This window comes from Lepisosteus oculatus, chromosome 14 (genome assembly GCF_040954835.1).
Source record: "Lepisosteus oculatus isolate fLepOcu1 chromosome 14, fLepOcu1.hap2, whole genome shotgun sequence".
In the NCBI taxonomy this organism is placed as follows: domain Eukaryota; kingdom Metazoa; phylum Chordata; class Actinopteri; order Semionotiformes; family Lepisosteidae; genus Lepisosteus; species Lepisosteus oculatus.
In genome coordinates this window covers 43,091,095-43,161,034 of record NC_090709.1, presented here as the reverse complement: position 1 = coordinate 43,161,034, position 69,940 = coordinate 43,091,095, and the positions used below count along the sequence as shown (strand labels likewise).

Sequence of the window (69,940 nt, the reverse complement as noted above, 5' to 3'; positions counted from 1 at the left end):
GTTGAACTACATTCTAATAGGTGTGGTAACATTCCAGGTCATTTGTTTACGTTTTTGTTTCTGGAGCAACTGTTAGATGAAATGTGCTAATATGTAACCTAACTCCAGTGTGAATAACTAGAAGAGGGGAGCAGCTCCATTCCAGACCAAGGGAGCTTTGAGATTGGCTGGGCCAGATCTCTCATTTGCATATCTGATTTGGAAATATAACACTAAACCCCCTTCTTGCATGGATTTAACTTGCACCCAAGAGTCCCCTACTGTGTATTGCTACTTATTTTATTATGATAAGTGGTGATTACCAGTTGACAGGTTTTATTTGTTGAATTATAAATGGTTTTGTATTATCACCCTGAATGGCCTGTACTCAAGGTTTGGTAGGGTATGTGTTTTCATTTCATTTACCAAATGGAATATTTGCTCTTTTAGTATTTGTCTAGAAGGCTTTCTGAAGTCAGGAAGCCCATTTATTTGGTGAAAAAAGATTCTGTATTAATATTAATATTTCTCATACAACATAAATAGGGTATTTTATGAATAAAAAGATCTTGCACTTGGAAATCTTGATAAAGCTGTGTGCTTCCATAAACTCGAGCAGTTTTCATTCCTAATATTTGACCTTAGGTGTGGGAACGGGTCTTTTTTGCCATTTGATTTCCAATTGATCAGCACAGTGTAGAAAATAGACCCATAAAGCAACCTCAGCAGTGACAAATGTGCGAAAAGTGATCACTTGTTTTCGCCCGCTTTCAAACTGAAACCCTTTGGTGTGTTAAGAGAATGTGATAACCACTACACTGCGCAAGGTGGGAATGGGTGACTTGCAGAGAGTGTTGAACGTCGAGAAAGGACTTCTCTCAGGAATATATTTCCACATTCTGAAGAGGAGATTTTCTCCATTTCTATAGTCTGACTTCCTCTTTTGCTAGAGAGCTATAGAATGTGGAGTCACCTATCCAGCTCTGGGAGCAGTGTGTAGATAACAGGTTTGTAACTGCCTAATGAGCACAGTAAATTAATACAGCAGAATAAACACACTGTGAGTATTTGAAGGGAATTAACAATCTTTCACGTCTCGCCATGTTCAATGCTGCTGTCATTTCTGTAATATTGTGATTATCACGTTCATCACACATGGGCAAGATCCCCTTTTTGAAAGCGGGCAGAAACAGGTGTCTTTTTATCTTCTCACATTTTGCACTTCTGCCAGTGTTTTATGGATCTTGTTTTGTCTTATTGCAATAATTCGAATTTCCTGTGTCATTCATGATCACATCAAACAGGCAGCAGATCATGTCACCTTTCAGATAGTCATTCTTCTGCTTCCTAAATTTCCTAGAGACAGGTCTTTTCAGCAGAACTGACAAATGTGGCAAAGCAACCTGATAAGACCAGGTCCTAGAAGTCATTACTCAGTCAGTTACTACTGCCGAAATGCAAGCCCTTCCTCCAGCCTGAAGAAGTTGATCCTACATTACTCAGGAAGAAGATGTATCTACCAAACTTCAGAGAGCTGAGCTGGATTACGTAACACTCTACCACTCCTCTTCGTGCACTCATGCTGGAACTTTGGGAGGCTACTGCAGACAGCAGAGGTTAGATTGTAAACAGAGGTTGAAATAGCTCAGCTGAGAAAGCCTTAGACTGATGCTCTAAAGGTCCCTGGTTCAATCTGGGGTTTTGGCATTTTGTTTCGTTGCGCCATTTGTTCCTCTATGCAATGCCCTGTGTCCAAAGTCACACTTCCCTTTCTCAGCCTGAATCCCAAACTAGAGTCTTTGTGTCCTTGAGTCCCTCTTTTACCGACACTGATGAAGTACAGAAATAACTTAACATATTTTGCACTCCTTATGGTGTTTTATGGTGGGACCTGTATTTCTCTATGAATTTCCTTAGTGACAGCCCATTTGTTTTCAATATATTTCTGGTGAAGTTATTACATCGGTCTCCCCTGGTGGCTTGTTTTCATATCCCACTTCTGACAATGACTTTTCTTATGTCACTTTGATGCTTTAAAGCTCCTTAGCTCCCTGTCAGGAATCAAACCCCATTCTCCTGTATGACAGGCAGGGATTCTCACCATGGTTAAATTGCAACTGTAATAATATTGACAACATTAATAAATGCATATATAATTGAAATTAAAAACATATCTAACACAGCATCTTTTCTGGTTATATACCACAATGCATTGCTGATATTTGTTGTTTGCCATTTAGGTTAAATACTGTCATGTTTTTCTCAGCAATCTTCTTTTGATGCGTAAGTATAAATAATGATAATACTATTTGAATGCATACAGGTCTTAATATTATTTTGATTAAAAATAGTACGTTAATAAGCAATAAATGGCATATAAAATAATGTGAAGGTGAAGATCACACAAAATCAACTACAAATGTGGGAATTATACATTTTTAGGATTATAAATTGCATGTAGCACATTAGCAACACTACAGTAATGCTAATATAACAATAGTGTAAAAAAAATCCTGACCTAATTCCTTACAAATGCTGATACAAAATGTGAATGATTTCAGAGTTTCGGGGATTGGGTCTCCTGATAGAGATCAGAGATGAACTGAGGCATGTGGGAAAGTGTACAGAACTGGTGAACTCCCAATTCTACTTCAAGAGGCTGAGCACAATGGAAGAGTCCTGTACACACAAGTGAGTCCTTGACAACATGGACAATCAAAACCTACTGGTATGATATTATATTCTCTCTGTGGTGTAGAAAATATTCACTACTAGTATTATAGGTTACAGATAGGTCATTATATGACAGCTTACATCTGATTAATAGGATCCATCTCTGGCACACATTCTTATTTTTAGTTTATAATGTATAATCTTGCTAATTTTTTAATGCCAAAATAAAGTGTTTTATAAAAAGCTTCATGTTCTAAGAAATTACTACCACTTTTGAACTTTGAAATATTGCCACTTTGTATTCTAGGACTTAGCAAATACTGCAGAAAAGTGGAGTTAAAATGTGAAAATGTGTAATGGGTATGTCTGATTAGTTGATTAGTGAAGATCCAGTAGTAAAAATAGCTTCTAATATTATTTCTAATATAATATTATTTCCAGATAAACCAACTTTGGAGAGTAGGCAACAGTGATTTCAAAGAAAGTGTGTTCACAGTGTTGTTAAGGTATTGCTTATAGACTTTTTTAATGTTTTTACATTACATTTTTACTTTGATCAAGTTAAAATATCCACAAAATTTAGCTTAAAGATACCTTGTTAACCACTGAATTTGCAAGGTGTAAAACTGCTAAATTGTCTTTTAAAATATAAGGATTACAGAAGTACATTTGATACTAAATATTTGAGTAAATAAACGTTGAGTGAAAACTCGCTTGAGAAATGTCTAAGCTCAGTCATAATTTGGTTTTCAGACTTAAGACAAATTGATGATGGAATTCAACTTCGCTGGCACAAACCAGAAAGATCAAAGACAAAAGAGGTGCCTGGGAGACACAAATCTTTTTAGAGCAATTAAAGGTACTCTTATTCTATGTTGTACTTTCAAACTTTGGGTACTCTTTAATTAGGACAGACTTTATTGCTCAATTACTATGATGCAAGCTAAACTTAATACACTGATTAAGCTTTGATCTTAGTAAACCTTAATGGTTCTTTTTTGAGATTATATTCAAGAAGAGATTAATCATCATTTGTCGATCATTTGTTCATTTGTTGGAGAACTTGACAATCTTTGACAATTATTATTAAATGAGCATTATACAAATGTGCGTTGATATTTTTAATATGTACCTTAATTGTAATATATATAAACACAATTGGTTTGATATGGATGTTTATTTGAAGGATTTGAGGAAACTATCAAGGATCGCAGAACAACCAAAATATACATTTGGGCATCTGCTATTGGTAAAGATGAAAGAGTACCGTAAGTGTGAAGCTTGCATACACACGAGAGAAAAATCAGTTTTAATGCACTTCATTAAACTGATGGTGTGCTTATCAATCGTGCATGAAAAATACATAACAGAGGATGGTTTCGATCTATCGACCTCTGGGTTATGGGCCCAGCACGCGCCACTCTGCTGACAGCTGTCATAGTGTGATTCAACACAACTGCTCTATCTTTGCTTTCTAAAAGTGCGCCCGAGATTAAAAGTTTCAACGGCAAACGCAGACGTCACTTTGAGCACTTGGTCTTTTATAGTACAAATATCACACGCTGCACTACATGGGCGTGTCTTCAAGATCGTTGAGAACCAAACCTTCTGCTTTCCGAGGCAACTGATTCTTTCCTTGTTAATTCACAAATCTTCAATGGGAATCAGTGAAACGAAAACCAAACACATGTACACACTCGCGTCCTAGCCTGACAGAAAAATGATGGAAGCATTTGAGAAATAACAAGAGTAGTCTGAACAGCTCCAGTCTATCAACTGCTCTACAAAGTGATCGCTACTTCCACACCCAGTTTATAACGCTGAAAATGATTCAGGAAGCACAGCAAAGTTCAAAAAGCAGTGGTTGAAAAGCGTCTAGATACATAAAATGACAGTTTCTCAAAAGTAAAATCTTAAGCTTTTAAATATTGTCATCCATATATTTTCGTTTTTCTCTTTTTTACATAACACGCTTTCGAGAAATAGACTGTCTTGTAATGAAGGCTGCATTAGAAAATGTGTGTCTAAATTAAAATCGGGTTTATGACTTCTGCGTTTTTCAGCTTTCTTAGCGCTTGGGTCTCGATTCAGATATTGCAATGAAAGCAACAGAGGAGTAAGTTTTCCTTTTCTAAATCAAAGGTGATCTGCTCACAAGGAAGTATAAAAACTTCAGCGTTTACTTTTTGAAGACCGCAAATTGTCGAAACACTATTGCTTCATAAGCTAATAAGTAAGGTTTCTGAGCACGCATTGTATTACTAATGCTGTTATTAATAAAAAAAAAGCTTAAATTCACATAATGGAATTTGGACGGCTCAAAGTAGTATATTCTTTGTACAACTTTACTTGCCCGCTGAGTAGAGTTTAAAGCAACGGCAGCAGAAGTAGCAGTAATAGCAACAACGTGGTTAGAGTGTCATAATAAACTCTATGAAATTATTGCGGCTTCAGATCGTTTTGTTCTGTTGAAGCTGCCTACAGGCTCTGAATTGCTGACATGTGATCTTTTTTCAGGTTTCATGAAATTCTTCACATATTTGAAATATTTAATTCGGGTTCGCCTAATACACGGTGCAAACCGTACCTGCAGCAGAATGCTGTGGCACATGAAGCCGTTTTGTTTATTGGTTGTAAGGATTTAGGAGCGTACTACAAATCGAGCAAGCGAAAAGAAAGTTAAACAGGAGTCACTTTTTGGATTGCTAATTCATTGTGCTCTGCTCGTCTAGGTTCAAATCCTATCCTTGTCATGGTTAAGGCCTGAGACGTGTGTGTTTTTTCTAAACGGTGTTTGCATTTGTTTCCTCTTTACTCCTGTAAACTCAGGATTTTTTTTCCTTGGTGGCAACAATACGCTTCTGTAAATGGTAGACTCTGCTTTCAAATTAGCTGCACCAGGCATTCGGATACAGAAAAACACAGGGATTTAAAATTCAGGAATATGAATGGCCAATTGCTTACAGCGAGGGTTTTTACGTTTTCTTATTTAGCGATTTGTGTATCAATCTTTTAACAATTCATTAAAATGCTAACAATATGTAAAATCAAAACAACAGCACCGTTAAATGCTGGGGAGACAGGTAGTTTTTTTTTTCCATCAGATGCCAATCTCTAATGCTGTGTGTGAGAGCTTACGTACCTTTCCTTTTCTCACATTTTCTGACAACTATTCCAAAGGGGCACCCTGTCAGCTCCTAATACTTTTTAAAAGTCTGCCTGCATGTTTGATTATTGTCGTTTTATGTAGAAAAAGTTCAATATTGATCATAACTAAAGAAAATTAGGATCACGAATAAAAAAAGGGCTGAAGATGCGAGTCGCTCTTGAATCAGAGCTGGGCGACACGGGCTTCTGTTCTGATATGATTGTACGAGAAGCAGGAGGAATCTCTTCTCTCCTATGGAGCATGAGCTGAATCAGGAGTGAGACATTTCGTATGCTCGTGCATATGTTAACACATGACCTACATCGTAAAACTAAATTAAAAACTAACATTAAGTTGTCAAAGACATTCATTTATATACAAACAAGAGACAGACATAGTAATGATTCTACATTAACTTGTCCTGCACTGATCAGACTAATTGAAATGTATGAAAGCCCGTTTCCGCCAGGGAGTTACAAAACAACGCGCTATGGTATCGCAGAATTCCGACTAAGTAACTCAGAATTGCGACTTAGTAACTCACAACTCCGACTTTATATCTCACATTTGCAACTTCGAAATAGCCCATATTTCATTGTCTGTCCTTTTGTTATTGTAACGGATTCGGGTTCTAGCTAGCAAGACCTGGGTTTGAGCCAATAGAGTGAGGCACGAAGTAGGGTGGGAGCGGCGAGGGCACAAGCCCTAGAACCCGAATTCGTTACAATAACAAAAGGTCAGACAATGAAATATGGGCTTTTCGAAGTCGCAAATGTGAGAGATAAAGTCAAAATTCTGAGTTTTTAGGTCGCAATTCTATGATTCTAAGTCACAATTCTGAGATACCATAGTGCGTTTTTTTTACTCCCTGGCGGAAACGGGCTTCCATAGGTTCTCAGTGCTGCGAAGCAAAAGCAATCTCTGGAAAATCAGACAAATTATCAGATAATGTCAAAAGCTGATCAGTATTTCTTTAATGCTTGTATTACACATTTTAATATGACATGCAATTACACATGAAAAATAGTAAAATTATTTTCATTGCGGTACGTGTTGATAGAACAGCCCCCTCGATAAAAGAAAGTGTGGACGGACGTGTCGCATGTTCCGTATTCTGTCTGACAGCGAGTTTAACACACTTTCCACGGAAATTAGAAACTAATTGAACAATAAATTAATCTGAGCAAATTTTACACGTGTGGGTGATTTAATTCTGTCGAAATTGCGTGGAACTCCTCCGCTGAGGTCAGATACACACGGGAAAATGTTCAGGCGGCTTCACGGAGTCCCGCCTCAGACTGAAATCAGGTTCTAATTAGACGCTGAGAACAATCCGGATCTCTGTATGTAATTGATTGTGTTGATTGTGTGACCAGGTGTGCGGTAACAGGTCCTGCCAGTATAAAAACCTAGTCACCGCGTTCACACTTTATGCTTTCTTGCTTCAACACAGTTTTGTGGTTTACTTATTTTACTCCTGTAGCAATTGAGCGGGACGTTAATTTGGCGATGCGCTCGTTTCTCTTTATGCTGTGCCTGTGCACAGGGGCCGGGCTCCCCGCACTGGTTTCCGCCGGGCCGGCTGGCTGGGACTCTCGGGAATTGGCGCTCCAGGCCGACCTCCCGGCTCCTGAAGACGCAGCCCAGTTGGAGGACTTGAACCTGGCAGATGCGCCCTCCGAAGACCTGTCTGCAAGCGAGAACGACTCGCAGTCCTTGGCTCCCGACTTTCGCCGCCTTCCCGTGTCCAGAGACGCGTACTCGCCCTACTTCGACAAGGAGAAGATGAAGCCCGAAGCCGGCAGCCGCCCCTTACCCGCCTACATCAAGAGCGTCCTGTTTCCTCCCCAGCGAGGGCGGCAGCCGGCTCGCCCGGCCATCGGGGGCACCCGAGGAGTGGCTGTGTGGTGCGACTCCAGCAGGATGTACGTGAGGGTCAGTCGGCTTCTGTTCGGCTTCAGCTGTCGGCCATCGGAGGTGACCTTGGGCAACTGCAGCGTCAGCCGAACCACACGCAGTTACTTCTACTTCATCTACGGGCTTCACGAGTGCGGCACCGAGCGATCGGTAAGCGGGTCTTCATCTACAGGCAGTGTATCGACGTGAGCTGTAGGGCCAGTGTCGGGGTTGCCTTTCCTGGGAATATCCCTTCCTCTGTGACCCTGCAGGTTGTCCAGGGCCGCCTGGTGTACTCCAACACTCTCCGCTATGCCCCGCCCTCCTCCAGTGCACCTGTGCATCGCTTCATTCCCTTCTCTGTGCCGGTCAAGTGCTCCTACAACAGGTAGGCAGGGCTCTGCTGCTGAGAAGCCGCTAGGAAAGTGTCCAGATGCCCCTCATCCCCTCTGTTCTGCAGGTTCCACTACTCCTACAAGGTTGGCTATGTCCCCACGTGGGCCAGGAGAAGGACCTTCTTCAAGGACCTGAAGAACAAACACAGCTTTGTGCTGCTCACCACCAACTGTAAGCTCCTTGAGTGAGTGGCTCCTCCTGCCTGCAGGGGGTGCTGTGTGGAGGTGTAATGCTGCCTCTCTCTCTCCAGCCCGCTGGGTCCGGCTCTCTCCTAAGGATGAGTACTTCCTGGGTCAGCCCATGTACTTCCAGGCCACTGCCTACTTTGCCACAGCAGAGCAGAGGCTGTACATCCACTCGTGTTACGTAACGGAGAAACCAGACCAGCACTCCCAGCCCCGTTTCCCTGTGATCGACAACTTGGGGTACGGCCCCTTCTGGGAGGGGAGGTGGGCAGGAGCCCTGAGAGCCTGCAGGGGTTCATCCTTGTCCTTGTCCCCAGGTGCATGGTGGACAGCAAGGCAGATGGCTGCCTGTCCAGGTTTGTCCCCTCCAAGCAGAAGGATGTGCTCCGCTTCACAATTGATGCCTTCCTCTTCCAGAAGAAGCTGTCCAGGAAGGTACTGCTCTCAAAGGCTGCTCAGCCTTCTTGCTCTACTGATCCATTGTCTGCTTTTCCATCCATGATCTAGATGTGAACCAGACTGTGGCAGCTGTAGTGCCTAGAGCTGCCAGCTTGCCTTCACTGATGGCAGAAGGTCCTTCTCTGTCCCTCTATTGGCCTTGATCCCTTAATGCTGTGACCTTCCCTCTTGCAGCATGAAGTGACTGAGCTGTACATGCACTGTGTCATGGCTGTGGCTCCTGCTAAAGCAACACCAGGGACCAAGTCCTGCACCTACAACAGGGAGGCTAAGAGGTACTTCTGCAAGGAGCTTGCTGAGGGTGCTCTGGGACATGCCAGGTTTAGGCTTCACCTGTCCTCCTCCTCTCCTCCAGGTGGGAGGAGCTGTATGGTGACCATGAGGTCTGTGCCTGCTGTGAGTCCAGGTGTGCTGGCAGTCGGAATGAAGGTGGGTCTGGTTCTCTATCCCTTGTGGATGCATCTCTGCCCAAGAGACAACCATGCTTGGACAACTGAGGAATGATCCCGTGCTGGACAAAGGGACCGTTTAGATGAGTAGACTGTGGGTCTCTGGGTATAGCGGATCCCTCACTCCTGGGTGCTGCTTGTCCACAGGTACCAGGAGCCTGGTGACCAGTAGTCGGGTGGCTGTGGCACCAGTAGAAGCTCCTCTGGATGTGGGAGCTGACTGGACTGAGGATGAGGAGGGAGACCCTCAGAGCTCCAGTGAAGATGCTGAGAGCACCAGTGAGGATGTGGAGGGAGCAGAGGACTTTGGAGATGTTGGCCAGTGGACAGGTAGGGTCTGGCAGGAGGAGCTCCTGTAGGGGTGGTGTCCTGCAGTGTAGCTGGATTGTTCTCCTTCCTCCCCAGGTGCCTGAATGAAGGCTCCAGCCTGGCCCTTGTGACTCTCCTGCCTCCACTTGCCTTGTAATGGCAACATCTCAATAAAGCTGTGAAAGACCCTTCTGCCTGCCCTTGTTTCTTTATGGTTTATAGGTTTGAATGGGGTGGAGGAATTCAAGGGAAGTATTTGTGGGGGTTCCCCTTTCAAGAATGCTTCCTGTATTGCTGCCAATGAGGACTGAAAATGGCTGGAGTAATAAAGCGTTGTACTGGGGGAAGATAGCTGCACTATTCCTTGGGCAGGTCATTGTGACTTTTTTACTGGGGGAGAGACAGAGGTGTTCAATATACTGGCAGTCCTCCTGTTTCCTAGAGGGGTAGTGCTTATGGAGTGAGTTGCTACTGTAGTGCCCAGTAAGAGTGAGATCTGGTGTCCTATTCTGGGCTGCACAAACTGACTAAAATAAACACAAGGAAGGAATTGTCAACAGGGGCTTGGTGTAAAGTAGGCCTTCCTTCCTTAGCAGAGGAACAATACTGGTGTGTGAACATCAGTGAATAATGGTGCAGTTAGAATCTCGGAGGTCTTGTCTTATGGGTGTTGGTTTCACAGCAGTGGTAGTGGACAGTCATGAGAAGTATTAGGATTGAGACTGGAGATCCCAGCACTTGATCCGGAAGACAGGTGTTCACAACTACCTCTACCAGCAGTACAGACGGTGTAGATTGAGACTGAACGCTTACTACACAAAGACTCTCCACTGTTTCAGTGTCCCATGTCATGAATTTCAAGTGAATCCTAGTCTTCCTTTGTGACTACCTATAATTAACACAAATCCTGCTGGCCCACTAACAGTTAATCTTTAGCCCTACTGCACTGCCCTATTAAAGCTTCAATGATTTAGGATAAACTATTTTATATAATGGTTCCAAAGGTGGCTTCTCAAAGCACTTGTCTTAATTACAATAAGAATACACAGGATAAAACTATTCCAATAGACAGAGGAGACCATGGATGGTGGTACTAAGGAAAGTAGAAGCAGAGGGGTAAAGAATGGAACCAGTTCAGTAAAGGCTCTTCTACAGAACAAGCTGTTGAGTCTGAATTTGAAGGAGTTTAGGGAAGGTGACTCTGGTATCCTTGGGGAGAGAGTTCCAGAGCTTGGGGGCATAACAGGAGAAGGCCCTGTCACCCATACAGTGTAGACGGGCTTGGGGGACAGTTAGGAGACCAGAATTAGAAGAGTGAAGGTTATGATGTGGGGAGTAGGGTGATAATAGATCAAACTGCTACTGAGAAGCAACTGAAATGTGATGGCATGTTCTACAATTTATGCAAGACAGGTAATGTTAGGATTTTATGGAACAGTGGTAATGGCAGCACTTTTGAGGATCGTTGGTACAACGGCAATGCTCAAGGGTTCATTTCTAATATTGAGGACAATGGGTTATATACCCAACGTTCTTACCAAAGGATAAGAGACCTTTTGCTATATAAAAAGACTCCTTTCCACCACTAATTTATACATGTTTGGTTCATTTGGGTTTTATCAGTTAAACATTTAATATTGTATTTGTCAGTTTGTTGATGCCTATATATCACAGTGATCTGCACACAAATCTTTGACTGAATATGGGCTGCCAAACCTCTCCACCAAACTTATGTATCACGGTAGATACACAAGAAGTTTCTTTGTAATAACAGGGTTGGTGCCAGTATTCAGATTGGGTCAACTGCAAGGTAAGAACAGTATCACATTAACTGGAGATGATCCAGAGATTAGCATGCAGCTCTGTACGCCAGATTAATACCGATTTGCAACGCGCTCGTCTGCTGACTTAAGTGCCCTGCTCAGTAATCACAATGTTCCCAATTGCAATGAGCCCAAGGAAACAGCTGCTGCCCTCTAGAGGACACTACAGGACAGGAGACAGGACTAAGTACAATTCCTGCAATAGACTAAGCAGTTTAGTGCCAAACTAATGGAACACTGAATCCTATGGGACAGTTCCGAATGTAGTAACAGCTTAATACTGAAATAATATAAACACCTCGTGATCTTAAGAATCTGTCGCTGTTAAAAAGTATTGTAATAATAAGCTAAAACTGTACTGCAGCCACAACACAGTGGACCTGCAGCTCCTGTCCTGATCATACAGAAAGATGTCATCACTATGTAGTGTGCTCTCTGAAGGCACCAGTTCTGTAGGGTTTGGGCATTTACTGGGACAATTATTAATTGTAGCAGTAAATCACAAAATTGATTCTTTTGATGGCTTTAGAATCCAACCATGCGATATAACTAAAACAACGCACACACACAGGTACTAATACACGAGGATACATTTACTAATACATAGAATATGCATGTAAACCTAACAGATCTTAACGAGAGGGTTATCAGAATACAAAGGGTATATATTCAGTCAGTTACCAAGAGTTACATATATCAAGAGGACATATGTTCAGTATATCATTCATTTAGACCATTTCATAAATAAACTTGGTTATAACTTCTACATTAGATACTAAAAAACAAGAAGTTGAATACTCATCCAATCTCTGGGGATTCAGATCTCCTGCGGGCACAAAGAAACAGTTGCAGGCTGTTGTTGTCCAAACCGCGCTCTCTGGCTCGGTGCCAGGCTCTGCTGTGCAGCTTGCGACGGTGCGCTGCTGATGCTCACTGACCAGCTACTTAGTTTTGGCTTTAACTAGCAAAGTTTATGCACAGGAGAAAAGATGACTGTGGGTCCCAGCAAGTCAGGAAGAGGACCGGTTCGTTCCTGATGATGAGCTAGTTCTGAATGGTGATTAAGCTGTCCACAGTTCTGACCTGTTCACGAGGCTTGCTGCTGATGCTAACCTCGGGTGGATCCTCTGGTTACTCTCTGGCAACCTCCGCTCTAGACTCTTAGAACAAAGGAAAGTTCTGGCACTCGGACACACTGGCCGTTCCCTGGTTGTCCGGGCTGAGTCTCAGGATGGTCAGGAGGCGCGCTGCGAGAATGTCGTGCCCTTGGGAGCCTTCTGCTCCTGGGCCGTACTGCCCTGGAATTCTCCTTTGAATTCCCTTTAGAAAAGTACACAGAATTCCACAGAATTCTCCCAGGCCCTCTGTGTTGCCTGTTTTAACCTGGAGGAACTTCAGCTCGTTCATTGGCTGAAAGTTCCATGGGCATCAGAGTCCCACGTGGGTTACTTGGCCCTACCAGTCCCTGATTGGTTGATCAAGGTGAGATATGAGTCACTTACTCCTGACACTTAGGAATGCGGTCCAGATGTCCATCTGGCACTCCCTAGACAGATAGGCGCCAATGGATGACCACTGACCATGATAACCATGCTTAGCTAAGTGCATCCCCCTTTGGGAGCTGTCCCTTATCAAAAGAAAACATCTTTAAATCAGCGTGTATGAATAGCATGAACAGAGAGATGAGGCATCATTTGGGAAAGCACAGAAACACTTAATTCTGCCTTATTAATAAGCCTCACCGCTACACCACACTGGATTATTATTATTGAGAGACAGGATCACTGTCTGTTCCTCAAGCTAAGAAAGGAGATCACACACTGTATTATTATTATTGAGAGGCAGGCTCAGTGTCTCATCCTCAGGCTGGGACAGAAGGTCACACACTGTATTATTATTATTAATATTGAGAGACAGGCTCACTGTTCCTCAGGCTGGGACAGGAGATGACACACTTTATTATTATTATTGAGAGTTAGGGTCCCTGTTCCTCAGGCTGGGGTAGGATATCAAACACTGTATTATTAGTATTGAGAGACAGCCTCATTGTTCCCCAGGCTGGGACAGGAGACCACACACTGTATTTTAATTATTGAGAGACAGGCTCACTGTTCCTCAGGCTGGGACAGGAGATGACACACTGTATTATTATTATTGAGAGACAAGCTCACTGTTCCTCAGGCTGGGACAGTAGATCACACTGTATTATTATTATTGAGAGTCTGGCTCACTGTTCCCCAGGCTGGGACAGGAGGTCACACACTGTATTATTATTATTGAGAGCCAGGCTCACTGTCTGTTCCTCAGGCTGGGACAGGAGATAACAAAGTGTATTATTATTATAGAGAGACCTGCTCTTTCCTGACTGTTCCTTAGGCTGGGACAGCAGATCATAATCTGCTTTATTATTATTGAGAGACTGGCTCACTCCTGACTGTTCCTCAGGTTGGGAAAGGAGATCACATACTGTATTATTATTATTGAGAGATGGGCTCACTGTCTGTTCCTCTTGCTGGGACAGGACATTCCACACTGGATTATTATTATTGAGAGAAAGGTTCACTGTCTGTTCCTCAGGCTAGGACAGGAGATCACACACTGTATTATTATTATTGAGAGACAGGCCCTCTGTTCCTCAGGCTTGGACAGGAGATCACACTGTATTATTATTCTTGAGAGACAAGCTCACTGTTCCTCAGGCTGGGACAGGAGATGACACACTGTATTATTATTAATGAGAGTCTGGTTCACTGTTCCCCAGGCTGGGACAGGAGGTCACACACTGTATTATTATTATTGAGAGACAGGCTTACTGTCTTTTCCTCAGGCTGGGACAGGAAGTCACACTGTATTATTATTATTGAGAGACCTGCTCTTTCCTGACTGTTCCTTAGGCTGGGACAGGAGATCATAATCTGCTTTATTATTATTGAGAGACTGGCTCACTCCTGTCTGTTCCTCAGGTTGGGACAGGAGGTCACACACTGTATTATTATTATTGAGAGACAGGCTCACTATCTGTTCCTCTGGCTGGGGCAGGAAATGACACACTGTATTATTATTACTGAGATACAAGCTCACTGTCTGTTCCTCTGGCTGGGACTGGAGATCACACACTGTTCTATTATTATTGAGAGACATGCTCACGGTTTGTTCCTCAGACTGGGACAGGACATTCCAAACTAGGTTATTATTATTGAGAGACAGGTTCACTGTCTGTTCCTCAGGCTAAGACAGGAGATCACAAACTGGATTATTATTATTGAGAGACAGGTTTACTGTCTGATCCCCAGGCTGGGACAGGAGATCACACTGTATTATTATTATTGACAGATAAACTCACTGTTCCTCAGGCTGGGACACTACAGAACACTTTATTATTGTTGAGAGTCTGGCTTACTGTTCCCCAAGCTGGGACAGGAGGTCACACACTGTATTATTATTATTGAGAGACAGGCTCGCTGTCTGTTCCTCAGGCTGGGACAGGAGATCACACTGTATTATTATTATTGAGAGTCTGGCTCACTGTTCCCCAGGCTGGGACAGGAAATCACACACTGTATTATTATTATTATTATTATTATTATTATTATTATTATTATTATTATTATTATTATTGAGAGACAGGCTCACTGTTCCTCAGGCTGGGACAGGAGATCACACTGTATTATTATTATTGAGAGACAAGCTCACTGTTCCTCAGGCTGGAACAGGAGATCACACTGTATTATTATTATTGACAGATAAACTCACTGTTCCTCAGGCTGAGACAGTAGATCACACTGTATTATTATTATTGAGAGTCTGGCTCACTGTTCCCCAAGCTGGGACAGGAGGTCACACACTGTATTATTATTATTGAGAAACAGGCTTGCTGTCTGTTCCTCAGGCTAGTACAGGAGATCACGCACTGTATTATTATTATTGAGAGACAGGCTCGCTGTCTGTTCCTCAGGCTGGGACAGGAGATCACACTGTATTATTATTATTGAGAGTCTGGCTCACTGTTCCCCAGGCTGGGACAGGAAATCACACACTGTATTATTATTATTATTATTATTATTATTATTATTATTATTATTATTATTATTGAGAGACAGGCTCACTGTTCCTCAGGCTGGGACAGGAGATCACACTGTATTATTATTATTGAGAGACAAGCTCACTGTTCCTCAGGCTGGAACAGGAGATCACACTGTATTATTATTATTGACAGATAAACTCACTGTTCCTCAGGCTGAGACAGTAGATCACACTGTATTATTATTATTGAGAGTCTGGCTCACTGTTCCCCAAGCTGGGACAGGAGGTCACACACTGTATTATTATTCTTGAGAGACAGGCTTGCTGTCTGTTCCTCAGGCTAGTACAGGACATCACGCACTGTATTATTATTATTGAGAGAAAGGCTCACTGTCTGTTCCTCAGGCTGGGACAGGAGATCACACTGTATTATAATTATTGAAAGTCTGACTCACTGTTTCCCAGGCTGGGACAGGAAATCACACACTGTATTAATAGTATTGAGAGACAGGCTCACTGTCTGTTCCTCTTGCTGGGACTGGAGATCACACACTGTTCTATTATTATTGAGAGACATGCTCACTGTTTGTTCTTCAGACTGGGACAGGACATTCCACACTAGGTTATTATTATTGAGAGAGAGGCTCACTGTTCCTCAGGCTGGGACAGGAGATCACACTGTATTATTATTATTGAGAGACAAGGTCACTGTTCCTCAGGCTGGAACAGGAGATGACACACTGTATTATTATTATTGAGAGACAGGCTCGCTGTTCCTCAGGCTGGGACAGGAAGCACACACTGTATTATTATTATTGAGAGACAGGCTCACTGTCTGTTCCTCAGGCTGGGACAGGAAGTCACACACTGTATTATTATTATTATTATTGAGAGACAGGTTCACTGTCTGTTCCTCAGGCTGGGACAGTAGATCACACTGTTTTATTATTATTGAGAGTCTGGTTCACTGTTCCCCAAGATGGGACAGGAGGTCACACACTGTATTTTTGTTATTGAGAGACAGGCTCACTGTCTGTTCCTCAGGCTAGTACAGGAGATCACACACTGTTGTAGTGTGCTCTCACGAGGCACCAGTATTGTAGGGGTTTGGGCATTTACTGGGACAATTATTATTTGTGGCAGTAAATCACAAAATTGATACTTTTAATGGTCTTAGAATCCAACCATGCGATATAACTCAAACAATGCACACACAGGTACTAATACACGGGGATACATTTATTAATATATAGAATATGCATGTAAACCTAACAGATCTTATCGTAACGGTTATCAGAATACAAAAGATATAAATTCATTCAGTTACAAAGAGTTACACATATCAAGAGGACATAAGTTTGGTATATCATTCATTTAGACCGTTTCGAAATTGAACTTGTTTACATCTTCTACATTAGATACTCAAAACAAGTACATAACCCTTAGGAATTAAATTGATAACAACTGGTTGGGAGCAGTAATGCAATGAAGTTGAATACTCACCGTTTCTATAGTGTAGCAGTTATCATGTTTGCCTCATACGCGAAAGATCTCTGGTTCGAAACCGGGCGGAAACAGACTCTTTTCGCACGCTCCTGTACTTCACAGAGGTCTTGAGCGACCGGTCATTTGTTCCCAAAGTATTTCCGGTGCCTTCATGCACTCTTGTCCCAAACGTACGTTCCTTCTGTACGCGGAGCCGATCATTTGCAATTGGGCTGTGCCGACAGACCAGGACGAGCTCTGTCGGCTCAAAAGCAGCGCAGGACCTGCAAGAACAACAGAAAGATTAGCATCCAGCGGGGGCCTCTTAGTGAGCCCAAGAGCTCATCAAGAATCGGCTCCAGCATCAGGGCTGGGCGCATTGTTCCATTCTCCGCCCACTCTTGGTGTAAACAAGTCCCTCCTGGTCTCTACTTGAAATGCACTTTCCTGCGTTTGCTTTGGTGTAACTGGCTTCCCCTGCATGGGCGAATGTGAAGAAGATCCTTAGTAAGTCATTGAAGAAAACCGAGAAGAGGTCGGAGTGGCCTCTGTCGTTCATCAACGATCCAGTCAGGCAGTACTCCTCTGTAAAGCGCCGTTCGTTCACATCGATTGGCTTTTTTTTTGCCTTCATTCGTGCGAGTAGTAAAAGCAGACGCCCCTATTCTGCCGTGACCCGGATTCGAACCGGGGTTGTTGCGGCCACAACGCAAAGTACTGACCACTATACGATCACAGCGAGTTACCGAGACACGCGCGGCAGGGCGGAAAGGGCTGTGCTCTCTTCGTGTGACATAATTCGGAAAAGTCCTGACGTTGCATTTCAACTGAGCCCCAGTATACATCGACCCTTCGACACTCTGAGTGACAACTCTCTTGCGTGTTTTCTCATATTTATGTAGTTTGCTTGCATGATGCCGGGAAAAGCATGGTTGTTCGCTGCCATATAGTCTAGCGGTTAGGGTTCCTGGTTTTCACCCAGGCGGTTCGACTCGGTTTTGCCTCCTGCTTTCCAAAAGATCAGCACCGTGTACGAAAGAGCCGCATTAAAACTACTCGAACGTGCAAAACGTGCAAGACGAGGGGGCGCTTGTTTCCAACCGAAACTTCTCGCGTGTGAGACGAGCTGATCATCGCTGTGGGAGGGTTACTCTGGTAGACAGGGCTGACCTCCGGCAATAGGATTTATAGTCTCCAAGATGATATTTGCACTTTCTGGAGAGGCGATTTTCTCCACTTCAGTAGCCCGATTTCGTCGATTGCGTGGAGAGGGCTGTAGAATGTGGCGCCGCCTTTCCTGCTCCGTCCATGACAGGCGTGCTGGTCTCTGGAGAGAGAGCACGGTCCATCAGCGCACTCCAATAAAGGCACTGGAAGCAGCTGAATCGCATTGGCGAAGCTCAGCGCTGGGCCGCTGGGCACGTCTTACCACCGTTTCCGTAGTGTAGTGGTTATCACGTTCGCCTCACACGCGAAAAGTCCCCGGTTCGAAACCGGGCGGAAACAGACATCTTTTGTCGCCAGGCACAAAAGGGGATTGGGGATTCGCCTAGCGCTGTGATCGAACAGACCCACTCACCTCTTAGTGTGGCGGGATCTGCACAGTGCATGTCACAGCGCATCCTGCTTTCACTTCAATGCGCGTCCTGATGTACCCCAGTCTCCCGCGTGACAGGTGGGGACAGGTGACAGGTCCTATACTAACTAGGAAGACATCGCTCTCTCCGACCCCCGGCATCGTGTCCCGACCCACCGTGCTGGAAGCCGACGCGTGCTGTGATCCCTTTACGGAGAAGAAATGACAACGGAGGAGCCGAGAGATCATTTCAGCATTTCGCGTCTGAACGGAAAACACAAACGACCAACTCGGAATGACTTGCCTTTGACGCTTCTCAAAGCGTTCTTTGTGCATCGAACAGACCCACTCACCTCTTAGTGTGGCGGGATCTGCACAGTGCATGTCGCAGCGCTTCCTGCTTTCACTTCAATGTGCTTCCTGATGTCGAGTCGACTGCCGTGCGGAGGCTCTGAAAGCGAGAGCAATGAAAAGGTGCACGACGCTGTGAAAGAAAACAGAGAAGTGAAAGGCAGTCATTTCTCTAAGGAGGTGAAAGAAAAGCAACTCCCCATCGGGGAATCGAACCCCGGTCTCCCGCGTGACAGGCGGGGATACTGGCCACTATACTAACGAGGAAGACATCGCTCTCTCCAACCCCCGGCATCGTGTCCCGACCCAGCATGCTGGAAGCCGACGCGTGCTGTGATCCCTTTACGGAGCAGAAATGACAACCGAGGAACCGAGAGATCATGTCAGCATTTCGCGTCTGAACGGAAAACACAAACGACCAACTCGGAATGACTTGCCTTTGACGCTTTTCAAAGTGTTCTTTGTGCACGACGACTGCGCCGCCTAGCAGATACAAAGGGGTTGTACAACTTTGAAGTAGCAAATGGAAGAGGGCTAAGCCCCCTCTCTTTTAGCCCAGGTTCGATTTGTCTCCCAGAATCACCAGGGCGCACACACACACACACCCGTGCCGTTGAAGTGCTCTGCTTCATTTCTAAGTGCAACTCAACATTCACTCCTACCCCGAGTGCAGAAAAGACAGCATCCACAGCAACAACAGCTCAGGTCTCTGCACAGGAGCTAAGCTGCCCTCATCTCCTCTGCTCTGCGGCTCCTGCGGAGTGGAGTCCTGCCTGGAGCCGTGTTTGCAGGCGGCGGCTCCCCGCGCCCTGTCTGGGCGTCGTGTCCAAGAGCTCCTGGGAGGAAGAGCGAGCCCTCCCACTCGGGGGCTTTTCCACGGTCTGTGTGAGGAGGGGCGGGTGTGTCCAGTAGCTTATCGAGCGGAAGCCTGGGGCGGCGGAGAGCTGTGATCGTGCAGACCTTGAGGTGTCACCTCTTTGTCTGCTTTCCCGCCCCCCCTCCGCCCAAGCTCTGCTCCAAAGTAGCCCGGCAACCCCTCACACCTGCACGTGTCACAACCTAAGGTGCGGTCATGAGACACCCATGGGGTGTCGTTCTGTTCTTGCTAATTGTTTCCTGCCCGTCGCAGGCAGGAGTCCATGCGAGGAAGATGCGCTGGACAGAGCTCAGAGGGCGCAGCTGGGTGGCTTTCCTTCTGAGTGACGTTCCTGCAACACTCTCCCGCTACTCTTGGTGCGCTCATGCCACAACACAGGAAGGCTGGAGCAGGTGGCTGTGGGCTTTGCGCACTGCCGAAATAGCTCAGTTGGGAGAGCGTTAGACTGAAGATCTAAAGGTCCCTGGTTCGATCCCGGGTTTCAGCATTTTGTTTCATCGCGCCCTTTGTTCCTCTCTCCAGCGCCACCTGCCTAAAGTGACTCGTCCCTTTCTCAGCCCGAAACGCAAGCGAGACACCAGCAGCAGTCCCTACAGGTTTCCGTAGTGTAGCGGCTATCACGTTCGCCTAACACGCGAAAGGTCCCCGGTTCGAGACCGGGCGGAAACAGCCTCGTTTTGCACGCTCCTGTACTTCACAGAGGTCTTGAGCGACCGGTCATTTGTTCCCAATGTATTTCCGGTGCCTTCGTGCACTCTTGTACCAAACGCACGTTCCTTCTGTACGCGGAGCCGATCATTTGCAATTGGGCTGTGCCGACAGACCAGGTCGAGCTCTGTCGGCTCAAAAGCAGCGCAGGACCTGCAAGAACAACAGAAAGATTAGCATCCAGCGGGGGCCTCTTAGTGAGCCCAAGAGCTCATCAAGAATCGGCTCCAGCAACAGGGCTGGGCGCATTGTTCCATTCTCCGCCCACTCTCGGTGTAAACAAGTCCCTCCTGGTCTCTGCTTGAAATGCACTTTCCTGCGTTTGCTTTGGTGTAACTGGCTTCCCCTGCATGGGCGAATGTGAAGAAGATCCTTAGTAAGTCATTGAAGAAAACCGAGAAGAGGTCGGAGTGGCCTCTGTCGTTCATCAACGATCCAGTCAGGCAGTACTCCTCTGTAAAGCGCCGTTCGTTCACGTCGATTGGCTTTTTTTTGCCTTCATTCGTGCGAGTAGTAAAAGCAGACGCCCCTATTCTGCCGTGACCCGGATTCGAACCGGGGTTGTTGCGGCCACAACGCAAAGTACTGACCACTATACGATCACAGCGAGTTACCGAGACACACGCGGCAGGGCGGAAAGGGCTGTGCTCTCTTCGTGTGACATAATTCGGAAAAGTCCTGACGTTGCATTTCAACTGAGCCCCAGTATACATCGACCCTTCGACACTCTGAGTGACAACTCTCTTGCGTGTTTTCTCATATTTATGTAGTTTGCTTGCATGATGCCGGGAACAGCATGGTTGTTCGCTGCCATATAGTCTAGCGGTTAGGGTTCCTGGTTTTCACCCAGGCGGTTCGACTCGGTTTTGCCTCCTGCTTTCCAAAAGATCAGCACCGTGTACGAAAGAGCCGCATTAAAACTACTCGAACGTGCAAAACGTGCGAGAAGAGGGGGCGCTTGTTTCCAACCGAAACTTCTCGCGTGTGAGACGAGCTGATCATCGCTGTGGGAGGGTTACTCTGGTAGACAGGGCTGACCTTCGGCAATAGGATTTATAGTCTCCAAGATGATATTTGCACTTTCTGGAGAGGCGATTTTCTCCACTTCAGTAGCCCGATTTCGTCGATTGCGTGGAGAGGGCTGTAGAATGTGGCGCCGCCTTTCCTGCTCCGTCCATGACAGGCGTGCTGGTCTCTGGAGAGAGAGCACGGTCCATCAGCGCACTCCAATAAAGGCACTGGAAGCAGCTGAATCGCATTGGCGAAGCTCAGCGCTGGGCCGCTGGGCACGTCTTACCACCGTTTCCGTAGTGTAGTGGTTATCACGTTCGCCTCACACGCGAAAGGTCCCCGGTTCGAAACCGGGCGGAAACAGACATCTTTTGTCGCCAGGCACAAAAGGGGATTGGGGATTCGCCTAGCGCTGTGATCGAACAGACCCACTGGACCCACCTCTTAGTGTGGCGGGATCTGCACAGTGCATGTCACAGCGCATCCTGCTTTCACTTCAAGGCGCGTCCTGATGCACCCCAGTCTCCCGCGTGACAGGTGGGGACAGGTGACAGGTCCTATACTAACGAGGAAGACATCGCTCTCTCCGACCCCCGGCATCGTGTCCCGACCCACCGTGCTGGAAGCCGACGCGTGCTGTGATTCCTTTACGGAGCAGAAATGACAACCGAGGAGCCGAGAGATCATTTCAGCATTTCGCGTCTGAACGGAAAACACAAACGACCAACTCGGAATGACTTGCCTTTGACGCTTCTCAAAGCGTTCTTTGTGCATCGAACAGACCCACTCACCTCTTAGTGTGGCGGGATCTGCACAGTGCATGTCGCAGCGCTTCCTGCTTTCCCTTCAATGTGCTTCCTGATGTCGAGTCGACTGCCGTGCGGAGGCTCTGAAAGCGAGAGCAATGAAAAGGTGCACGACGCTGTGAAAGAAAACAGAGAAGTGAAAGGCAGTCATTTCTCTAAGGAAGTGAAAGAAAAGCTACTCCCCGTCGGGGAATCGAACCCCGGTCTCCCGCGTGACAGGCGGGGATACTGGCCACTATACTGACGAGGAAGACATCGCTCTCTCCAACCCCCGGCATCGTGTCCCGACCCAGCATGCTGGAAGCCGACGCGTGCTGTGATCCCTTTACGGAGCAGAAATGACAACCGAGGAGCCGAGAGATCATGTCAGCATTTCGCGTCTGAACGGAAAACACAAACGACCAACTCGGAATGACTTGCCTTTGACGCTTTTCAAATTGTTCTTTGTGCACGACGACTGCGCCGCCTAGCAGATACAAAGGGGTTGTACAACTTTGAAGTAGCAAATGGAAGAGGGCTAAGCCCCCTCTCTTTTAGCCCAGGTTCGATCTGTCTCCCAGAATCACCAGGGCGCACACACACACACACCCGTGCCGTTGAAGTGCTCTGCTTCATTTCTAAGGGCAACTCAACATTCACTCCTACCCCGAGTGCAGAAAAGACAGCATCCACAGCAACAACAGCTCAGGTCTCTGCACAGGAGCTAAGCTGCCCTCATCTCCTCTGCTCTGCGGCTCCTGCGGAGTGGAGTCCTGCCTGGAGCCGTGTTTGCAGGCGGCGGCTCCCCGCGCCCTGTCTGGGCGTCGTGTCCAAGAGCTCCTGGGAGGAAGAGAGAGCCCTCCCACTCGGGGGCTTTTCCACGGTCTGTGTGAGGAGGGGCGGGTGTGTCCAGTAGCTTATCGAGCGGAAGCCTGGGGCGGCGGAGAGCTGTGATCGTGCAGACCTTGAGGTATCACCTCTTTGTCTGCTTTCCCGCCCCCCCTCCGCCCAAGCTCTGCTCCAAAGTAGCCCGGCAACCCCTCACACCTGCACGTGTCACAACCTAAGGTGCGGTCATGAGACACCCATGGGGTGTCGTTCTGTTCTTGCTAATTGTTTCCTGCCCGTCGCAGGCAGGAGTCCATGCGAGGAAGATGCGCTGGACAGAGCTCAGAGGGCGCAGCTGGGTGGCTTTCCTTCTGAGTGACGTTCCTTCAACACTCTCCCGCTACTCTTGGTGCGCTCATGCCACAACACAGGAAGGCTGGAGCAGGTGGCTGTGGGCTTTAAAAATAGCTCAGTTGGGAGAGCGTTAGACTGAAGATCTGAAGGTCCCTGGTTCGATCCCGGGTTTTGGCATTTTGTTTCATCGCGCCCTTTGTTCCTCTCTCCAGCGCCATCTGCCTAAAGTGACGCGTCCCTTTCTCAGCCCGAAACGCAAGCGAGACACCAGCAGCAGTCCCTACAGGTTTCCGTAGTGTAGCGGCTATCACGTTCGCCTAACACGCGAAAGGTCCCCGGTTCGAGACCGGGTGGAAACAGCCTCGTTTTGCACGCTCCTGTACTTCACAGAGGTCTTGAGCGACCGGTCATTTGTTGCCAATGTATTTCCGGTGCCTTCATGCACTCTTGTACCAAACGCACGTTCCTTCTGTACACGGAGCAGATCATTCGCAATTGGGCTGTGCCGACAGACCAGGACGAGCTCTGTTGGCTCAAATGCAGTGCAGGACCTGCAAGAACAACAGAAAGATTAGCATCCAGCGGGGGCTTCTTAGTGAGCCCAAGATCTCATCAAGAATCGGCTCCAGCAACAGGGCTGGGCGCATTGTTCCATTCTCCGCCCACTCTCGGTGTAAACAAGTCTCTCCTGGTCTCTGCTTGAATTGCACTTTCCTGCGTTTGCTTTGGTGTAACTGGCTTCCCCTGCATGGGCGAATGTGAAGAAGATCCTTAGTAAGTCATTGAAGAAAACCGAGAAGAGGTCGGAGTGGCCTCTGTCGTTCATCAACGATCCAGTCAGGCAGTACTCCTCTGTAAAGCGCCGTTCGTTCACATGGATTGGCTTTTTTTTGCCTTCATTCATGCAAGTAGTAAAAGCAGACGCCCCTTTAGGGAGCCTGTCAGCACCCGGAGTTTTCCCCTTCTGTAAGCTCTCCATAGCCTCTCAGCTCTTCTACTGTCAAATCCCCCTCAAGTACTTCCCTATCTTCTTCACTCAAAACGTTTTCTAGCTTTGAGGTAAAAAAATTAATTTCTTCATCCTTTACCTCTGTAGAGCTGTACAGTCTTGAGTAGAAGTGTCACGCGCTCTGCAGCCAGAGGGCGGTCCTTCTCTGTCCTGTCCCTAGTTCCTGGTCTGCTGTCCTTCCTTTCCCTCTCTTTCCCTTGGGCTATATATTTCCGGGTCTTGCACTCTGTCCTTGCTCAGCACTGACGTTCGGATGTCCTGAGACCCGCCTAGCACCAGGGCGCCCCACGTCCGCTCCCTGAGGGCACAGGTTTCTATACGGCATTCCTGAACTCTTTGCACTAATGAGCCCGGGCCTTTTTCCCGTCTCGCCGCTACGCATATGGGTCTTTTTCCGCACTCCTGCTCCCCACAGTTAGTCCCTTTGGACGTCCGTGACAAGAAGGCCTCGATGCAGGAGAGGATAGCACTCAGCTCTGTCATGGAAAGTGTAGTTGATGAGGAGGGAAGAGAGAGAACAGACTTGGAGCCTACCACTTTCCTGAAAAAGAAGCAGGTACACTTCTCATTTTCTTCCAAGAACTGCACTCTGCTTCTTAACAGCACTCCTCGACTGCTTTCTTCGGCTATGCTCCGGATGTCCTTTTTTAAAAGGGTGATATCCTCAAGCACATCGAAGCCACTGTGCAGCATCGTGTAGAGACGCTGCAGCTGCCTCTGTTTCCTGGCTAGCACTCCTCTCCGTCTGGCAGCAGCCTTCCTTCCCTCAGCCATGAAAAAGGCCTTTGTCCTCACCTTCACCTCCTCCCACCACTCTCTTACTGACCCGTACAGACACTGCAAGGACAGCCACTGTGATAGTTTCTCCTTGTAGCGGGATACTACCCCCTCGTTCTCTAGCAGCTTTGTGTTGAGTTTCCAGAGGCCTGGGCCAAAGACAGTCCCGCCCTGGAGTTCCACTCTACACCCTAAAGCCTGATGATCTGAGAAGAAGACAGGGTGAAGAGTGACCCCAACAACTTTCACTCTCTCTGAGACAAAGCAATAGTCAATTCTGGAGCTGCTATTCCTCCCTGACCATGTATATCCTGCTGTTGTGGGATATATACATCTATATGTGTCTGAGAGTTTAAAGTCTTGAACTAAGTTTTGCAGGGCCAGTGAGCTGGAATCCAATTTTATCGGCCTTTTGGCTAAGATCAAGTTCAAGTGGCATGCCCGCAGTTCTTGTCTTTCCAAAGTTCTAGAAGGCAATCGAAGATCCTGAAGAGTGCTTGAGCTGGTATCGCCCTAGGTTGAGCCTAGGGGGTTAAGGCCAATCAGCAGCTGAGCTGGTTGGGATCCGGCAGCAACGTTCTCTCTCTCTGCTCTCTCCTCTCCCCTCCCCCTTTCTCTTGCTCCACCTCCTTGGCCTCTTGGCTGGGAGTAGGTACTCTTGGCCTGCCCGCGGTGCTTGCTTTCTTCCTCGAGACTCAGAAGCGCTATCCGCTCCCTCTCTCTCTCTCCTCCTGCGCTTGCACCTAGCTGGGCTTTGCCCACAAGGACAAAGTCCAGGGCTCACTCGCTGCTCCTTTAGCAGCTAAACCGTCCTCTCCACAGGACCTTGCTCTCTCTCTTTCTCTCCTTTTTTCTTTTTTCTCCTTTCCAGATGGCAGACAAGAAGACACTGATCCGGTTCCACTGGACCAAGAAAACAGAGACGATGCCAACTGCGAAATCCTTTTTCATTACCTTCCTGAGAGGGATCCTGCAGTTGGTGGCCGGAGATCTCTACTGCCTGCAAGACAACAAGGCAGAGAGATACATGGAGGCCTACATAGCCACGGACGCCTCATATGAAAAGGCAACGAAAATGATCAGAGAAAAAGGTAAGCACCCCCGTTTCTCTGATTTCAGGCCGGAGCCTATGAGGAAGACAAACCAGAGGACCATCACAATCCTCACGTACAACCCCTACGTACCAATGGCACTGGTAACAGCGTACCTAGGGAGGTATGTAACTGTGGTGGGCAAACCGACGGAGATCAGGGACAGTTGCGGCGTCTGGTACGGCAAAGGCCAGTACAGAGTCCTCCTGAAAGAGGACCTAGAGGGCGTCGACGGTTTCCAGCACCCCCTGGCCCGCTTCAACATCGGAGCCGACAGGGGGTACCTTTACTACCCCAGGATGCCGGATTTCTGCAAGAAGTGCAGACAGTCCGGCCACAAGGAGAACACGTGTGACATCGTCAGATGTCACAACTGTAACAAAGAGGGGCACCTGGCAAAAACCTGCCGGGCAGCCAAAAAGTGCGATGGATGCGGCGCCGAGGGACACCTCCTTCACTAATGCAAGGTAAGCAAACCTTCGTTTGCGCAGGTGGTGGAAGCCGACCAGCAGAAACCGGTCTCAAGACAAAGGGAGAGAGGTGAGAACAAAGAACCCGCACCTCCCCCGCAGAGAACCGAAACTGCCGAGGCCACACCCCAGCCGCACCAGTGCCTCAAGATGATCGCCAGGACGACGGACAAAATGGCTGACCGGAGGAAGGGCCCTGGATAACTCCCAGCAAGAAGGGAAAGAGGATCCACCTTCGGAAGGACAAAAGAAAAGAGTGGTGTGGCGGCGAGGCTTAATAATAAGGCAGAATTAAGGCCCCATTTCTCTGTTCATCTCTGTGGTGCAGCCACAGAGAAACTATTCATGCAGGCTGATTTAAGATGTTTTCTTTTGATAAGGACAGCTCCCAAAGGGGGATGCACTTAGCTAAGCCTGGCTATCATGATCAATGGTCACCCATTGGCGCCTATCTGTCTAGGGAGTGCCAGTTGGACATCTGGACTGCATTCCTAAGTGTCGGGAGTAAGTGACTCATATCTCACCTTGATCAACCAATCAGGGACTGGTAGGGCCGAGTAACCCACGTGGGACTCTGGTGCCCATGGAACTTTCAGCCAATCAATGAGCTGAAGTTCCTCCAGGTAAAAACAGGCAACACGAGATTCAGTAAGATTCAGTAAGATTCAGTAAGATTCTGGAGAGGATTCTGTGGACTGTTCTAAAGGGAATTCAAAGGAGAATTCCAGGGCAGGACGGCCCAGGAGCAGAAGGCTCCCAAGGGCAGGACATTCTCGCAGAGCGCCTCCTGACCATCCTGAGACTCAGCCCGGACAACCACGGAACGGCCAGAGTTTCCGAGTGCCAGAACCTTCCTTTGTTCTAAGAGTCTAGAGTGGAGGTTGCCAGAGAGAAACCAGCAGCAGGCCTCGTGAACAGGTCGGAACTGTGGACAGCTGAATCACTATTCAGAACTAGCTCTTCATCAGGAACGAACCAGTCCTCTTCCTGACTTGCTGGGACCCACAGTCATCTTTTCTCCTGTGCACAAACTTTGCTAGTTAAAGCCAACACTAACTAGCCGGTCAGTGAGCATCTGCAGCGCACCATCGCAAGCCGCACAGCACAGCCTGGCACCGAGCCAGAGAGTGCAGATTGGACAGCAACAGCCTGCAACTGTTTCTTTGTGCCCGCAGGAGATCTGAATCCCCAGAGATTGGATGAGTATTCAACTTCACTGCATTACTGCTCGAGAATTCAATTGTAATCCCAACCAGTTGATATCAATTTAATTCCTAAGAGTTATGTTCTTGTTTTGAGTATCTAATGTAGAAGTTGTAACCAAGTTCACTTTACGAAACGGTCTTAATGAATGATATACTGAATGTATGTCCTCTTGATATGTGTAACACTTCGTAACTGACTGAATATATATCTTTTGTATTCTGATAACCCTCTCGATAAGATCTGTTAGGTTTACATGCATATTTTATGTATTAATAAATGTATCCTCGTGTATTAGTACCTGTGTGTGTGCGTTGTTTGAGTTATGTCGTATGGTTGGATTCTAAAGCCATCAAAAGAATCAACTTTGTGATTTACTGCTACAATTAATAATTGTCTCAGTAAATGCCCAAACCCTACAGAACTGGTGCCTTCAGAGAGCCACTATGATTACATATTTGGCGTCCCTGAGCCGGTTTTCTTACATATTTGGCGTCCCTGAGCCGGTTTTCCTACAGTGGTAAGGGAGAACCGTTTCCTCGTCCTAGAGGAAACGGAACTTTCTTCCCCCGAGGCCCAGGAACAACCGGAGGAGGCAGCCCAGGAAATGGAAACCCCCCCCCCCGAGGCCCAAAGATGACAGGAAGTGACAGCCCAGGAAACGGAACCCCCCTCCTCCGAGTCCCACGGACAACAGGAGGAGGCAGCCCAGGAAGAGGTTACCCCCTCCCCCGAGGCCCAGGGACAACAGGAAGAGGCAGCCCAGGAAGTCGGAACCCCCTCCCCTGAGGCCCAGGAACAACAGGAAGAGGCAGCCCAGGAAGTGGAGCCCCCCTCCCCCAAGGCCCAGGAGCAACTGGAGGTCCCCGAAACTCCTGGAGAAAGGGAAGAAAAAAGCCTTCCCGAAGCGGTGGCGGAGAGTATCCTCGAGGAAGACAAGATTACTTTGAAGCCGCCCTGGAGCTGGGACTGATGGTAGGGCTGGACCTGTCCAGCATGTTTACCTTTCAGTCCCCAGCGAGACCTGGAGGGAGCCCAGCATATTCCCCCCAGGACCCGAACGAGAGGAGTTACATCTAGGCTAAACAGTGCCCAGATGTAGACTCCCAAGTTTTCCACTGTAAGCACAAAGAGAGGAGGTTCAACTTTCACTTGTTTAATCATGATTGTGAAACTTACCTTTCTAACAACTAACGTGAGAGGGCTAAGAGACCCGGTGAAAAGATGGGGAGTCTTTCATGATCTGGTCTCAAAGTCTTTCTCAGTTTGTTTCTTACAGGAGGTCCACCTGAAAGATGAAAGGGACAAGCTGACATTCACCAGGGAATGGACGAAGGGAGAATCATGCTGGAGCGTAGGAGGGGTCCACTCTTCCGGAGTGAGAATCCTCCTCAGAAACCCAGAGATGACGCTGGTTTCCAACTTCTCGGTGGTGCAGGGCCGGATCCTGGTCGCAGACATCGACTGGAGGGGGCAGAAGTTGAGAGCAATTAATGTCTATGCTCCGACGGAACCCTCTATCCGGAAGGAAGTGTTTGCTGACCTGGCCAGCTGCTGCACCACCTACAGACAGGTGGTGCTTGGCGGGGACTTCAACATTGACCGGGAGAAGGGGAGCAACGCTAGCTCGGCAGAGCTGGAGTCGCTACTCAAGCAGTTCTCCCTGGTAGACGGTTTCAGACGGTGCCGCCCTAACGATGCCGGAATGACATGGAAAAACTCCCGGGGAGTGTGCAGCCGCATGGACTACATCTTTCTGCACACGACCTGCTCCCTGGAATCGGCGACGGTGTCCCCGGAGTGGTATTCCAGCCACGAGCGCTTGACGGTGGTGGCTAACACCAACCTGCCGGGATTCGGTCGTGGGTACTGGAAGCTGAACCGGGAGATACTGCAGGAAGACGACTTCAAGGCACTGTTCCGTAAAGACTACGCGAGCTGGGTCAATCTGAGAGACGGCTACAGCTCCATGGTGGAATGGTGGGAGTCGGTGAAGGACAGGACCCGAACCCTGGCGCAGACGTACTGCAGACGGAAGGCGGCCAGGGAGAGGAAGGAAGCTGCACGACTCCAGAGACAACTATAGGAGGAGTACAGCTCGGCTAACGGGGGAGGAGCCTTCAATTCAGCCGGGCACGGGACCTGAAGGAGAGGCTCCGCAAACTCAATCAGGTCCGAGGAGCCCAGAAAAAGAGGGTGATCCACGGCCTGAGACGGGGAGATGGAGAGGAAGTGCTGGACGAAAGCGACAAGGTAGAAGCGGCCACCGCTTTCTACACGGAGCTGTTTTCAGAAAAGCAGACGGAGGTGGAGGCAGGCGATGCTTTTCTGGAGGAGCTGAAGGCACGAGTACCGGAGGAGGTGAGGGAGGACTTGGAGGGTCCGATCGCGGCCGAGGAGCTGAAGGCGGCGTACTTGTCCATGGAGAATGGCAAGGTGCCAGGGCCGGACGGACTCCCCAAGGAATTCTACACCTGCTTCTGGGACACCCTGGCGGCAGATCTGGTGGAAGTGGCGCAGAAGATCTTCCGCCGGGGGAAAATCGGAGACACCATGAGGGAGGGCATCATCTCCTCTTCAAGAGCCCTTAGCAGAGACGGTGAGATGGGACCCTGTCATCGACGGCCTGGAGATACCGGGAGGCGCGGGGGAAACCCTGAAAATCTCCCAGTACGCCGACGACACGACGCTGTTCCTGAGGTCGGACAGGGGGTTGAGGAGGGCCCTGCAGATCATGGAGCAATACTCCAGAGTCTCGGGGTCGAAACTCAACCGCAGAAAGAGCAAACTGAAGTTCTTCGGGCCCTGGAAGCACAGGACGACGGCGCCGGAGGGTCTCGAGCTCTGCACGGAGCCCCTCAAAATACTGGGAGTTTCCTTCCAGAGCCAGGACAACAAGACCAACAACTGGACCAAGAGGATCGCCAAGGTGAACGCGAAGCTGGGTCTGTGGAAAACGCGGTCGCTGTCCTACACAGGGAAAGTGATCCTGCCGGCTTTGGTTTACCTGGCGGTGGTGTACCCGCTGCCGGCCAGACTCAGACGAGCGCTGCAAGGGATGATCTTCGGCTTCGTCTGGGGCGGGAAGTACGAGTACATCACGAGAAACCGGATGTGTCAGCCGGTCGAGGAAGGGGGTCGAGATGTCCCACATTTCTCCCTGAAACTCGACTGCATCTTCTACTGCAACCTCTGTCGGGCGCTGCGGGAGCCCATCGGACCTCAGGAGGAGGACGAAGTGCTTAGTCGCCAAATGGGGTTTCCCCACGGCAAGGGAGCGCTGGAAAGGACTTTGGGCCCTATACAGGGATTAAAGGACAATAGCGAGTGGTAGGTTTGGAGGGACTCTCTTATTTGCGCAAATCCGCCCCCACTTGCAAAGATTGATAACGGACAATCAATCTCCGTTACGCCGTTGTTATTTATTACATGGAGTGTTAATATGTGTGAGATGTTTCTTTTGAGATGTTTATTTTGCGGAATAAAGTATATTTTGTAGAACAAAAAAAATCTTATGACAAGGTTTACAAGTTATCTGTTGAACTACATTCTAATAGGTGTGGTCACATTCCAGGTCATTTGTTTACGTTTTTGTTTCTGGAGTACCTGTTAGATGAAATGTGCTAATATGTAACCTAACTCCAGTGTGAATAACTAGAAGACGGGAGCAGCTCCATTCCAGACCAAGGGAGCTTTGAGATTGGCTGGGCCAGATCTCTCATTTGCATATCTGATTTGGAAATACAACACTAAACCCCCTTCTTGCATGGATTTAACTTGCACCCAAGAGACCCCTACTGTGTATTGCTACTTATTTTTTATGATAAGTGGTGATTACCAGTTGACAGGTTTCATTTGTTGAATTATAAATGGTTCTGTATTATCACCCTGAATGGCCTGTACTCAAGGTTTGGTAGGGTATGTGTTTTCATTTCATTTACCAACTGAAATTTTTGCTCTTTTAGTATTTGTCTAGAAGGCTTTCTAAAGTCAGGAAGCCCATTTATTTGGTGAAAAAAGATTCTGTATTAATATTAATATTTCTCATACAACATAAATAGGGTCTTTTATGAATAAAAAGATCTTGCACTTGGAAATCTTGATAAAGCTGTGTGCTTCCATACACTCTAGCAGTTTTGATTCCTAATATTTGACCTTAGGTGTGGGAACGGGTCTTTTTTGCAATTTGATTTCCAATTGATCAGCACAGTATAGAAAATAGACCCATAAAGCAACCTCAGCAGTGACAAATGTCACTGGGTCACCTGGGTTTATACGTCGGGGTCCAGTAGTGAAGCTCCGCTCCTGTTTAGCTTCCGAAGCCGTACAGGGTGCGGACCTGGCGCTTCAGCACGTACACCACGTCCATGGCGGTGACGGTCTTCCTGTTGGCATGCTCGGTGTAGGTGACGGCGTCGCGGATGACGTTCTCCAGGAACACCTTCAGCACCCCGCGGGTCTCCTCGTAGATCAGCCCGGAGATCCGCTTCACTCCCCCACGGCGAGCCAGGCGGCGGATGGCGGGCTTGGTGATTCCCTGGATGTTGTCACGGAGAACCTTATGGTGACGCTTAGCGCCTCCTTTCCCAAGTCCCTTTCCGCCTTTGGCTCTTCCAGACATCTTTGTAACGAACAGTTCTTTCCATACCCTATGCGGACGACACAATCCGACGAAGTGGGGAAACACTGGGGAAACGTCATGCAGGAATACGGGGCTGAAGACAGGAGGGCGTGTCCAAGGTGCGCTGGTGCACAGTGGAGGTGTGGCCGAGGCGAACAATCCAAAAGAGAAGTCCTAAGGGAATATCCAAAACACATGAGAAAGTCCAAAACCAGAAGATCCATCAGAACAAGTTAAAAACCGCGAAGACCGGCGGACAGGGAACAGGAACGGGAACCGAGATTAAAACCTTAACGGGACCAGGCGCTTCCATGTCCCAGACTCGCACGATACGGAAATCAGATGCAGAGCCCGGATGAGCGTCAGCGCCTGGCTTTTAAGGTGGGCTGGGAATGGGAAACATGTGCAGAGAATGAAGTCTTAAGTGAAAGGGCTGGAGCACCCTTAAGGAGGGGGAACTAATATCGTGACAATCTTCTAGTTATCAGCTGTGAACACGACACACACTGCTCATCTTTGATGTACAGATGCAGCCATTCAAAGTGCGTGGTACAGACACGTACCGGAGGTAATTGGCTACGGCGTCGTGCATCCTGACGCGCGATGACGCAAAATACCGCGGTATTTTTGCCGAGACAAGTTGCCTTTCTTATACGCGGAGGGATCTACTCGTGAGATGTCCGCTCGGTCCATTTCTGAGCTCAGTATAAGGTGTAGAAAGCATGACTGTCATCATAACCCGCCTCTCACCCTGGCCCGAGCCTGAAGCATGCCCCCTAGTGCAGGGTTAGAGGTGTGGAATAATGTTGTGACTATTGCTTCATCAATAACATGCTGATTGCATGTTTCTAGATGGGTATAACAGAGATCTCAACTACTGAGGGGCCTTACTAATAATTGCTTACACTTATATACAGATGCAGCCATTCAAAGTGAGCGGTACAGACACGTACCGCAGGTAAGATGACACGGGGTACCGCGGTGCGTGATTGGTTGACCGACAGGGGCACTCGTGGTCCGTTGGTCTGTCATAGAAAGACTTACTGTAAACGTCTTTACTGTGCCCGTTGTAGCTATTGAATTTTACCACTGAAGGGAAATCTTAGTAGCTGAGCATAAAAAGAATAGGAGCATACTGTAACGCGTGTGAAGGCCATAAACGATATTAATTTTGGAACATAAACATACAGTATATAGCTGGTCTTGGTACTTTAAAGAAAAAAATACACACCAGTATTCCATTTCTCCCTAAACATTGTAAGCTTCGAAGTCTTTAACGTGATACCGGAGTCAACAAGCATCCTTTTAGAATTTGATTAAAAGGGAATATAATATGGAATTGTGTATCTCAAGAATTTAATAATGGTATGATTACATCCGTGTGCTGCGACAGGGCTGTGTAGGGCTGTTTCGCCTGCCTGTTCATGCGAGCTGTCTTGTAGCCTACCTGGTCTAGGTGCGTGACTACCAACTGACAGGTTGTGTGTTCGAATCCAGCTGGTGCTGGACTTTTCATTTTTATTTATTTATTTTTTAATCGCGTAACATAAACATATTACTGTATGCAAACTTTACTGTATACAGTATGTATATGTATATTTAATGTCTTAACTGTGCCCATTTAATTGAATTTAAAAAAATTATTTGACACGAACATTAAGCTGTTTACATCTTCCGCCTGAGAACAGTCACCCGTTGCTACCCAACGCAGAAACACAGCCACTAACTAGCAAAGAGAGGACATTAGCTACCCAATATGATAAAGAAATAAATGATTATTTTGTTTATTTCTTTTGCACATTTATTTGAACATTTCTATCGATTGTACAAGCACTTGGAAACTGTCCAATCCCTACTTCATCAGGCATTTTACCGGTCTGGCGCCGGTCTGTGTCTTCCAGGATATAATGCCAGGGAACTCTTGTTTTTATGTCCACTATAACAGACAATCTCCTTTGCTTTTAACCGAGCGTTTAATAATTTCCTAAAATGAAAATGATTTACTTTATTTCCCTCACGGGATCAATAAAATTATCTATCATCTGTCTAAACTATGGGACAGAATTTTCGGGTCTCCCCATACCAGAGATTATGGTAGGGCTTCAGAATGGTGATTAGCTGACACCATCTGACACCCCTCTGATTGGAGAAAAAAGACGTGCTGGTTTGCTATACATACTGTACCAGGAAGAGGATTTCTTTCTATTCAAAACGTGTATTTTAAAAGTTTAAGAAGTAAAAACCTTACAGCGTACACAGATTTCTAAACTGATCAGGATCGTTATCTTTGTCTTATGCATAATAATGTTCACCGCTCTGTCCAGCAAATTAATAATAAACTTTATTTTATATAGCGTTTTAAACGAATAAGTAATTAGATTGCTCATAAACCTAATCACTTGCTTTTTCTTTTTATTTAGGCTCAGATTTCAACTATAGATCGTATTATTAATAACCATAATAACAACCAACCAACAAAAACAACCATATAAACATAATACCAACCAAAAACATAGATAACAACCACAATACAAAATCAAATATATCAAACCATTTTACTCTCGCAAATTCCACCAATTATCATAATCCCGCCCCTTATGCAAAACCAAACCCTCCTCCCATCCCAGTTTATCCTCTTTATCATAAACAAAATCCACCTCAATTTTCAACATAAAGCATTACACAAAATCAATACCTCAACACTCCATACTCAACAACGATAATTCACAAACAGCCAGAACATGTAACTACACATTCCCAAACAGACCTAATTTCAATAGCCCCGCCCCTTATGCAAAACCAACATCCCTCCCCTGTTCTCTCTCTCCCCTGGCGGTTGTAATTGTTTTTATTTTCAAATAAATTTTAGCAAAGTCATGTATTTTAAAAATCTTAAGATTTTTATATTTATGTCTTTATTTAGTGGTTTCATTAGTGACAAAGGCTAAACTTTCTTGGAAAAATGTATTTTATGTAAACCATGTTTGCTATTAATTCATTCAGGGCTAAAATATGTTCATTGTCTTCTAATGAAAGAAGGGTTCCTTTCGCCGTAGTTGGGAGCCTAGCCTTTAACTAGTAAGTACTGTACTTACTGGGTTTTTGAGGGGGGGGAGGTGTCTTTCGCTGGAAATCTCGCCTCCTACTTTGAAAATACCCGTGAAACCGGTTCAATTCGTCACAGCCAGCACTCCTGCAGAGAGGGGGGTTGTACTTGCAGTGTATACAGTACACGCGTTATGCTCTTCGTTAATGTCTAAGCCGGAACATATCATTATATCTCATTTTGTATTTCTTAAAAAAAAATCGTTTTCCCAGCCTAACAGTATTGTTTTTAACCTGTAGTAGTTCAGGTGGGTAGCTGCGTCAGCATGCGTAGGCTGCAAAGGAACAAGTAATAGGTTTATTCCATGCTGAAAAAAAGAAGAAAGAGAACACAACGTTTCGGCCGTGGAGCCTTCTTCAGGTGTGAGAGAGACAGGGCAGTAGGCAAAGGTAAAGTAGCGGGAGAACAAAGGTTGAGAGGGAGGAGGAGTGAGAGGCGGGAGCAGGGGACAGAAAGAGAGGCCAATCAAGAGGTGTGAAGTCAGAATGGGTGCAGAGAGGTGTGAAATGAAACTTCCAATGAATGGAGAAAATTTAAAAGAACAGTAATCTGTCGTTAAGGGAAGGGAGAATGTGTGATCCTAGCTGCAGAATAATTTTAGTTTCGGTGGTCTTTCTGATGTATGAGTTCGGAAAACCGTCTTTGAGAACACAGACGGAGAGATTAGAGTGGTCGTGGCCGTCAGAGGTCAGGGCTGTGAAGATTAAAGATCTCTCCAAGCCCATTGTTTCTCATTTCACCTCTGACGGCCACGACCACTCTAATCTCTCCGTCTGTGTTCTCAAAGACGGTTTTCCGAACTCATACATCAGAAAGACCACCGAAACTAAAATTATTCTGCAGCTAGGATCACACATTCTCCCTTCCCTTAACGACAGATTACTGTTCTTTTATCAGCTTTATTTATGGGTTTTAAATAAAGGTGATTTAAATGCGATTTAAACCAATATAAATGTTTATATTGTAACGCATAGGTGACTATTCATTGTTATTTAAATGACTTAAATTCGATCATGTTGTGATATTTAGAAATATACATTTGTTTGGTGCGAGTGAAGTTTTATTTAATCTCTGAGCCATACTGATTCTTCTGGAAGCCAGTTTCCGCCAGGGAGTAAAAAAAAAAACACACTATGGTATTCTCTCCAATGCAGTGCAGTTAAAAACATACCTCTGATGCTGCTCCTAAATGAATATCGTTTATGACCATCAGAAGCTTTATGCTCCTTTTCTTTTTTCCAGTGGATTGAACAGGGAGAGGCATTTCATGATGTACTTTTCACTGATGAAACAACAGTGGCTCTGGAACAGTTTTCAACCATGTCGTTTTATAAAAAGGGGAGATATGTACACGTTACTGAAGCTAAAAGTTTAGCCTTTGTCACTAATGTAACCACTTAATAAAGACATATAGAAATCCCTACGTTACAGACTGTATATGGCTGGTATTGGTAGTTTAAAGAAAAAATACACACCAGTATTCCACTTTCTCCCTAAAAATTTTAAGCATCAGAGTCTTACATATGGTTATTTCGGAAACGTTTGTACGTGCTCCTTCTGACCATGTTACTGTTTACTGTTACTGACCATTTTAAGTTTAAGTGCCTGTGGGCACTTTTCCTGTCAGTGGGGGGTGGACCGTCTTTCATTAGAAGGTTAGTCTGTTCTACTCTGAGAATGTAGAGGGGGTGGAAAGTGCCCGCGGTCATTTAATTAGTATTAAAATTCACACTGATTCCCTTGCGAAGATACGGACATAGGAATATTCGTGCGTGGTCAAAAAATGGCATAAAAACGACAAAGTGAAGGCTGTGAAAACATTCACAATGTACTTTATACACAAAGCAAATATAACCCCCCCCCACCACCACCTCTCTCAATTCAATTCAAGCAGCTTTATTAGCATGACAGATGGGTACAATCAGTGTTGGGTATTTGCTTTGCTTTGAGATGCCACTTTTAAAGGTGATATATAAAATCAAGGCTTTAACTTGTTTTAACTCCGCAAGTCTGAGTTCTTGTGTCTGTCCTATCCGAACTCGAAAGTATTACAATATGTATCTTTATAGCAGGTGGTGTACAGCTTTTTAGGATAGATTACACTTTTCTAAAATGTATTTAAAAAATAAAAACGATTACAATCTAATCTTTCCACGTTTGATCCCAAAATAAATCTAAACGGGGAGAAAGCTATGCTGAAAGTTTATTAAAATACTTAGAAGACAAAGATATCAATTTATGTTGCATTTGTCTGATTGTGAATCAAAAAAACACATATATTTAAACCCGCATTTGTGATTTAAATCAAAACGTTATTTAAATCAATATAAATGTTTATATTGTAACGCCTAGGTGACTATTCATTGTTATTAAAATGACTTAAATTCGATCATGTTGTGATATTTAGAAATATAAATTTGTTTGGTGCGAGTGAGGTTTTATTTAATCTCTGACTCAGTGATGGCCTGGCATGGTGAGGTGCGCTGGCAGCTATGTGGTGTTACGCAGTGGTGGCCTGGCACCGTGAGGTGCGCTGGCAGCTGTGTGGTGTGATGCAGTGGTGGCCTGGCACGGTGAGGTGCCCTGGCAGCTGTGTGATGCAGTGGTGGCCTGGCACGGTGAAGTGCGCTGGCAGCTGTGTGGTTTGACGCAGCTGGTGGCATGGCACGGTGAGGTGCGCTGGCATCTGTCTGATGCAGTGGTGGCCTGGCACGGTGAGGTGCGCTGGCAGCTGTGTGATGTAGTGGTGGTCGGGTATGTAGAGGTGCACTGGCAGCTGTGTGTTGTGACGCAGTGGTGGCCTGGCACGGTGAGGTGCGCTGGCAGCTGTGTGGTGTGACACTGTGGTGGCCTGGCACGGTGAGGTGCGCTGGCAGCTATGTGATGCAGTGGTGGCCTGGCACGGTGAGATGCCCTGGCAGCTGGGTGATGCAGTGGTGGCCTGACACGGTGAGGTGCGCTGGCAGCTGTGTGGTGTGACGCAGTGGTGGAAATGTTCACCATGTTTCACCATGCTGAAAATGTTTGTACCAAACTTTTTTGAGGCCTGTTTAATTGTGTCTGAAGTCTGATGTTGTAAATTTTTTTTGTTAAAAAGATCCATGAAAATGTCACTACTAAAGTTAGCTGGTACTGTTGGTATTGTAAGTGGCAAGTAGAGCTCATATTTTAGATTTTGTGTAGTTGCTAGCGTTGAACTGCGTGTTGGATGCACATGAATATATTCATTATATGCCAGCGCACCTCACCGTGCCAGGCCACCACTGCATCACATAGCTGCCAGCGCACCTCACTGTGCCAGGCCACCACTGCGTCACACCACACAGATGCCAGCGCACCTCACCGTGTCAGGCCACCACTGCGTAACACCACATAGCTGCCAGCGCACCTCACCGTGCCAGGCCACCACTGCGTCACACCACACAGCTGCCAGCGCACTTCACCGTGCCAGGCCACCACTGCATCACACAGCTGCCAGGGCACCTCACCGTGCCAGGCCACCACTGCATCACACCACACAGCTGCCAGCGCACCTCACGGTGCCAGGCCACCACTGCATCACCCACCTGCCAGCGCACCTCACCGTGCCCGGCCACCATTGCATCACACAGCTGCCAGCGCACTTCACCGTGCCAGGCCACAACTGCGCCACACCACACAGCTGTCAGCGCACCTCACCGTGCCAGGCCACCACTGCATCACACAGCTGCCAGCGCACCTCACCGTGCCAGGCCACCACTGCGTCACAACACACAGCTGCCAGTGCACCTCTACATACCCGACCACCACTGCATCACACAGCTGCCAGCGCACCTCACCGTGCCAGGCCACCACTGCGTCACAACACACAGCTGCCAGTGCACCTCTACATACCCGACCACCACTGCATCACACATATTTCAGCGCTATATATTTCATGGATATTATGGAATATACTGGTACTGTTGGTATTGTAAGTGGCAAGTGGAGCTCATATTTTAGATTTTGTGTAGTTGCTAGCGTTGAACTGTGTGTTGGATGCACATGAATATATTCATTATATGCCAGCGCACCTCACCGTGCCAGGCCACCACTGCGTCACACCACACAGCTGCCTTGGCACTTCACCGTGCCAGCCCACCACTGCGTCACACCACACAGCTGCCAGCGCACCTCACCGTGCCCGGCCACCACTGCATCACACAGCTGCCAGCGCACTTCACCGTGTCAGGCCACCACTGCGTCACACATATTTCAGCGCCGTATATTTCATGGATATTATGGAATATAATGGATGGATATCTTAGTTATCTTTCTAGTTCACAGGTTTGCATGCATAATTTAATTTTGAAAGCCACTGAGACATCAGGTACTACTGTTGTATTTATGAGAAAGAAACAAAACAAAAAACATACTAACAACTGTGCCATCCTACTCCTTAGTTAATAAATTTTATTATTCATAAACAGTTAACATTGTTAGCAAAATATTTTGAATTATATTTAACCCTATTTTTTCTTTAGTTTTGTATTTAACTTATTATATGATAGTCAGACTTAATGTATATTTGAACATTGAAAATATATTTTTACAAGATTTTACATTAAGCACTTAAAATTAATATGGTTAATAATAGTAAACTGTAACATGCTGTAACAAGATCGGTTAAACTGCGAAGAAAATGCTTTCAGAGAAAATGTTTCAGGTGTGAAGAACATAGATCTCCAATGCAATTTCAACCAAACCTGTTCCCACACACCCTGCCCCCACTACCATTAGAATATACACAAACATTTTAGCGTTTCATTCTGAGCAGAAGACCCTCACACCTGAAGAGTGCTGGCTGTGACGAATTAAACCGGTTTTACAGGTTTCAATCACAGACCATGTGACATGGGACTCAGTAAACTAACACACAGCGCCACCAGATTTGATAATACCTAACCAAAATCCGCAATATGGAAACAGAACCTGTTTAATTGTTGATAGATGATGTACTCGTAACATTTTTTCAAGACGAACTACAACATTTAAAAAATGACTTGTATGTACTTGATATCTCTAATCAATCCACGGGTCCCAGCACAAAACGAAACTAAAACGAATACCGTTTCGCCCTTCTTATTAGTTGCTCAAAAGTAATTTGACCGTATGAAATGCATAATATAAACCTAGAAACATATACGTGGGCAGTACTTAAGCACATACCTCTCAAATACTGTAAATCAAGTTAAAAATATCTCAAGACCGATTCTAGTCATAATGAAACCATGTTTCATGTATGTTTTCTTTTTCATCTTGAAATAACTCATTTCTCATTTCCATTTCTTTTTCACTGTTAACATCTTGCAGCAACTCTGCCACAAAATATACACTCTGACAGTTCATCCTGCTACCAACATTAAATAAAACAAATCTTAAGATTTCTATATTTATGTCTTTATTTAGTGGTTTCATTAGTGACAAAGGCTAAACTTTCTTGGAAAAATGTATTTTATGTGCTGCGGAAAAACTGACTTGCTTTAACAAAATATGTTTACAAATCCTTTCACCTGGCATTTTCGTAGTTAGAAATTATGGAACGCTCTGTTAAAAGCAAGGGAGTTTTTATGTCCGTTGCAGTTCTTTTGCAACATTAATATAATTATATCATTATTAATTTATTGAGATACGCGATTCCATATTATATTCCCTTTTAATCAAATTCTAAAAGTATGCTTGTTGACTCCGGTATCACGTTAGTTAAAGACTTCGAAGCTTACAATGTTTAGGGAGAAATGGAATAGTGGTGTGTATTTTTTTCTTTAAAGTGCCGATTCCTGGAACACCCCTCTGAAGTGGTTCCATAAAATCTGGTATACGGAAAAGAAAGCGTTGATAAATACAAGTGTCTTTTAAAACACTCTTTGCTGTGCTCTTGAGGATCCTTGTGATATTTTAAGCTCTAGTTGAATGATAGGTGTCGCATTTTAAATCATTTTCGTAGTTAGAAATTATGAAACGCCCTGTTAAAAGCAAGGAAGTTTTTATGCCCGTTGAAGTAAAACAAAATGCCTGACAAAGTATGGCTTGGACAGATTCCAAGTGCTTGTACAAATGTGCTAAAGAAATTATACTTTGAGTATACAGCTTGTCCAAAGTCATCCATTATTAATACTATTAGTAATATCTTCAGTAAAGGCTTTGATGCATAAATATTTCTGATAAAGGTAGGTTGTGTACTTTTGTCCAACTGAGCAATCTTGCTTTCATAAAATTTTAATGACTGATGATTAACATGCTGTAATACAAAGTTCAAAATTAAAGGCTCAAATGCTGTGCATGAGAGGTTAAGCTCCCCCTGGCGGTTTTACAAGGCGACGCCGGATAGTTAGTCACGTGACACACGTGAACTGCGTGATACCCCGGTGGGCGTGTCGCGGTATGCCGCGAAATACCTCACCCATTTTGAATGGCTGCATCTGTATAATAGACATCTTTCTTTGATGTCTATTATACATCAAAGAAAGATTTTTATAGGTGTAGAAACTAGTAAATAAAGCCAATGATTTGTTTTAGAAATGTATTCTTAAAATATACAATTATTCACACCTTAACAATATGTAGTTCAAATTATACATTATATACAATATTGTATTCAAATGTCTAATCATTATAAAAAACAAAACTAGTAAACTTCAGTTCCAAATTCTAGTAACATGGCAATATATATATATATTAATGACAAACACAAACTAATAACATGAACACGCTAATATTTAACTCAAAACCACATTTCGATTCAGATATAAATTTTTAAAATTTACAACTTCTTTATTTCCACGAAAATATTATTAATGTAGCACAAACGCTACTTTCTAATAAAGACAGAAAGAAACTGTTTGTTTTGTGTCTACTGGTGATCCTCCTCTCGATACTAATGAAATGTTTAATATGATCCCTCGAGAAAAAAAAGGAATCAATTTCCGCCTGGAATGATTGATGCCCCATCAAACATGTTGTAATATCCCTGGAAGTTTATACAGTAGAATTCTGGTTCGTGGCTTAAATTCAAGGTAAATGAGACTAAGGAAACGAGTTGGAAACTTGATGTCGAAGTGGGATTTAAATCACCCATTTCACATTTTACTTCATTGGGCAGTATGTGCCAGAGAGCAATGCCACAGCATCCCTTCGATAGCTCAGTTGGTAGAGCGGAGGACTGTAGTGGAGTCAACAAGGAATCCTTAGGTCGCTGGTTCGATTCCGGCTCGAAGGAAGGTGCTTTTTGTGTAATTTAATCAAAGAGTTAAAAACGTTTTATTCAGACATTGATCAAAAGCTCAATAATCGACTAAGCAAAGGCTCCTGTTCCGAATTCAGCCCACGTCTGATTGTCTTGTTTTGGCCAAGATCTGATCTTTGAATTAAGGGACTACTCTGTCTGCTTTGTAATTCAAAAATACATACAAATGTCAAGTTTTTTGTAGATATAAAGGTGTTCTCTGTTTTCAAAGGATAGTTACTTAATTGGCATAATGATTTGGTATTGATTTTGTATCGTTGTATTATAAAGTTTGTGCTTTCTGTGTTTTTATCGTATTGTGAACTTATTTTTTAAACAAATGCTTACAAAGGCAAACACGGCACACATCTGTTTATACCAGCGGTGAATTGTACATTTTTATTAAGTACAAGCTACTGTGCACTTCTGGGAGTATAACAGGTTCGATTTAAAGTGGCAAAAATATAAAAGGGGAAAATACCCCAGACTGCGTGTAAAGCCCTCGTTGTGACTGTTTTAGATAAAAATGGCGTACTGTGCACGAAATTTTGCAGAAACACAATCTGATATTTTGATAATTATTATTTTAATAATTTTATAAGTATGAGGCCCCGGATCCAAATCTTCAGTTCTGATTTTTTTAAGTGATATCTTTCCTTCCTGTCGTGGAAGTCACACGATGTGAGCAATTGTTTTTTTTTACGTTACGATCCAAAGAGCCTCAGACTCACTGTAACCAAACCAGGATGGATTCTGCTGGGAGCCGGACTGAGCTCATTCTCACTCCCTGTGCTGAAAACAGAATAAGCTCTTCCCCGAACATCGTCTACAGCTGGATTGTGCTCTGCATCTTACTGCTCCGGCAGTTACTTTGACGAAAGACAAATCACTTGTGCGCTTTTAACCTTCTCGCAGCTACGGGCGAGACTGACGCTCACGATATGAAGGCACCCGCTGGTATACCTTCTCTAACTTTCAGTCGCGACAGACTTCGCTTTTTTAAAAAAAAAAGTAGATATAGCCCTGAAAAAAGCATTAGCTTTATCAGTTTTATATTAATCTATTTTGAATCAAAGTTTGATATTTTGTTTTATTTTTTATTGCATTTTACATAATAATAATAATCATTATTGCTTACACTTATATAGCGCTGTTCTGGATACTCCACTCAATGCGCTTTACAGGTAATGGGGACTCCCCGCCACCACCACCATTCTCCTGAATGATCACAGAGAGTCAGGACCTTGGTTTTACGTCTCAGCCGAAGGACGGCACCTGTTTACAGTTTAGCGTCCCCGTCATTGTACTGGGGTATCAGGACCCGCATGGACCGCAGGGTATGCGCCCAGCGACAGAAACCAGACGTGTGTCGGGCTCGGCTGCGAGCAGGACAATGACGTCACGGGGACAAAGTAGAGGAAATCAAAACAGTTCTATAAAAGACCTGTGTCAGCTGTTGGTTTGCAGTCTGGACTCTAAATCCTCCGATCCGATTTTAAATCTCTCTAATACCTGAGCTGCGGCTTCTTCCGAGTATTTATTCGTATACTTATTATGTGTAAGTGTATAGATGAAACCTTTCATAGTGTAACGCTCAGGCCGACAGGCACTGTGTAAGAGCCGGTGTACCTGAGCAGGTGACTTCACTGCCCTTCCCTGTGATAGCAGGACCACAGCCCGTGGATTGTGGGGAGATCTCTCTTTAGCTCACCGGGCTGGGTCGCTGCAGAGAGACATGGGAGTCCCGGGTTCGAGCTCCCGACGGTGGGAGGCCGACCTAATGCGGCGACGGCGCCCGCCTGAGCCCTTGTTGCGTTACAATATATTGTACAGTTTAAATCAAAATGCTTTACTAATACAAGAGAGAAGTATAGTATGAAGGATGTGACAAATGTATGATTTCACGGAACAAAACGGTTTTTATTTGCATTCGAAATGAAGCAGAATTTTAGCGCAACACACAAGCCCTTTGTCTTTTTTAGTGATTTTTAAACAGACGTAGAAAACGCGTTTTTTTAACACTATAATAGCAGGGTCAGTGGCGTAATGAATAACGCGTTAGGCCTCGTGTCAGAAAATTATAGGTTCGACTGCCATCTGGCTTGTTGAGTTTATACCACTTACATTCTTTTATATAAATGAACTGCACCTGAAAGCTATAGAAAACACTTTGGGTAAGTTGTCTGCAGCCTCCTGCGTCGACAACTTACCCAAAACACTGTACTGTCTGGAGATCAGCTCCAGCTCTGAACTCAATTGCAATGAAAAACCATGCGTAACAAAACTGGAGAACAGCTGAACTTGTGCTCAGTTCGGTGATGAGGGTTAAGAACTGTCATTGTTGTAATTAGCACGAACTGCACAGGCTCTGAATCAGACCATGTCAATTAGTCTGATCAGTGTAGGACACGTTAATGTAGAATTATTAATAGGTTTATTAGTTAGTTAGTTCAGGTTTACCCACCTGAACTAATGTAGAATTATTACTTGGTCTGTCTCTTGTTTGTATATAAATGAATGTCTCTGACAACTTAATGTTAGTTTTACGATGTAGGTCAGGCGTTGACATATGCACGAGTATACGAAATGTCTCACTCCTGATTCAACTCATGTTCTATAGGAGATTGGCGATTCCTCCTGTTTCTCATACAACCATATCAGAACAGAAGCCCGTGTCACCCAGCTGTGATTCAAGATCGACTCGCATCTTTATCCCTTTTTTGTTCATGATCATTATTTTCTTTAGTTATGATCAATATTGAACTTTTTTTAAATGAAATGACAATAATCAAACATGCAGGCAGATTTTTGAAAAGTATTCGGAATTGACAGGGTGCCCCTTTGGAACAGTCGTCAGAAAATGTGAGAAAATGAAAGTTATGTAAGCTCTCACACAAAGCATTGAAGATAGGAATCTGAGTGTAAAAAAGCTACCTGTCTCCCAATGATAGGCAGGGATACACACCATGACTCGAATAGACTCAGCGAACTTTAACACCTATGATATTACGAGTGTTTTGCACGTGTCGAATTTCAAGAAGGAACTACTACAACAGTTTGGACATAATTCAATACCACCGGCAAAGTCCAATGCCGGCAACTTCTGAGAAAATAATGTTCACTCATGGAATTTGGTCTTTGAATGGCTGGCGGGAAAATTCATTTATACTCCTTTTGCACCCTCAGCTGAAACATGTTAAAATAACAACGCAGATTTGTTGGAGAACCTGACAAGGATTATTGGGTTAGTACTGTATGTATTCTTGTATATTTACTTTAATTTTAATATAAATGTAAACATGCATGCTGTATAAGCTATTGTAATTTTAAAATATGTTAGCTGAGGATGCGAGGGGGGCTATTATACCTTGTGAAACACGCAAGGAACCGTAAAAAAGGCTGATATTTGAATAAAATTGGCGATCACAAGAAAACCACAATTTATGTGGTATTATCATCAATATCCTTCAAAATCGACGTTCAAATGAAGGATTTGAAGAAACTATGAAAAAAGCAATAGTAGTAGGAGAGGATTTTGATTTTTGCTCTTCAAGTCAGTAGATCGACGTAGAGTTGCGCCCCTACAAACAGCACAAAGGATGAAACCCACCTCCTTCGTTATTGCTATGTTTGTGCCGGTGAAAGTAGCGTTTGTGCTATTGAAAGCATCTTGGAAGATGAAGGTGCAGTCACTTCCACATGTCATGATATTAGATCCGACGACAAGAGCTGAAGCCCCCCAGTCCAAGCCAGCAATGTGAGGAAGATGGACATGGAGGAAGGTAGCGTGGCCGAGCGGTCTAAGGCGCTGGATTTAGGCTCTAGTCTCTCTGGGGGCGTGGGTTCGAATCCCACCGCTGCCAAATGTTAATGTTTTAAGACCTGCAATACGATCAGTAAAAGTGCTTTTTGTTAGGCTGCAGGAGGTGTTAAGAGATAGACTTTCTAAAAGACAGGCTTAACATCAAGGCAGAAAAAATATTTTGTTTTCTCAACAGAAATTCTCTTTGGCACGTTCAGCTTTATGTAGGGAACAACATCTGCCAAGATCACTTTTGAGGCAGTGCACATGATAGTGTACCGGCAAGTACAGTACATTCAATATTGGCTGTGGTGGTGAGCTGCTTTTGTCTGTGAAACTTTTAATTCTTCACGCCGAATCGTTGGCAGGGGTAAAGCTTATTAAATCTTTGAACATAGCGCTCCATCAGAAGTACTTTGTTCGTGATCAAAAGAGATCAGAGGATTAACTTCATGAATTCACATAGCATACCTTACAGGAAAGATTTAAAAGGGGAATTGATTATGCTTCCTGATGTTGTTCCTGTGGTTTCTTTGGATACAAAGGTGAATGTTCTTTGACGTTCTGCTAGAGTATCCACTGGGTGAGCTTTCTCAATTAGCTCGGATAGGTCATCAGTGCTCCGTCTCCGGAAAATAATCAGCACTGTCGATCATGAGTTTACAGATTTCTCCAAATAACAACTATACATTTTAACCCAGCGGTTAGCATTCCTTCAATCCAATAATTTTACTCTGGGTAAAAAGCAGCGCAATCTACAGAGAGATAATATTCAAATATTTCAACGTTCTTATTGGATTACCTGTATGGAGATATCGCTCAGAATTCCTAATATGATTTTGAGTTCAGTTTTGCTTTACTACTTTCAGAGTCTTTTATTGACCTTGCTGAAGCAGAGAAATGACATAATCACAAATGCGACCTACCTGTGCTGCTGTTTCTGGTTAATAATTATTATTGCGAGGAAAAAAAAAACAGCTCCTTGCATTAAGAGCAAGAGCAACCAACGCGCTCTCTTGTTGAGTTGGGTTTTTTCCGTGGTGCTCTTCCTCAGATGCAAAGTTATTTGGCGAGCAAGAACCTCTGAGAAGGAGCCTGAATCCGTCAAGAACTCTGAAATTCTAATATCGCACTACCGTCTTGTGTACAGAGATCTGCTTCTTCCTTTTTGAGTGTTTTGGTGTTTAAGAGCACACTTCCTACCTCGAATGTTAGTTTCAGGAGATGTGTTACCAGATCACAGATCATCTTGAAAAGATTTGGGATGCACTGGCTCAGTTATTTGAAGGAACCTATACCACCAACGCACTTCTGAGAAGCACCTGCACATTTTCGCAATCCTCTCTCTCACCTACAAAGTTATGAAGACACAGACGACCAACAAAAACTAATTTGATTCACTCAATTATTTGTCCATCTCTAAAGCCTGTGTGTATTGACAAGGCAATTCAAAAGCACATATTAAATAAGAACACGATCCTTCTTGTTACCATTCACGTGGTTGGAGCATTGTTTCGCCCTTTAACATTCTTCTACAATATTTACAAAAGGGCTTTATCACTGGAGTTGTGTGCATCAGTCCATGAACATCAACTGTACTGCTGTTTTTCTATGCGTAATTTAATTGCAAGCACTTAAAAGATGCAAAAAGGTTTCAAAGAAAACATAATTGAAAGACAGTCGAGTAAGGAGGTAGAAAAACGCACTCCCCCATTGAAGAATCAACCACCGTCGCCCATGTGACTGGATATAAAAATAAATTATTCATTTCAATTATTCATGAAGGGTGGATTGTGGTCAGTAAACATATGCACATCTTTAAGTCAGTTCCACCATCTGTGCCATAGGGGATGTAGCTCGGTGGTAGAGTGCATGCTTTTCATGTATGAAGTCCTGAGTTCAATCTCTGGTGTCTCCAGATGTCTTATATTATTGTGCTCACATCGCAATCTTCTGTTGAGTAAGAACTCTTTGCTCGTGTTCATAGAGAGCCAGGTTTACACAATTAAATTCAGTCACACACGAAGTGCTACAGTCTTGCTCTGCTGTTTTAAATGTACCTCCAAAGCATTTCGTTGTGTTAACTACCAAATGATTTGAACTAATTTTACGTCATATTCAGGAAATCCAGAGAAGGTCATCAGACTTTTAGTGGCTGTTGAAGAAAACACCTGTTGAATCTCATCAGGGATTTCTTGAGAGATCATTCAGCGAGCAAGTCCTCCCTCTGGACTCCAAATATTTTGGGTTAAACTGTTATTCACATACTCTAACGAAGAGAAACGTTAGTGTCTTCCGGTGTGTGAGCCCATTTCTAAAAAAAAAAAGTTATATAAATTGAATTGTTCTACTTTTTAGGCTTGCATAGTCTTATTAATATTTCAGTTACATCTTTTTTTCTGTAGTAACATCAGTTGATATTAATATTAGTCCTGATTTATAATTTTTTTGTCATGGTTGATCTTAAATAATTTTGTAATTAGTTTCAGTTTTGAAAAATCATGCAGAGAAGCTACCAAAACTGGTAATGTTCATATAATGTGTAATGCAATAGCAGCATTTTGGGTTGAAAACAAAAAGCATATCTTGGTATGAATCCTAACACTTCATAGACAGCGTTCTAGGACTTCTCGCTTCAGATAAAGTTGTCAATACATCATAGATTTCTACTCAATCAATATCAGCAGTGTTATCGCTACCGAACGCTAAATATAGATCCTGGCAATACTTCGTGAGATCTTCGTAAGAAAATCCAAAATACTACGGAAGGAATCAAATTTATATATTTCTTTGGATCGAGAAGATGATCATTATGAGACTCAAAACATGCCTGTCTTTTCTTTTTTTGAGGACAAATGGATTATTGAGGTGTAAAAATGGGTTCAAAACCAAAATCACCTGCTATCGCTGCTGTTTCTTCAAATCCTTCAACTGATCATCGATATCGAGGAATAATATATAGTTTCTTCAAATCCTTCAACTGATCATCGACATAGAGAAATAATATTATACAATTGTGGTTTTCTGTTAATTGCCAATTTGACTGTAATTACATCTTCGTTTACAGATGTCTTGCATGTATCACAAGGTATAATAGTCGTCGTGCGTCCTCAGTTAAAATGTACGACAAAAGTACAACATTTATGGTTACATCCATATTAAAATGAAGGTAAATATACCAAGATATTAAAATACAATTGTACAGTCCTAACTTAATAATGCCTGTGAAGTTTTCCAACAAATCCGAACTGTAATTTTGAAATATTATAGCTGAGAATGAAAAGAGAGTACAAAGATCAAATTCAATGAGTGAAAATGCACCAGTAGTTCTCTAAGCTGAGTTTCTTCCCTGAACATGACTTGCTTGCGAAGCACCAAGCAGCCTTGAACGGATCGCGGAAATCAAATATACAGTACAGATGGATTCAGAGTGTGCTTTCCAACTTTTGTGCAACATTTTCCTTTGAAAGGGTGGAGTTGTCTTCACAATCTGGGTTAAATAAAAAGGAGTGACGTCAGTGTTAAACAGCTTTCCTTCTTGGAGAACAATGGTTGTGTTCCATATTTCTAATTATTTTGGTTTCAAGATCGCAATTTAGTGTGAAACATAAAAGCCAGCTGGATAAGCTTTATTAATTTCCCTCATGGGATCAATAAAGTATCTACAGCAGTGGTTCTCAAACTTTTTGGACCAAGTACCACCCCTAATCCAACCAAAGCATCCAAGTACCACCTACAAGTCATCATCTCATAGGAACCCCAGAAATTCTCAATGACCAACATGAGTGTACGTGCACATACTCACACATACATATAATAAATATTATAATAATGAACTTTATTTGATATAGCGCCTTTAAAGGTGGCTTCTCAAAGTATTTTACAGAAAAAAAAACATTAACAACAACTAATAAAAAAGCACCATTTCAGTGAGAGGGGTGAGCCTATTTAGTTGAGCAAAGGAGATGTGAATTAATTTTTCAAGCCTTGATACAATTCACAACAGAGTCTAACAGATATTAAATCATCAGGCATTTTCTTGACGGCAAAGGTCTCGCGGTGGATGTTGTAATGCGTACATTAATTTCTGGAGCAACCTCTCTAATTCGTGCAACTGCACCGTTATGTCGGCTTGTCATTGCTCTAGCACCGTCTGTACAAACTCAGATGCATTTTATCAAGTCGAGGTCATTCTCTTCGATAAATTCATTCTGAAGCTGAAATATGTGCTCTCCTGTAGTTCCTGTTGGTAGCGGTTTACAGAACAGAAAGTCTTCATGGGACATACCCTCAAACTCGTATCTAACGTAAACGAGCAAATTGGCCAAATCGACTACAGACTCATCTAATTGCAGTGAAAAACATCTGCTCATCTTAACGCGCTCTATCAGTGTACTTTTGATATAATCCTTCATTTCAATAATTCTATGAATGACTGTGTCTTTCAGGGGGAGGGGGGCAGCAGGTCGAGCTGTTTAGCAGATTTTTTTCCACACATAATACGTGTCAGCTCTTTTGCCAATGGCAAATAAGGTTCTTCAAAAATAGTGTAGCTTACCTGCTTTAGCAATCCGCAAGCTTTTTCCGCGTTTCCGTTTTTATTTCCGTATTTATTTAAAGTTTTTATTTCATGCGCATGGGAGCGAAACACAGAGACGCTCGGTGTATTTTTCTCAAATTCGAACAGTTCTTAAATATTTTTCTATCACGCTTTCGTGTGCTCACAAGATTGCCTGCGTTCGTAGCACGTATTTCTATGCATTCCTGTGTTTACAATGTTGGCATTGTTCCAAAATCACGCACATTCTCCTTTCTCCCTATTTGCTGGAGATACAATAGCTTTTTTTAAATACAATTGGTCACTTGCATCCGTAGCACGCATTCCTATAGAGTGGTATAGAATTACAGAGTATCTCTTGTGTCCACTGAAGTATTAGCACGCACTGTATCGTAGTATGTAGGCTGCGTATTTGACAAGTATTAAAATACAAAATATGAAAACCCGTCCCGATTTTTCAGTGCACACTACACAGTTCCAGGGTCATTTGGCGTACCACCTGGTGGCACTCCACGTACCACTGCCGGTACGCGTACCACAGTTTGAGAACCACTGATCTACAGTATCTATAAATCTCTTACACGTCATTTACAATGGCTTTTCAACTAATAGCCCGTGCAGGGATCAAACCCTAGCTGTTGGTACAGTACGAGTTGCGTAAGGCTCTGTAACGCGCAGATGAGAAACTAACCTCTGCTTCTTCATTATATACACAGCTATATATGCAAGCTTACTGCCTCCTACGGGCTCTGTATTTGATTGCGGTACAAGACCGGCCGTGGAGATAAAGTGAGACGGGTGTGTACATTAAAAGGCTCATAGTGTCCCTGGGAGGGCTCAAACCACCACCCTTTTGCTTAACAACCGAACCACAAAGACTCATGTACAGCTTAACACTTCTCGGTCTCAGTGAAAGTGATACACTCCGTAAAATTTCCAGAGATTCATTTATTTTTAAAGGAAAATCACCAACAGCGGCCGAGATCTACTGGAGTTTTTTCATTCTATACCGCGATTTCTGAAGGGTACTCTGTGAAAATACGAGTTTTGACGAGAAGGGATGGACATATAAGGTCAAAAGGCTTGAGGAATTGAACCTTAAGGTGAAGACTGCGGGTTCAGTAGCAGCAGAACCTGATCAGTATCAGTTGACTCCGATATACTTTGAAAATGAACTTGGGGATTTAGAGTCAGACGTGCTACCGTTGCACCATGGGGTACTTAATTTAAAACAAAATAGAAAAAAAATCAGTGTTCCTGGATCTGTAATTGAGAACAACACCTGCACAAGAGCTGCGCAGGAAGAATAAAATGTGGTCTGGGAAGAAGAGACTCTCTTCGGAGAGCTGCGCTCTTCACAGGAGATTTTTTTTTTTGTGAAGCTGATTTGTCTCCTTTGGGAAATTCAACAGCACTGACAACCGTGACTTCGTGGTGCAACGGTAGCGCGCCTGACTCCAGATCGGAAGGCTGCGTGTTCAAATCATGTCGAGGTCAGCTGTTACTTTTTCAGGTTCTGCTGGTCCTGAACACGGAATTCACCCCATGCAGTTGAGTTCTATCTGTACACCACATAGATAATCAAAACAAAATAGAGCAGTACAGGACACGCAGTGTGGAGCTCACACAGGCTTACAGTCTCCAGCATTGGAGTGGAGGGGAAAAAAGAACTTTGTTTTTTTTTTTAAGAGAAAAGGCACAGTTCACATCTGCTTAACATCACGTCCAACTTTAGAGACAGCTACATCAGATAATGGAATCCCGGAAGTTTCAGATAACTTTTTTTAATACAGGTTCAAGCAAACCTGAAAGTTAATGAGTTTCCGGACACTTTTGTTTTATTAAAAAGTGTCTGAAGCCTGAAACTGTAATTTGAAAACAAAACCCGCTATTGGACATTAGCAGGTGCTTTTTGTAACGATTTGCTATTTCATGCTGGAAAACAAAGGAAACAGACCCAACGTTTGCTTTCAGGTGCGGTTCATTACATAATATACAGCTATTACTGAGGAGCTTGAATAAAATTTACACGAGCCAGGTAGAAGTCGAACCTACAATCTTATGATCCGAAATCAGACGCATTGTTTATTAAACCGCTGGCATTTCACATGACCTGAATTCCCCCATAGTGTGCTCAGCGCCGCTACTAGTAATGCACCGCTCCGTCTAAAATTTCAAAGTGAGAAACATGTGTTTTCTTATTTTTTATGAGTTTTAAAATATAATCTCTTTAAATCAGACAAGGGGTTTATGTTTCGCACTGAAATTCTGACTGAGAATTCAAAGAAAGACTGTTTTCTTCCACAACACCGTATAATTATCACATCCACCAGACTCTCCAACCTCTCCAGATCTTGCTGGTCGAGCAATTGCTCGGATAAATTAGGTCACGTATCATGTTAAATCATTTCTTCTCAACACAACATTTCCTGGTGCACGTTTTCTCTATGAAAAAAAGACATTTTTCCGTTGCACGATTTCTCGTTTTTTATCAAAGCGTACAGAAATAAAAAAGAAGAAGAAATAGTGTTGCAAAAGAACTTTGTCGCCCTTGTTAGATGTCAAACGCATTGGACATGAAAAATGCCAGATAAAAGCCAGTTCTCTTCGTTTCTCAGTGTCGGGGCTGCTACTGTATGTAAAAGAGGCAATTTGCTCTGAGCGCAGGTTCAGCGCTTTCTGAACACAGATGTCTCAGAGCGGTGTGTCCAAGTGGCTGTAAAAGGTGATGGTGGTCCTGTCACCGTAGCCTAGTTGGTTAAAGTGCCTCTTTATTGAACAACAGAACTGTGGTTCAAATCCCAGCCGTGTATTTCTTCCTATGTTGTAGTACAGAACGTACCATTTGGGGCACTCACAAAGGGCTTGATTTTGTTAAATGCATGTGTTCATTTCCTTTCAAAAACTTGTTTTTGATGAACTTCACACAGCTTGCAAAACATGAAATTCAGTTCTTGGTTATCAGTGCAGAAGAAATATTACCGGCTGGCAAAATAAACGGGAAGAGATTTTTTTTTAACCGAAAACTTGTGATTCGAGAAATGACCTTACCAGTCATTCTCTGTGGCGCAATCGGTTAGCGGGTTCGGCTGTTAACCGAAAGGTTGGTGGTTCGAGTCCACCCAGGGACGGGGTTCTTTGGCGATATAAACATTGTCTTCAGTCGATTGGATTTCTCAGCGAAACCTTAACCATTTTAATATTTGCAGGAAATGCGAGTGTTTAACACGTGTCAGGGTCACCGGGAAATGTCCAATAATGCCCAACATTGCAACTCCCCAGAAAACCATATTCACTCAAAAAAAATTATCGTCGAATCTTCATTTATACTCCAGTTGAATCCTCTGCTGAAATATTTTAAAAATACAATGCAGGTTTGTTTGAGAACTTGACAAGCATTCTTACAATAGCACTGTGCAGTTGGATTTTGATATTTTGACATATTTACCTTAATTTTAAACATAAATACTATACAGTCTATTGTAATTTTAAAATATGTTAGCTGAGGATGCAAAGGGGTGAAAGGGAAAGGTCAGAGGGTATAGTAAAAACAAGGTTAGGATTGGTGGAGGTGGTAGGGGTGTTGATGGTTTTTCTCTTGTCATGGAAATATAACTATTAATTTTAAAGGATCACTTACTGACGTCAGACAGCTGCCAATTCTCCAGACGCGTCTCTGGAAGGATAAACAGTTTATCCTCCGAGGTTCGTCCAATTTGCTAAAATTGTCCGGGTCCGGATGGAGTTTCAGCAGCCGTTCGCGCTCAGGTTTGTGATCCCGGACGAGCCCCCAAATTGTCATGGAAATATAACTATCAAGGAAGCCACAAGAGAGAGTTCTCACCTGAGTAAGGTCTTTATTTCAATATTGCAATATTGGGAGCCCTGCAAAGTGCAACCAGAGACTCAATTTGTTACAAGCAGTACAGGGTTTTTATAAGACGTTGCGCTGTAAAAAAGTTCAGCACTTGGTCCCTTCTAAAACTTCCCCTTTCTCTAAGAGAAAACAGATTACATCATAGAGCGAGAGAAGAAAAACTAGATTTGTTATTCAAAGCTTATCAGTTACTTTCAGCTAATTCTAATGACCCAGACAGCATATATTGTTTTGGTACATTGTCTTCTAAACTAACCTAAACAGTGTACTTTGTTGACGAACTGTTTTCTAAAATTCTGCACGCACTGTAGCACAGCAGTTACATCCTTGAAATATATTATCTAAAAGCACCAATATATTTTTTCAAAGCTCTCTACATTTTTAAGAATCAATTTACTTATTAGATTTCCACTTCACCGGCATCATGCAAGCAAACTACATAAATATGAGAAAACACGCAAGAGAGTTGTCACTCAGAGTGTCGAAGGGTCGATGTATACTGGGGCTCAGTTGAAATGCAACGTCAGGACTTTTCCGAATTATGTCACACGAAGAGAGCACAGCCCTTTCCGCCCTGCCGCGTGTGTCTCGGTAACTCGCTGTGATCGTATAGTGGTCAGTACTTTGCGTTGTGGCCGCAACAACCCCGGTTCGAATCCGGGTCATGGCAGAATAGGGGCGTCTGCTTTTACTTCTTGCACGAATGAAGGCAAAAAAAAGCCAATCGATGTGAACGAACGGCGCTTTACAGAGGAGTACTGCCTGACTGGATCGTTGATGAACGACAGAGGCCACTCCGACCTCTTCTCGGTTTTCTTCAATGACTTACTAAGGATCTTCTTCACATTCGCCCATGCAGGGGAAGCCAGTTTCACCAAAGCAAACGCAGGAAAGTGCATTTCAAGCAGAGACCAGGAGGGACTTGTTTACACCGAGAGTGGGCGGAGAATGGAACAATGCGCCCAGCCCTGTTGCTGGACCCGATTCTTGATGAGCTCTTGGGCTCACTAAGAGGCCCCCGCTGGATGCTAATCTTTCTGTTGTTCTTGCAGGTCCTGCGCTGCTTTTGAGCCGACAGAGCTCGTCCTGGTCTGTCGGCACAGCCCAATTGCAAATGATCGGCTCCGCATACAGAAGGAACGTGCGTTTGGTACAAGAGTGCACGAAGGCACCGGAAATACATTGGGAACAAATGACCGGTCGCTCAAGACCTCTGTGAAGTACAGGAGCGTGCAAAACGAGGCTGTTTCCGCCCGGTCTCGAACCGGGGACCTTTCGCGTGTTAGGCGAACGTGATAGCCGCTACACTACGGAAACCTGTAGGGACTGCTGCTGGTGTCTCGCTTGCGTTTCGGGCTGAGAAAGGGACGCGTCACTTTAGGAAGGGGGCGCTGGAGAGAGGAACAAAGGGCGCGATGAAACAAAATGCCGAAACCCGGGATCGAACCAAGGACCTTTAGATCTTCAGTCTAACGCTCTCCCAACTGAGCTATTTCGGCGGTGCGCAAAGCCCACAGCCACCTGCTCCAGCCTTCCTGTGTTGTGGCATGAGCGCACCAAGAGTAGCGGGAGAGTGTTGCAGGAACGTCACTCAGAAGGAAAGCCACCCAGCTGCGCCGTCTGAGCTCTGTCCAGCGCATCTTCCTCGCATGGACTCCTGCCTGCGACGGGCAGGAAACAATTAGCAAGACCAGAACGACACCCCATGGGTGTCTCATGGCCGCACCTTAGGTTGTGACACGTGCAGGTGTGAGGGGTTGCCGGGCTACTTTGGAGCAGAGCTTGGGCGGATGGGGGGCGGGAAAGCAGACAAAGAGGTGACACCTCAAGGTCTGCACGATCACAGCTCTCCGCCGCCCCAGGCTTCCGCTCGATAAGCTACTGGACACACCCGCCCCTCCTCACACAGACCGTGGAAAAGCCCCCGAGTGGGAGGGCTCTCTCTTCCTCCCAGGAGCTCTTGGACACGACGCCCAGACAGGGCGCGGGGAGCCGCCGCCTGCAAACACGGCTCCAGGCAGGACTCCACTCCGCAGGAGCCGCAGAGCAGAGGAGATGAGGGCAGCTTAGCTCCTGTGCAGAGACCTGAGCTGTTGTTGCTGTGGATGCTGTCTTTTCTGCACTCGGGGTAGGAGTGAATGTTGAGTTGCCCTTAGAAATGAAGCAGAGCACTTCAACGGCACGGGTGTGTGTGTGTGTGTGCGCCCTGGTGATTCTGGGAGACAGATCGAACCTGGGCTAAAAGAGAGGGGGCTTAGCCCTCTTCCATTTGCTAGTTCAAAGTTGTACAACCCATTTGTATCTGCTAGGCGGCGCAGTCGTCGTGCACAAAGAACGCTTTGAAAAGCGTCAAAGGCAAGTCATTCCGAGTTGGTCGTTTGTGTTTTCCGTTCAGACGCGAAATGCTGAAATGATCTCTCGGCTCCTCGGTTGTCATTTCTGCTCCGTAAAGGAATCACAGCACGCGTCGGCTTCCAGCATGCTGGGTCGGGACACGATGCGGGGGGTTGGAGAGAGCGATGTCTTCCTCGTTAGTATAGTGGCAAGTATCCCCGCCTGTCACGCGGGAGACCGGGGTTCGATTCCCCGACGGGGAGTAGCTTTTCTTTCACCTCCTTAGAGAAATGTCTGCCTTTCACTTCTCTGTTTTCTTTCACAGCGTCGTGCACCTTTTCATTGCTCTCGCTTTCAGAGCCTCCGCACGGTACACGACTCGACATCAGGAAGCACATTGAAGTGAAAGCAGGAAGCGCTGCGACATGCACTGTGCAGATCCCGCCACACTAAGAGGTGAGTGGGTCTGTTCGATGCACAAAGAACGCTTTGAGAAGCGTCAAAGGCAAGTCATTCCGAGTTGGTCGTTTGTGTTTTCCGTTCAGACGCGAAATGCTGAAATGATCTCTCGGCTCTTCGGTTGTCATTTCTGCTCCGTAAAGGAATCACAGCACGCGTCGGCTTCCAGCACGGTGGGTCGGGACACGATGCCGGGGGTCGGAGAGAGCGATGTCTTCCTCGTTAGTATAGGACCTGTCACCTGTCCCCACCTGTCACGCGGGAGACCGGGGTACATCAGGACGCGCATTGAAGTGAAAGCAGGATGCGCTGTGACATGCACTGTGCAGATCCCGCCACACTAAGAGGTGAGTGGGTCTGTTCGATCACAGCGCTAGGCGAATCCCCAATCCCCTTTTGTGCCTGGCGACAAAAGATGTCTTTTTCGGCCCAGTTTCGAACCGGGGACCTTTTGCGTGTGAGGCGAACGTGATAACCACTACACTACGGAAACGGTGGTAAGACGTGCCCAGCGGCCCAGCGCTGAGCTTCGCCAATGCGATTCAGCTGCTTCCAGTGCCTTTATTGGAGTGCGCTGATGGACCGTGCTCTCTCTCCAGAGACCAGCACGCCTGTCATGGACGGAGCAGGAAAGGCGGCGCCACATTCTACAGCCCTCTCCACGCAATCGACGAAATCGGGCTACTGAAGTGGAGAAAATCGCCTCTCCAGAAAGTGCAAATATCATCTTGGAGACTATAAATCCTATCGCCGAAGGTCAGCCCTGTCTACCAGAGTAACCCTCCCACAGCGATGATCAGCTCGTCTCACACGCGAGAAGTTTCGGTTGGAAACAAGCGCCCCCTCTTCTCGCACGTTTTGCACGTTCGAGTAGTTTTAATGCGGCTCTTTCGTACACGGTGCTGATCTTTTGGAAAGCAGGAGGCAAAACCGAGTCGAACCGCCTGGGTGAAAACCAGGAACCCTAACCGCTAGACTATATGGCAGCGAACAACCATGCTGTTCACGGCATCATGCAAGCAAACTACATAAATATGAGAAAACACGCAAGAGAGTTGTCACTCAGAGTGTCGAAGGGTCGATGTATACTGGGGCTCAGTTGAAATGCAACGTCAGGACTTTTCGGAATTATGTCACACGAAGAGAGCACAGCCCTTTCCGGCCTGCCGCGTGTGTCTCGGTAACTCGCTGTGATCGTATAGTGGTCAGTACTTTGCGTTGTGGCCGCAACAACCCCGGTTCGAATCCGGGTCACGGCAGAATAGGGGCGTCTGCTTTTACTACTCGCACGAATGAAGGCAAAAAAAAGCCAATCGATGTGAACGAACGGCGCTTTACAGAGGAGTACTGCCTGACTGGATCGTTGATGAACGACAGAGGCCACTCCGACCTCTTCTCGGTTTTCTTCAATGACTTACTAAGGATCTTCTTCACATTCGCCCATGCAGGGGAAGCCAGTTACACCAAAGCAAACGCAGGAAAGTGCATTTCAAGCAGAGACCAGGAGGGACTTGTTTACACCGAGAGTGGGCGGAGAATGGAACAAAGGGTTTGTGTGTCAATTGTTTTGAATTAATTTCGAACGCAAAGAAAAGTAGTTTTCTTCCAAGAAATCACACATTTGTCGCATCCTCCATACTATAATTCTCTCTTGTAGTAGTAAAGCATTTTGATTTAAACTGAACAATATATTAAATGTTTCATCTATTCACTTACGATTAACATAGGCAGCCTTGAACGGATTGCGGAAATGAAATATACAGATGGATTCAGGGTGTGCTTTCCAACTTTTGTGTAACATTTTCCTCTGATAGGGCGGAGTTGTTTTTAAAATCTGGATTAAATAAAAAGGAGTGACGTCAGTGTAAAACAGCTTTCCTTCATGGGGAACAACAGTTGTGTTCTATATTTCTAATTATTTTGGTTTCAAGATAGCAATTTAGTATGAAACATAAAAGCCAGCTGGATAAATCTGTTACACGTCATTTACAATGGTCTTTCAACTAATTGCCCGTGCAGGGATCAAACCCCAACTGTTGTTGCGAGTTGCATAAGGCTCTGCAACATGCAGATGAGAAACTAACCTCCGCTTCTTCATTATATACACAGTGAGCTATATTTGCGAGCCTACTGCCCCCTGCGGGCTCTGTATTTGATTGCGGTACAAGACCGGCCGTGGAGGTAAAGTGAGATGGGTGTGTACATTAAAAGGCGTCCCTGGGAAGGCTCAAACCACCACCCTTTTTGTTAACAACCGAGCCACAAAGACTCATGTACAGCTTAACACTCCTCGGTCTCAGTGAAAGTGATACACTCCGTAAAATTTCTGGAGAATCATTTGTCAATTTCCCTACGGGATTAATAAAGTATTATCTATCTCTCTTAAAGGAAAATCGCCAACAGTGGCCGATATCTATTGGAGTTTTTTTCATTCTATACTGCAATTTCTGAAGGGTACAGGCTTGGGGAATTAGACCTTATGGTGAAGGCTGCGGGCTCAGCAGCAGCAGAACCTGATCAGTATCGGTTGACTCCGATATACTTTGACAACTTAACTTCTGGATTTAGAGACATTTACCTTAGTGTCGGTATACTAAGATGTTTTGGTAACGAGGAAGGAGGGACAAAGCAAATTGGCAGAATGTGTGCTATTTTGTTGACTACAAGTCCTCACATGCCAGAGGGTAAATATTAAAAAAAAACGTAACAGTATAATCTCTTGTACTTCACAATTTAATAGTGTCTGTTACATTGTGTCTCACACCTCAGTCTCAGAATTGTGAGACGAGTTTGTAATCAGGAGGGAGGGCAATAGCAATTCAGCAGAAATTGCATTCACCTTTTCCCAATGCATTCTCACATGCCATTTTCTCACATGCCATGCTCAGAGGGTCATATTTTTAAAATGGTACCGTAAAATGTCCTGAAGTTCAGGATTTTGACAGTCTGTTATATTGTGTCTCACACCTTGATGTCAGAAATATGAGATAATTTTAAAATCAGGAGGGAGGGCCCTAGAAATATAGCGAACATTGCATTTACCATTTGACAATGTATTCTCTCGTGCCATGTTCAGAGGGTCGTATTTAAAAAAACGGTACAGTACAATGTCCTGAAGTTCAGGATTTTGATAGTCTTTTCCATTGTCTATCACACATCTGTGTCAGAATTTTTAGACATTTTTATAACCAGGAGGTAGGTTCGATCACCCTCTGCTCATCCTCAGTTAACCATTTAGTCTCATATGCCATGTTCTAAATGTCCCATTTAAAACGGCTATATTAAAATTTCTTGTAAAATGCAAGAGTTTGAGACTTTTTATGATCAGAAGGCAAGGTCGTGGAAAATATGCAGGAAGTGCCAGTGAATTTACGTTTTGCCTTTGTCTTATTTACTCGTGGTATAACATGCCAGTTTGTTTTATTGTGAGTTGTGTTTCTGAAATGTGTTTCTTACAAAAATGCAATTTGGACAGTCTCTACTTACATATTCCCCTTTACTGAGGAAATGTACAATAATACATCCGGATAAGTATTTTTTAAAATGACTGTAGAGAGCCATATACAGGCGAAAGACGACATAACATCACAGCAGTAGCATTTAAGATGGAACGAAAAACACAAAGCAGCAGCTGGCGAATAAGAAGCCAACTTCAGCCTCGTTAATGCAATAGCATTAGGTGAGGTGGAAAAATATTTCTTGCTCTGAACCTTAACATTTTTATAGGAGGTGTTCTAGGACCTCTTGCCTCAGAAAAAAAACTGCCAGTACATCACTTATTTCTTCTCCATCAATAGCAGCAGTGTTATCAGTACTGAGCCCTAAATGTGGGTCCTATCATCATATAAAAAGTCGAAAGTATCGACTGCATTCAACTGATAAAATGTATCTTCTATGAGAGTTATATCTTTATCCAAAATACATCGGAAACAAATTTGCACGTTTTTTGGGGGGGATCCTGAAGACTGAGACTCAAAACTTTTTTTTCCTTCTTTCCAGGAGGAAGGATTATTCAGATGCAAACATTGTCCCAAAATCGATGTACTCTTCAATGATATTCAAATCCTCAAATTCTTCATCTGAATGTCGATATTGAAATATGATATCGTACAAATTGTGGTTTTCTTTTTAAAGCAAATTTTATGCTTTAAATTAAATAAATTGTATTTATTATGAATGTGCCGGAATTTTTTCAATACTTTAGAGGGTTCTGCCATTTTAGATGTTATGCTGTTCCTGTCTGATTTATCAAATGTGTCATTTAAATCTCCCGTCATTTCTATATCAGCCTGAAGGCCTTGAAGTAAAGATTGCAATTCATCCAAAAATGCAATTCATCCAAAAAAAGTTTCCCACTGGTGATACATACAAGGAAATGAATGTACATTTTCCCCCCAAATCAACAAATTTAAAATCAAATACCTCCCTCATCTGCAGGTGGAGAGAATAATGTCAGAATAAATACAGGTTTAAAAGTCAGGAGCATTGATCGTCCTATTTTAAAATGACACTAAAATGCTCACAATATATTAAAAAGCTCTGTAAAATAATAAAAAATAAATAAAACAAGGTAAAAAGAAATAATACACAGTTATAAAGCTCGGGAATTATCAATGGGAAGTTACAATGGGTTGATATGATTTAAAAAATAAAATGTTTGAAAAAATCCACTTACAATATGCTAAAAATGGCAAGAATACTTAAAACAGGTGTGTAAAATTTAAAAAAATAAATAAAACAAGTTAAAAATAAATACTAAATGGGTTTAAAATTCAGGAATGTGATTGGTCAGATGCTTACAATGAGTGTTGCTGGTGTTTCGTGTGATTTACCGAAATTAAAAAAATATTCAATTTAAAAACGGCAAGAGCTCGTATGAAAAAAAAGTTCTTAAGTATCTTTGTTGTAACAGCTGCGCCAGAACTAGTGTATTCATATACATCAGAAAAGTAGCTGAACTTGACTGGTTTATATTCAGTTATATGCATTGGGGACGAAAAGGAGACTTACATGGATTTTATTAGGTTTGAGGAATCAGAAAATTAATTTTTACATGTTTATGCCTACGAGCAGAAATAACTTCCTGCTTTCAGCACTTTTATTGTTTTTGCTTGTAACCTCGAACAGAGAAACCCAGTACTGACTCATAGAAACGCCCCGGAGTTTCTGTGTTTCTGGGATTTAAGAGGGATGTACTGTATGAAGACAGTAAAGGGAGTTTTTTTTTTCCCGCTGTAGAGTATGAAGGCGGTTTGATGAGTCTGGAGGGAGGAGACACGCATTCCGCACGGGGAGCGCAGAACAACGAGTTTCACCTGCAGCTCGCTGAGTCCTGTCCTATATAACCCCTGAGCCTGGGACACACTGATTCTCTAACCAGTGTTCGAGATGTAAAGGGTTGAACCCAGAAGTCGAGAGTGGAGTTTTTGTATAAGTGTAAGATTAAGGGAATAGGGTTTTGGTGGGTTTGGTGCACAGATGAGGTTTCGGTTTAGGTTTAGTTTGCTTTTGACACATTTGTAACGGCCATGGCGGCCTGTAGAGTCGGCATGTGCTGTTACTTTTGCGCACGTTTGGTGTATGAGGGTGGTGAGGTTTCGGCTCACTCGGGTGATATTTCATGGTTGGACTTTTCAAGGAAGGTGTTACAGAAAGTCAAATGATGTCAAATGCTTAATCACTTTGCTGAAGGGAATTGGTTTTGACATTAGTTTCAATCGGTGAAGTTACTGGAAGAATTTTGGATGAAAATAGAGGAGGAAAAAAGATGTGGGCCTGATTAGAATGTTTGAATGGCAGAAGCTGATGGATCTTTCTAATGTGGTGTGAGCCTGGTCAGTACCTGGATGGGAGACCTCCTGGGAAAAACCAAGGTTGCTGCTGGAAGAGGTGTTAGTGGGGCCAGCAGGGGGTGCTCACCCTGTGGTCTGTGTGGGTCCTAATGCCCCAGTATAGTGACGGGGAAACTATACTGTAAACAGGCGCCGTCCTTCGGATGAGACTTAAAACCGAGGTCCTGACTCGCTGTGGTCATTAAAAATCCCAGGGCGTTTCTCGCAAAGAGTAGGGGTGTAACCCTGGCGTCCCGGCCAAATTTCCCATTAGCCCTTACCAATCATGGCCTCCTAATAATCCCCCTCTATGAATTGGCTACATTACTCTGCTCTCCTCCCCACTGAAAGCTGATGTGTGGTGAGCGTTCTGGCGCAGTATGGCTGCCATCACATCATCCAGGTGGATGCTGCACACTGGTGGTGGTGGAGGGGACTCCCCATTACCTGTAAAGCGCTTTGAGTGGAGTGTCCAGAAAAGCGCTATATAAGTGTAAGCAATTATTATTAATTAATAGGACTGTGATTGTTCGCATGTTTAATGAGATGGTGATGAAGGAAGATGTTATGAGATGGTTGTCTAAGTATTGTTTAGTGAAAGGTGAGCTTCAGAAAGTCTTGGATGATAATGGCATCTGGAACTGTGCATGGAGAGTACCTGTTTCATTGCATGAAGACAAAAAATGGTTATGGTGGATTTAAACACATTCCTTCTTTGATTGGATTAGGTGAAAATAGAGGCCTTGTGTTCTACCAAGGGCAGCCAAAACCGTGCAGGAGATGTGGGGAGCTGGGTTACTTTGTGGATGCCTGTACAAAGGTGGTGTGTGGTATGTGCAAGGAAATTGGACATGCATATACTGAATGTACAAGCGTGAGGAAATGTAATCTCTGTGAGTGTGAAGGTCATGTGTTTAAAGACTGTCCAAATTCCTTTGCAAATAGAACAAAACTGGGAAGACCAATGCAAAAACGGGAAGAGTTTGAAGAGGCATTTAGGGCTGGAGCAGTGGTTATGGATCAGGAACTGGATGTGGTTGATGTTGAAGAAAGTGGTGAAAAAGAGAGCGAGGGTTCAGAATGGAGTGAAGGGGATGAGGGGGAGGTAAAAGAGAATGATGATGTTGCAAAAAGTGAGGTGGAATCTGAATTGATTGGTAGCATCTCTTCCAATAGCCTGCCACCTGTGGAGACTGAAAGTGCTCAAATGAAATGTACAGAACAGAGGGTGCAGTCTAAAAGAGACATTGGATTTAGAAAATGATTTAACTCCAAGCAGTAGAGTGAGGGAAGATCATTTTCCGAGTCCTCAGGTAGGTTCTCCCATGGGTTTAGATGTCTCCAATATATGTGATCTTACTGACCAAGCTTTAGAACCAGAGACTCAAGGAGGGCAGGTGGAGAAATATCCTATGGAGACAATTAAAGCAAAAGGGGGGGGGCTGTATAGTAGGTGTCACCTACTGAATGATTGTTGCGAGAGCTTTTAGTCTCCCCTGGTCCTACTTTAAGTATGGCTCTTAATATTGTGTCAATAAATGTGAGAAGCATTCGCTCCAAGTTAAGGGCAAGGAATATACTATCATTTGTGAGGAAGGTAAATGCTGATATTGTGTTGTTACAGGAGTGTGGGTTACCCTTTAAAAACTGCCATAAGGATATGGAAGAACTGGGGACATTGGGCCCATCAATCTGGAGTGGGTCCAAAGAAAATAAATCTGATGGTATAGCTGTTCTAATTAAAAATAAGATGGTAGAGGTACGTCAGCACCTTGTAGTGAAACCAGGAAGAGCACTGGTGGTGTATCTGGGTTTCATGAATGTCTAATTTAAACTCTTAAATATATATTGTCTGAGTTGCTCACATGACGGATATGTCCTAATTCAGAAACTGAGTATATTTATTGGGATGGGAACCAATGGTTTTAGCTGGGGATTTTAATTCTCTTTTAGAAAGAGAAGGCAGAATGAGGGGCGAGAGACGGGTCCAATTTGATAAATCATCAATATTATTGCAAACATTATGTAAAGATTTTAAACTGAAAGATGGCTTCAAACTTCATAGTCAGGGGAGGGCAGGTTTCACATGGGACTAGTCTAATGGGACCCAAGCCTCATGCATTTTGTTTGATACGTGATTTTACTTGCACGACCGCAGGCCTAACCCCTGTTTTTTGTTCTCTGACCATTGTCTGCTGTCATGTACAATTTCTATTCCAACAGCTGTTACTGTGGGGAAGGGTGTGTGGAAGCTCGATATTTTGCTTCTGGAAGGTGAGGAAGTGACGCACAGGTTCAGGGAAAGATATAAGGAATGGCGGTCTTTGTATGACCTGTTTGACACAAGAGCACAGTGGCCGACCCTGCGCTCTGACCCCCAGCTTCTCTCCCTGTCTGTGTGTCTCATGGAGTTAGAAAGACTACAAGCTGTGCAAACTTCCAAATCTTTAACATCATTTCAAGGGTGTATGATAGATCATTCACAAGATCAAATGGCTGTTTATTATTGTAAGAACTGTAGTTCACTACTGTTCTTTTTACTCTTTTGCTTGCATTATACAGCCGTTAAGTGCATTTAGAACCTAAGAGATATCCAACTGATTAACCTGTCTGATGAATGTTAAATGGGTTGTGACTTTTGGCAAAGTTTTTTGCAACATTATTTGTTTCATGAATACCATTCATCTCTATAACAACTTTCCTGTACCCTGAACATATGTTTTAAATTGCTTGATCCCATTTGGTGCAACCTTTCCGTTGTACTCGTAATGTGTTGTTTGCATTAGGAGTGTGTTAAATAAGCAGAAAAGAAGCCCGTTTCTTCTACTGCTTCTGACCTTATACAGTTGTCAGAATCTCTCATCCAAAAGCTGATGAGTGGGAGGGGGGGAAATTAGTGCGTAAAAAAACATTAAAGAGCATAAGGGTTTTCATCACATGGACTTGTTTGACTGTTTAGGATTAATGTTTTGGTGCCAGATCAATTAAAGGACAACAACCAGAAACACTGGTTCTCAGACTGAACGCATTCTCCTTCAATAATCTTTTTTACCAACAGGTGAGTGGAGTTGCCATGGGCACCAGAATGGGACCCAGCTATGCCAATATCTTTGTTGGCTGGGTAGAAGAACGCTTCTTCGCTTTCTACACTGGCTATGTCCCTGACCTCTACAAGCGATATATTGATGACTGCGTCAGTGCCGCCACATGCTCCAACGATCAGCTTAAGTGCTTCCTGCATCATTTCACCAACTTCCACCTGTCCCTCAAATATATGGTTAACATATCTTCCACTACTCTTCCGTTTCTGGACATCAACTTCTCCATCAACTACCCCAGACTCTCCACTTCTGTTTATTACAAACCCACGGATTCACACAGATATCTTGTCTAGCTCATTTCACCCCAAACATACTAAAAATTCTCTCCCTTTTTCACAGTTCCTTCGGCTACAACAAATATGCAGCAACGACATCAACTTCCAGAATCAAACCCTCAAAATCTACTCCTTTTTCATCAACAGAGGATACCCCAGCAGTGTTATTGACAGGGCCCTTGCCCGAGCCAAAAACACCCCTCGGACCATCAACCCAATCAGGAACTCCCACCATAACAACCGCATTCCTTTGGTGCTTCCCTAACACACTTCCTATCCCCAGGACTGTTAATGACAACTTTTCCATCCTACAGGATGATCCCTCCATTGGGGCCCTCTTTTCTGACCGCCCCATCATCTCATATCGCCAATCACCTAATCTGCGCAACCTTCGTGTTCACAGCTCCCTTGACCGCTCTCAGCAACCATCCACACCAGGTACTTTCCCCTGCAACAGAGCTCGCTGTATCGCCTGCAAGTACACATCCAACACCACACTCATTCTAGGCCCCTCAGGACAATTCTGGATCACCCAGATGGCATCTTGTACCTCCAGCAACCTTATTTACTGTATCTCTTGCAGTAAATGCCCAGTTTCTCTCTATATTGGAGAAACAGGAAGGAGACTTGGAGACCGCTTCAGAGAACATGTCAGGGCTGTGAAGATTGAAGATCTCTCCAAAAACCATTGTTTCTCATTTCACCTCTGATGGCCATGACCACTCTAATCTCTCCGTCTGTGTTCTCAAAGATGGTTTTCGGAACTCATACATTAGAAAGACTACCGAAACCAAACTTATCCTGCAGCTAGGATCACACCTTCCCCCTTCTCTAAACAACAGACTACTATTCTACTAAATTTTCTCCATTCATTGGAAGTTGTATTTCACACCTCTCAACACCTATTCTGACTTCACACCTCTTGATTGCCCTCTCTTTCTGTCCCCTGCTCCCATCTCTCACTCCTCCTCCCTCCCAGCCTTTGTTCTCCCACTACATTACCTTTGCCTACTGCCTTCTCTCTCTCACACCTGAAGAAGGCTCCACAGCCGAAACATTGTTTTCTCTCTTCTTTTTTTTTCAGCATGGAATAAACCTATTACTTGTTCCTTAACAACCGGAAACAATATCTTCGGTCTTTCCAGAGCTGTAAGTAGTCATTCCAAGTTTATTAACTTGTCTCTGTGCTTGTATGTACTCTTCAATAGCCACTGATGTTATTTACAGCAACTATTTTTAAAAATAAATTAGCATTTTTTTGGACTTCCTTTAAAGAATTGGCACATTTGGCAGAGCGGTGGCTCTGTGGCTAAGGATCTGCACCTGTGGCTGGAAGGTTGCTGGTTTACATCCCACGGTCGGCAGAGGAATCCTACTGTCACGGACGTCCAAAGGGACTCACTGTGGGGAGCAGGAGAGCGGAAAAAGACCCATATGCGTAGCGGCAAGACGGGAAAAAGGCCCGGGCTCATTAGTGCAAAGAGTTCAGGAATGCCGTATAGAAACCTGTGCCCTCAGGGAGCGGACGTGGGGCGCCCTGGTGCTAGGCGGGTCTCAGGACATCCGAACGTCAGTGCTGAGCGAGGACAGAGTGCAAGACCCGGAAATATATAGCCCAAGGGAAAGAGAAAGACCGGAAGGACAGCAGACCGGAAACTAGGGACGGGACAGAGAAGGAGCGCCCTCTGGCTGCAGAGGGCGTGACACCTACTCCATTGGGCTCCTGAACAAGGCCCTTAACCCCAACTGCTCCAGGGGTGCCGTATAAATGGCTGACCCTGTGCTCTGACCCCCAGCTTCTCTCCCTGTATGTGTGATTCAAGGAGAGCAAGCTGGGGTACGCAAAATAGGAATTCCTAATGCAAGAAATTGTATATGGTCAATACAGTGATCATATCTTATTGGCACATGGTAATCTCCAAGGAACAAGTAATAGGTTTATTCCATGCTGAAAAGAGAAGAAGAAAACACAATGTTTTGACCATGGAGCCTTCTTCAGTTATGATTTGATTTTTTACAATCATACCCACACAAACTTTGCAATTTTTAAAAATCTTGCAAACACAACCCAGATATGTTGACTTAAAAAAAAAACAATTTGGGTTTTTTTTTTTAAGAAACACATACTTCTTTTCTAGTTTTTTATGTGGCTGTGACTGTCAGAAATCCTCAGTGAAAAGGTATGCAGATCCTGTGCAGATGTAAGTAGTTATTGAGACAGGCGAACAATCCAGAACGTCAGGCGAGGTCCAAGGTCGAGAGGCAAAAGAGAGTCCATAACCAGTAAGCGAGATTCAGAGTAAACGCGAGGTAGAGCTCTCAAAGAGAAGACTCAATACCGAGTAGCGGGAAGCGGGTTTGAATGGTTAAAACAGTGCTGCTTGCCGCACAGTAGAGCATGTGCTGGTAGATTAACACATGTTGATCTCCACCAGTTGGCTGGTGGTCTTGACATTGACAGAATGCTGTTTTGTGATTGATGCTATATCAAAATATAGGGTCCTTCAAAAATTAAACACAGAAATAAAAACATTGAATGGATTTGTACATCTGTTGCACTCCTACACTATTAACATCCATTGGGAGTTGAATTTCAATTATGTTTCCACTTCATTCAGATGTGTTCCCTATTTTTCAGATTGTTGGCAATGCCACATGTTAAAGGAGGACAGAGGAGTAGGATGCCAGACCTGTGGTCAAGGGCTGGTGGAGTAGGGAATGAGATCAAAGAATTTCTGAAGTTTTCTAAGATAGAAAAAAAAATTAGGTGGCATGACAATACAGTATGTGGTCAACACTGTCAAACAGAGTCCTTGGAGAGGATTACTCCAGCAACAGGAAATGGTTATCAGTGATTAGGCATGAAGA

General features: G+C 44.6%; 2 protein-coding genes and 17 non-coding genes across 20 annotated transcripts; 13 read left to right on the top strand and 6 right to left on the bottom strand.

Annotated features, from left to right (window-relative positions):
- Positions 1-411: 411 nt before the first annotated feature.
- LOC138243755 (U7 small nuclear RNA) lies at positions 412-467 on the top strand. Its single transcript, XR_011192373.1, has one exon. It is a non-coding gene; the product is annotated as a U7 small nuclear RNA (small nuclear RNA).
- Positions 468-7,164: 6,697 nt separating this feature from the next.
- Positions 7,165-9,682, top strand: LOC138243266 (zona pellucida sperm-binding protein 3-like). 2 transcript variants are annotated; one of them, XM_069198814.1, is made up of 9 exons: positions 7,166-7,867; positions 7,969-8,084; positions 8,157-8,263; positions 8,343-8,517; positions 8,595-8,712; positions 8,911-9,011; positions 9,092-9,165; positions 9,333-9,515; positions 9,591-9,682. In XM_069198814.1, the coding sequence occupies exons 1-9, from the start codon at positions 7,232-7,234 to the stop codon at positions 9,596-9,598; spliced, it is 1,518 nt and encodes a 505-aa protein (XP_069054915.1). In that variant the 5' UTR covers positions 7,166-7,231; the 3' UTR covers positions 9,599-9,682. The 2 variants fall into 2 exon arrangements, with proteins under 2 accessions (XP_069054914.1, XP_069054915.1); XM_069198813.1 differs by having other exon boundaries at positions 7,165-7,867; positions 9,333-9,682.
- A 7,810-nt stretch (positions 9,683-17,492) lies between these two features.
- Positions 17,493-17,564, bottom strand: trnah-gug (transfer RNA histidin (anticodon GUG)). Its single transcript has one exon. It is a non-coding gene; the product is annotated as a tRNA-His (tRNA).
- Positions 17,565-18,258: 694 nt separating this feature from the next.
- Positions 18,259-18,331, top strand: trnav-cac (transfer RNA valine (anticodon CAC)). Its single transcript has one exon. It is a non-coding gene; the product is annotated as a tRNA-Val (tRNA).
- A 616-nt stretch (positions 18,332-18,947) lies between these two features.
- trnad-guc (transfer RNA aspartic acid (anticodon GUC)) lies at positions 18,948-19,019 on the bottom strand. The gene has a single exon. It is a non-coding gene; the product is annotated as a tRNA-Asp (tRNA).
- Positions 19,020-20,043: 1,024 nt separating this feature from the next.
- trnaf-gaa (transfer RNA phenylalanine (anticodon GAA)) lies at positions 20,044-20,116 on the top strand. Its single transcript has one exon. It is a non-coding gene; the product is annotated as a tRNA-Phe (tRNA).
- Positions 20,117-20,225: 109 nt separating this feature from the next.
- On the top strand, positions 20,226-20,298 carry trnav-aac (transfer RNA valine (anticodon AAC)). The gene has a single exon. It is a non-coding gene; the product is annotated as a tRNA-Val (tRNA).
- A 574-nt stretch (positions 20,299-20,872) lies between these two features.
- On the bottom strand, positions 20,873-20,944 carry trnah-gug (transfer RNA histidin (anticodon GUG)). The gene has a single exon. It is a non-coding gene; the product is annotated as a tRNA-His (tRNA).
- Positions 20,945-21,638: 694 nt separating this feature from the next.
- Positions 21,639-21,711, top strand: trnav-cac (transfer RNA valine (anticodon CAC)). Its single transcript has one exon. It is a non-coding gene; the product is annotated as a tRNA-Val (tRNA).
- A 1,705-nt stretch (positions 21,712-23,416) lies between these two features.
- On the top strand, positions 23,417-23,492 carry trnaf-gaa (transfer RNA phenylalanine (anticodon GAA)). Its single transcript has one exon. It is a non-coding gene; the product is annotated as a tRNA-Phe (tRNA).
- A 109-nt stretch (positions 23,493-23,601) lies between these two features.
- On the top strand, positions 23,602-23,674 carry trnav-aac (transfer RNA valine (anticodon AAC)). Its single transcript has one exon. It is a non-coding gene; the product is annotated as a tRNA-Val (tRNA).
- Positions 23,675-31,810: 8,136 nt separating this feature from the next.
- Positions 31,811-31,868, top strand: LOC138243831 (U7 small nuclear RNA). The gene has a single exon (XR_011192449.1). It is a non-coding gene; the product is annotated as a U7 small nuclear RNA (small nuclear RNA).
- Positions 31,869-32,045: 177 nt separating this feature from the next.
- LOC138243286 (histone H4 type VIII-like) lies at positions 32,046-32,590 on the bottom strand. The gene has a single exon (XM_069198879.1). It carries the CDS (start codon positions 32,484-32,486, stop codon positions 32,175-32,177), a length of 312 nt encoding a protein of 103 aa, XP_069054980.1. The 5' UTR covers positions 32,487-32,590; the 3' UTR covers positions 32,046-32,174.
- A 10,151-nt stretch (positions 32,591-42,741) lies between these two features.
- trnay-gua (transfer RNA tyrosine (anticodon GUA)) lies at positions 42,742-42,829 on the top strand. The gene is given in 2 exon segments: positions 42,742-42,778; positions 42,794-42,829. It is a non-coding gene; the product is annotated as a tRNA-Tyr (tRNA).
- Positions 42,830-46,616: 3,787 nt separating this feature from the next.
- On the top strand, positions 46,617-46,698 carry trnal-uag (transfer RNA leucine (anticodon UAG)). The gene has a single exon. It is a non-coding gene; the product is annotated as a tRNA-Leu (tRNA).
- A 9,618-nt stretch (positions 46,699-56,316) lies between these two features.
- Positions 56,317-56,389, bottom strand: trnav-aac (transfer RNA valine (anticodon AAC)). Its single transcript has one exon. It is a non-coding gene; the product is annotated as a tRNA-Val (tRNA).
- A 109-nt stretch (positions 56,390-56,498) lies between these two features.
- trnaf-gaa (transfer RNA phenylalanine (anticodon GAA)) lies at positions 56,499-56,571 on the bottom strand. The gene has a single exon. It is a non-coding gene; the product is annotated as a tRNA-Phe (tRNA).
- Positions 56,572-57,597: 1,026 nt separating this feature from the next.
- Positions 57,598-57,669, top strand: trnad-guc (transfer RNA aspartic acid (anticodon GUC)). Its single transcript has one exon. It is a non-coding gene; the product is annotated as a tRNA-Asp (tRNA).
- A 1,383-nt stretch (positions 57,670-59,052) lies between these two features.
- Positions 59,053-59,124, top strand: trnah-gug (transfer RNA histidin (anticodon GUG)). Its single transcript has one exon. It is a non-coding gene; the product is annotated as a tRNA-His (tRNA).
- The last annotated feature ends 10,816 nt before the right edge of the window (positions 59,125-69,940 follow it).

Bases quoted from the DNA above. Each gene is read 5' to 3' on its own strand.
- LOC138243266 (XM_069198813.1), top strand. From the start codon at position 7,232: ATGCTTTCTTGCTTCAACACAGTTTTGTGGTTTACTTATTTTACTCCT. The intron at 8,264-8,342 runs GTAAGCTCCTTG...CTCTCTCTCCAG, and splicing joins TGTGCTGCTCACCACCAACT to CCCGCTGGGTCCGGCTCTCT. The intron at 8,518-8,594 runs GTACGGCCCCTT...CCTTGTCCCCAG, and splicing joins CCTGTGATCGACAACTTGGG to GTGCATGGTGGACAGCAAGG.
- LOC138243286 (XM_069198879.1), bottom strand. From the start codon at position 32,486: ATGTCTGGAAGAGCCAAAGGCGGAAAGGGACTTGGGAAAGGAGGCGCT.